The sequence below is a fragment of the Pelophylax lessonae genome, assembly GCF_965119305.1.
Source record: "Pelophylax lessonae genome assembly, chromosome: 8".
Classification (NCBI taxonomy): domain Eukaryota; kingdom Metazoa; phylum Chordata; class Amphibia; order Anura; family Ranidae; genus Pelophylax; species Pelophylax lessonae.
Window position 1 is genome coordinate 87331645 of NC_138775.1, and position 72089 is coordinate 87403733.

The 72089-nt window shown below is 42.7% G+C and overlaps 1 protein-coding gene across 1 annotated transcript; it reads right to left on the bottom strand.

Annotated features, from left to right (window-relative positions):
* Nucleotides 1-6708: 6708 nt before the first annotated feature.
* Nucleotides 6709-49253, bottom strand: CDC42EP1 (CDC42 effector protein 1). The gene is made up of 2 exons (XM_082266459.1): nt 48498-49253; nt 6709-8327 (listed from the first exon to the last, which is right to left on the bottom strand). Exons 1-2 carry the CDS (start codon nt 48907-48909, stop codon nt 7774-7776), a joined length of 966 nt encoding a protein of 321 aa, XP_082122585.1. The 5' UTR covers nt 48910-49253; the 3' UTR covers nt 6709-7773.
* Between the last annotated feature and the right edge of the window lie 22836 nt (nt 49254-72089).

The window sequence follows — 72089 nt, forward strand, 5'->3', positions numbered from 1 at the left end:
TGTAATACAGACGCTGTGGAAGAGAGTGGAAGCATTTGTGTTTCTCCTGCTGCTTGTAAAGCTCCAGTGTCATTTTGCAGTTATTAGTGTGAGGAAAGGGATATGCAGTGTAGTGAGGGTACTATATACCACTATAGTTAGATTCAAAAATCTAGTTTTTGTAGAGATAGCTTTAAGTGTCAGGGTGACCGTAGTGTAGTTTAGGGTGACCTGACTCTGCCATGTCAGGGTGACCGTAGTGTAGTTTAGGGTGAACTGACTCTGCCATGTCAGAGTGACCGTAGTGTATTTAGGGTGAACTGACTCTGCCATGTCAGAGTGACCGTAGTGTAGTTTAGGGTGAACTGACTCTGCCATGTCAGGGTGACCGTAATGTAGTTTAGGGTGAAATGAGGTTCTGGAATCCGAACCGAACTTTCGGGAAATTCGGGTGTTCTGGTCGAACCAAACTTTTCAAAAGTTCGATCATCCCTAGTCAATAGTTTATTTAGGCTTGAACAGATCTGTTGTCTGTGAAAAACGATCTATTGTGGCTCTCTTTCACAGACCGGCAAAGTGCAGATGACTGGTGTTCAGAACATGATACTGCTGCCTCCTGAATGCCTGTTTTTTATTTACAGACAAATGGGCTTTCTCAATGGGAATACAATGTCTACCATGCCTAGCACTTGGCTTGTGATTTTGGCTTGTGATTGCGGCAGAGCTTTAGTGACTTGAGCCAGTGGTGGAACTGCCCACCAGAGGTGACAGGAGGGCTGCAGCATGTGTATACCCTCTGTAGCTGTAACAGAGAGAGAGAGAGATGTGGCACATCCAGAGTAGTAAAGAAGTCTTTGGTTTATTGGTATTCCATACTCACAGGCTTAAAACATGACACACAGGAGAACCACAATGTTCAGCAGACGCATTTCACACAAAGTGCTTATTCATTGCTAGCTGACCCCCAGTGTGCAGGCTCCTTAAAAGTTGGACTTAAAATTAAAATATATTATTTTTTTTTTTCAGAATTGTCACTTTTTTTGTTTATAGCGCAAAAAATAAAATCGCACAGTTGATCAAATACCACCAAAAGAAAGCTCTATTTGTGGGAAATTTTATTTGGGTGCAGCGTCACACGACTGCGCAATTGTCCATTAAATTAACGCAATGCCGAATCGCAAAAAATGGCCCGGTCATTAAGGGGGAAAATCTTTCCGGTCCCAACGTGGTTAAAGCTGCCCATACATGGTTACATTTTCTTTCAAATGTTTATAGAAAAATCATCTGTCAGAACACTCTTTCTCACCATCAATGAACCCTTAATTTAGTTCCAAAGCCCTTAAAATTTAATCCAGAACTTTCAACATATGAACTTTACTACTTGTAAAGAGATATGTAATTTTCACATCACTATGAGTGAAAACAAATGTCAATTTGATCCTACCAACCATTAAACAATCGAAAAAGACCATACGAAAATGTAAAATTTCTAAAAAAAAACTCTTCTGGTATATGGCCAGCTTTAACAGCTTGCCGACCGCCGCACGACTATTTACGTCGGCAGTAAGCCCCTCACAGGCAAAGCGACGTAGGGCTACGTCGCTAGCCTGTGAGGCTCTAGGGAGCGAGCGCGTGCCGCCGGAGGCGCGCTCCCGCGCGGTCACTGACCCCCCCGCGCGTGTGCCTGGCAGACCCGATGTCCGCCGGTCACTCGCGATCGTCCGTTAGAGCAGGAGAAAGGCAGGCGGATAATGTAAACAAGCCGCCTGTCATTCTCCCCTGTGTAAGAATAGTGATCATACGGTTCTACTATGTAGGACTATCGATCACTGTTCCTACACCTCAAGCCACAGCCAATCACAGTTAGAATCACGCCCCTACGGACACACATAACCCCTCCCTCTCAAAAAAAGTTAACCCCTTCACTGCCAGTGTCATTTTACAGTAACAGTGCATATGTATAGCACTGATTACTGTAGTAATGTCACTGGTAACCCCAAAAGTGTCAAAAATGTCAGTCAAGGGGCCGATCTGTCCGCCACAATGTTGCAGTACCGCAAAAAAAATCGCAGATCGCCGCCATTACGCGTTAAAAAAAAAACAACAAAAATTACAAAAATCTTTCCCCTAGTTAGTAAACGCAATAAATTTTGCGCAAACCAATCAAAATACGCCTTTTGCGATTTTTTTTTTTACCAAACATATGTAGCATAAAACAAATTGGCCTAAAATGTTAAAACATTTTGATTTTTACATTTTTTTGGGGGGAATTTCATTTAAAAAATGTGAAAAATATTGTTATTTTTGCAAAATTGACACTCTTTTTTTGTTTGTAGCGCATGATCAAAAAATCGCACAGGTGATCAAATACCACCAAAAGAAAGCTCGGTTTGTGAGAAAAAAGACATCAATTTTATTTGGGTACAGCGTCGCACGACAATTGTCCGTTAAATTAACGCAGTGCCGAATGGCAAAAAATGGCCTGGTCATTAAGGGGGAAAATCCTTCTGGTCCAGAAGTGGTTAAAGCTGCCCATTCATGGTTACATTTTCTTTCAAATGTTTATAGAAAAAACATCTCATCGTCAGAACACTCTTTCTCACCATCAATGAACCATTAATTTAGTTCCAAAGCCCTTAAAATTTAATCCAGAACTTTCAACATATGAACTTTACTACTTGTAAAGAGATATGTAATTTTCACATCACTATGAGTGAAAACAAATGTCAATTTGATCCTACTAACCATTAAACAATCGAAAAAGACCATACGAAAATGTAAAATTTCTAAAATCTTCTGGTATATGGCCAGCTTTAAGCAGTATTAAACTCAAAAGCAATATTTTTTTTTTATTGCAGCTTACCAATTCTTAGATGCAATAGCTGCTTTAATTTCCTTTTATAGGCTTTCTTTCCATTCACCTGGTGATCCTGCCACTAAGTCTGTTGTTTTTCAACATAACAAGCTGTCTTGCAGATGTAGCTGTTAGAGGGCAAACCAATTACCACTGACAGGGGTGCTTAGAATGATCAACTTTTATTTTATTATGTAAAACATTTATTACAAAAAGAAAAAAGAACTGCCTAAAAAGTGTGAGTTGGAATGTTGGCTTCAATTGGTTAGGGTATTTAAATCTGCTAGCTAACACTCCCCTCCCTCTAGACTGACAATGCTGCTGTCCAAAGGTGTCTCTTTTGCTTCTCTATCAAGAGTGTAGGAAAATACAGGAGGAATTTTACTGGCCAGATCACCAGGTATTCAGGAAAAAAAGGCTAAAAATTAAAACGAATGCAGCCACTACATCTAATGATTGGTAAACTGCAATATATTACAGTTTGGGTTTATTACTGCTATAATGTTGCAGAGGGAACAAAGTCATGACTTTATCAGTATGGTGATTCTTCTCCACTGTCCAATCAGCTGGCTAAATGTTGGTAACTATACTGTGATATTTAAATGAAGCAAAGTGTGTTTAGAAACCTGGCTATACTGCCAAAAGATGTCTAGCTCAGAAGACTGGTATCAATATAGCAATACGTGCTCACCTCTATAAAACAGTACAATTTAATAAATAGAGCAATGTTATATAGAGTTACAAAGTATCATAGTAGTAGTGGTAATACCTGTCCAGCTAAGGCCCCTTTTATATAGGGTGGACTCCACCAAGAGTCCGCCTGCTCTGTCCGCTGATCCCCACTGAGCAGGAGGATGGCTTGTCCGTGTCCACTCTGCTTATGCCCACTGCCCTCTTTGGGCGGTCGTATGTCAACGGACCGCCTGTCTGTTTACGCCCAACAGCCATCCAATCCGATCCCCTAGATCAGTGATGGCGAAACCTTGGCACCCCAGATGTTTTGGAACTACATTTCCCATGATGCTCAACTTCACTGCAGAGTGCATGAGCATCATGGTAAATGTAGTTCCAAAACATCTGGGGTGCCAAGGTTCGCCATCACTGCCCTAGATGAATGGGGAACGTAGTGAGCATGAAGAATACCCATAATGACCTGTTCCTCAGGACTGTATCAGTTTTACAGACACACCCCTTTTTTCAGAGTGCTTGCTGATGTACTGATACTTTTCTAATTGAGGAATAAAAATCTTGAATGTTTAGCTGCTACCACAATTAGAATTCTTAAGCCCCGTACACGCGTACTGATCGTCGGCCGAACGATCGGCCGTCTTTTGTCCAGGGCTGTCGTGTCTGTTGAAAACTGCAAAAGACTGCACATGAATTTTGTCGGCCAACAACAGCCAACAGCAGAAGTGATGTCATGTGATGGATAACTTTCCTTGTCTTTTTTCTTTTCTGAGCATGCCCAGTCTTGCTAATCTGCTGTCTGTCGGCCGTAATCTGTACTGACTGGCGAACAATCGGCCGTTCTGGTGACGGCCAACAAATATTTTAAAGTCTGCACGACAGATTCTGTTTGGCCGAAAATGCGCTGTCGGCTGTCGGAAGCATCATACTAACAAGCCTACAATCGGCCGATCGGTCGGCGGCAGAATATTTACGGCCGACAATCGGTACGTGTGTACGGGGCTATACTGTCTAGAATGTGCCAAAGTATACTTCTTTTTTTTTATAATAAGACTGGCTTAAAGTGGTTCTAAATTCGAAAGGTTCTTTAACTTAATATATTCTCGGCATTAAGGTAAAAAATGATCCGCTACTTGTCCTATCCCCCATCCCTAAACATATACCTGACGCCAGTCACCGTTCAAGTGTTGTCTCAGCAGCAACAGCGCTGGGCTTCCTGATCTTGCAGAACTTTTTTCAGGGGGCGCATCATTTTAAGGTCACCCATGCTCCGCCCCTTTTCAACAATGTCATGTCAATCAATGCCCCCCCCCTCTCCTCCTGCTGCTGTAGTTTCATTTAAAGTTTCATATCCTGTCTACAGTCTGTTTAATAACCCTGTGTGCCCCTGTGTCTGTGTTTTATAAAAATAAGCCATCCGTTACAAGTTTTTAGAGCACCAATCGCCGCTCACGTGACCCGCCGCCTCTCTCCTCCTCGTCCCCTCCCAACTGACATCAGTAAGGAATCCTCGGCCCCGCCCGCTGCAGGCAGCTGTCAGAAGGGGAGAGGAAAGAGCCGATCGGTCACATGAGTGGTGCTCGGCCTTCTGCAAAAAAACTGGTAAAGAACACCTTTTTTTTTAAAACACATACACACAGGTACACAGGATTAATAAACAGACAAGACAGGATGGTATAAAGTGGCTTAACAACCACTTGAAAGGGGAAGTTGAGATTCCGGGGGGGGGGACATTTGTCCCCCCTTGCCCCTACCTGTGGACGCCCATGCAGGAGACACTTACAGTATGGCAGCAGGAGCCATAGGCTACTCTAAGTCAAACTCCTGTGAGGATTGAGCAGGGGCAAGGGTTATCGGCACTGTGTGTGTCTATGGAGGCACGTTGCCTGGCTCAGGAGCGTGCATGGACAGGTTGCTAAGGAGGCGCCTGGAGGAGAGAGGAGTGGACAGCGTCCAGCAGGGGACCGGCAGAAGGGAAGGGACCTTTCAAATAAATGTATATTTTTTTTTATTTTAACAAAAAAACAACTTTAATATCACTTTAACAGAATATAAATCTCTTTACATGTACAGAAGTTCATGTTATGAATTTGAGTTATGTATTTAGATGTTAGCCTGGGGTTCAACTCTCAAAAACAAGCTCACGTTGCAACCCTATGAAGAGGATGTCCAGTAGATAGGCACAGTGGATGAAAAGACGATCATTTGAGGGTTTTGTCATTTCTGGAGGGATGCTCAGAGGATCTATAGCAATGATAGCGAACCTTGGCACCCCAGATGTTTTAGAACTACATTTCAGCATCATGGGAAATGTAGTTCCAAAACATCTGGGGTGCCAAGGTTCGCCATCACTGATCTATAAGTTTTAATATTTCTGGTCCCAGTAACAATAGCAGAGAAACCAAAACATATTTACCGTATTTTCCGGCGTATAAGACGACTGGGTGTATAAGACGACCCCCCTAATTTTCAAGTTAAAACATAGGTTTTGGGCTATACTCGCCGTATAAGACTACCTCCCTTCCGAAGCAAGGCAACACCATTGAAAAACATCAGATTTCTCATAGATCTCCAAGGTAACCTAAGTACTGTAATACATGTAATCTCTCATAATATCTCCAAGGTAACCTAAGTATAAGTATTACCTTACCGGTAGATGTAATCTCAAGACGCTAGCTGTGCGGGAATCCTGTACCGGTATACGGTATGTCCCGTACCTTCAGTTACATACAGTATAGCGAGCCAATCATGGAGAGCAATGTATTCTTTTATTTAATGCAAAGCCGGCTCGGATTGGCAGAGACAGAGAGACGGGCTGATGTTACTCAGCCAATCCGAGCAGGCTTTGCATTCAATAATAGAATACATCGCTCTCTGTGGTTGGCTCAGTGCGGTACACTGTATGTAGCCTGAGCTACGGTACATACGGTATACCGGTACAGGATTCCCACACAGCCAGCGTCTTGAGAGATTATATCTACCGGTAATACTTATACTTAGGGTACCTTGAAGATATTATACTTGGCGTATAAGACGACCCCCCATTTTTGGAGGATTTTTTTGAGGTTCAAAAGTAGTCTTATACGCCAGAAAATACAGTGGTTGCTTCCTATTATGCCTTTCCACCATACCATATAGGGTAAAGGTGCAGACATCACTGTGTGACGAAGAAAGAAAAAAAAGCGTACTGAACATTAACAGCTCTAATTGATGATACAGGACTTACAACTTCTTTCACAATGTTCCTTAACCTTTAAGAAAATTCCATTGGCAAATGCACCATGAACACAATATAGCTTTTAACTATATTGCTTTTTTTATTCTCTGCTTTTTCTTTCATCTCTACGTGTCTCAATATTACCTTCCTGATTCTGTAAAAATGCTCATTGTCATCAGGGGTGCTGTCCTTATTTGTCAACCAAAGCCGAGATTTTCCACAAGTGGTTTCCTTTGTAATGTATAAATCATTTCTACTCCCACTCTTTCCCTTCTCAAGTGTTGCATAGCGTCTCTCTGTTACTAAGCAAGTGCACAATTAACAGTAAGAGAAGCAGTGCATTTTTTACATTTTAGTGAGTGATCTGAAAATGTCTAGATGTGAACATTTTATAGAAATCATGGCCGGAACACATCATATGAATATAACTAGAAGGTCATTTGCACCAGAACATTAATCATTTTGGACCGTGCAGGATGAAGATTATGGAAAATAGGATTAATATGGAACTTTCCACTGAGGCAACTGAAGGCAGTGCATTAAATTTTGCGTGACTGCAAATTCCATTGCTCAGAATATTATAAGAAAGATGCAATGTATGATGATGAATATAGAAGCCTAGTATTCCATGAATGCTTCAAAACTACCCAATATAAACATGTGGTTAAAGCGGAGTGAAGAAAAGGCACTTTACATTTCAAAGGAAGAGTCCATGCTCAAAATCATGTTAAATGGAAAAATACAATTTATAGAGCCATCCTTTTCTTCCAGAAAGGTTCAGTTTTTCAAGAATGTCTACATTTCTTTTTCAGAACTGTAGGCATTCTCCAGAGTCTCATAGATCAGCAGTGACTCCCCTGCTTCCTTGTTCTGATTTGATCATTCTTTAGAGGTTCCTTATTTTCAAGAATGTCTACATTTCAATTTCAGAACCATCACCATCACCATCTCCAGAGTCCCATAGATCAGCAGTGACTCCCCTGCTTCCTTGTTCTGATTTGATCATTCTTTAGAGGTTCCTTATTTTCAAGAATGTCTACATTTCAATTTCAGAACCATCACCATCACCATCTCCAGAGTCCCATAGATCAGCAGTGACTCCTCTGCTTCCTTGCTCTGATCCAGTGATTCCACTGTCTGTATCCATCTCCATTTCCTCGGCTATGGTTGCTGGCTCCCAACATGCAAGACCTTTATGTTCTGGGACCTGGATATCATAATATGACTGGTTTACCTCCATTGTGCCAATGTTAGTAGCTATGTTAGGATGAAATGGGTCATCATTGGTTGTTGGTATGAATGGATCACTGAAGCCACTGGCACCCTCAGTTTTCTTGGGGGTGTCGCAGAAGCTAATCCCTTCCAGGATCTCGGTAAGCGAAGGTCCGAAGTCCATAACCAAGGACTGCATGGAGTCACAGTGCCACAGACTGCTTGAAAGCTCCACAGGAACAGTACAGACACTGACATCCTCTCTATCCGGTAGCCCAGAGCTAGCCCAGTCATCATCTGGTTTCTGAGAGCTGGTGTCTTCTGACTGATCCTCAGAGCTAGAGAGTCGAGGCATGGTGTAGTATCCAGATTTCAGACCTGGAAATATTAATAGATCCTGTTATCATTTGTATTAGAATTAGGGTTTAATACAGAGTTTAATTGCTTAATTCCAGGTAGATATAAAAGATACAAATAAATGCAGCTCTTTACTCCTTAAAAAACATTTCTACAATGCATGCCTATTTCCCGTGTTTCATCCCTTTAAAACCGCAGAATTCACAGAAAAATACCTGTTGATCTGCTAGAAATGACCTCAGATCCCAAGTCCTGTTGGGGACTGACAACAGCAGAATTTCTGTGGAATGAGTGGTTTAAACCCAGCACAGCTGCCTTTTGGTAAACTACTGAAACCCTTCACTCCCTTTATCCCTACAACCTAGGGACTAATTGTTCTGTAGTCCAGGATAACAACTGGGAGGGCTAATAAGACTCCGTAAGGTAACACAAAAAATGCGCACAGGGCATGGGATATCTTTGAATCGCTGACATAATCAACAAGTATTTTTTAGGCTTTTTGAGCAGCTATAACAAACCGCTTTCAATAGTATATGTAGCAGACCAAAGGAGAGCAAATAAGTAAAGTTCATTGTTAGGGTTTTCCGAAATTCTAATAGATTGGTAAATGTATTTTTTACAAATAAATTATTGTGGTTCTATAAATATTAATACACCATTAAAGAAGAAGTCTCTCCAGTAGTTGGTAAATTCCCCCCCCCCTCCCCCCAAAGGACCCCGTGCACATAGAACTTGTAACCATTAAAACTAAGGCTGTGGATCCTAAGCAGTGTTGTCGGATAGGTGGCCCCTTCCCCTGTCCATCACAATCTGACAACTCTGGACAAAGGAGACGGACTTCTGACTGACTGAACAGAGGAGAGGAGGCAGTACAGACATTGGGCACACAGAGCCTGCCCAGCCCTCACTGCCTCTAAATGAGAACAGAATATATGTAGCCCCCTTTGCAATAACCCTCTGCGCCTTCTTCAAGAAACAGAGTTTACAATGTTAATTGGTTGTGATTAGTGATTTCAACAGTTTTTCTTTGTAAAACATTGTTAGACTTCCTTGTTTCTTCAAAGTGAACCAGCCAGTGAAAAAACACACTGCACATTGAGATAACTTGCTCATTGACTTAATCAATATGCACCTTCATATACCCCTTTTCCTTCTGAAATCCACTCCTGCAGGTTCTAAGAGCTCCTGACTACAAATTGGAGCTCTGACCATTTGGATCTACCAATGTAGGGTGTGTACCTCTGCAAGCTTTGGAAAGGTGCTACCATGACATTCTGCCATGAGTCTGAAGTGCTAAAACTTGAATTTACACTTCAAGGTGACATGCATCCATTGTGTGCCTTTATTTAGGTACTTTAACCTCCCTGGCGGTATGATTCTTTTGGATTTTAGGTGCTGAAAGCGGTACCATTATTTTAGGTGCTGAAAGCATGTAATTCTTGTGAATGAGCAGCCCAAACCAACTGTATACATTTATTATACATATTATATATATATATATATATATATATATATGTATGTATACATATATTATGTATACATTTATTATATATATATTATATATATATATATATATATATATATATATATATATATATATATATATATATATATATATATATATATATATATATATATATATATATATATATATATATATATATATAATGTATACAGTTGGTTTGGGCTGCTCATTCACAAGAATTACGTGTATATATATATATATATATATATATATGTATATATATATATATATATATATATATATATATATATATATGTATGTATATATATATATATATATATATATATATATATATATATAATATGTGTGTGTGTGTAAATATATATATATATGTATATGTGTATATATATACGTATATATATATATATATACTGTATATATATATGTATATATATATATATATATACATATATTTACATAAAAAGTACAGTAAAACTGCAGGAAAGGGCACTGGGGGGTAATGTAATGTGATTTTATTTTATTTTGAATGGTATCAGTGTGTTTGGTGCATTTTACATTCGAATTTGCCGCCGGTTCCACCCCCCAGCGGACGTCACGTCGCCGGAGATGGAAGCCGGGGCTCGCAGACGATCGGGAGGAAGCTCCGCCGCCGCACACCGCTCGCAGTCTTCGCTGGATCCCGGAGAAAAGGTAAGTAAAACCTCCTCCAGCATCCAGCGATCTTCTTAGCGCTACCCCGAGTGTGACTCGGGGTTACCGCTTTTGGCACTAAAATCTTACCCCGAGTCACACTCGGGAATACCGCTAGGAAGGTTAAAGAGGTTGTAAACCCACTTTGTTTACATTTACCTATAGGTGCTATAAAAATCTCCTAAACTTGCACCGTTTAGGAGATATTTACACTGCATGCAGCCGATGACGTCATCGGCGCATGCGCTCTGAATGAACGGCCACCTGTGCCGTTCCTTCAGATCCCAGTTTCGTGAACGGCGGCTCCCGTGCGCATGTGCAGGAGTGATGTAATTACGCCCCCGGCCAATCAGATGGCCGGAAGACGAGTTCCAGGAAGCAGGACGGCCTAACTTGTCGGCCATCCTGTCGGCACTGAGGGGGCTTTGTTTTTAGGTAAGTACTTTGTCTTTACAGGTTTTTTTTTTCACATTTTTTTTAAGCGGGTTTACTTCCTCTTTAAGAGAAAGAAAATGAAAGAGGAACAAAAGATATGTTGTTCAGTCACCCTGTGGTACCTGCTATTAGGGATGTCTGTAATTACTTAAAAGAGAAGTATGGCTAAAGCTTTTTTTCTCATGTAGGTCGCAGAATTGCACTTATTTTTGCTCTCCTTTGATCCCAGAATCAGCTGACGTCACAGAGCCGCTCCAGGCTCTGGAAGGATCCTGACAATTTTGTAGAGCTCCACCTAGCTGCCTGATTGACAGCCAGCCCTGGCTATCAGCGAACAGCTAATAACTGAAGCCAGCTGTGCCCGCCCTCTGCTGTACCTAAGGGGCAGAGCAGAAAATGGTGACTGACAATCACTGCTCTACAATCTGAGGAGACTGAGCAATCAGAAGACATGTGATCGCTCAGTTCTCGGTTTCAGAGCTGATGTGGGATAGCTGCAGCATCTCACCAATGTTTCAGCATAGAGGTCAGTATGTGTGTTTGTTATTTTATTAATCTTCTATGCATCCCTTTTAAAGCTAAAGTTTATATATATATTTTTTTGGGGGATACAGCCTCATACACATTAGTTACATATAATGGTAATTCAAAAGAAGTGTAACGTTTAAGAGTGAATTAAACAATAACAATTACTTACATAACAGGTGAAAAATACATGAAAACAAAAATAAAGGAATAAGTCCATCAAAAAAGAGACAAACACTCTACAGAAGTAAAAAAACAATGTGAAGAATTATGTACATAAAGTCCATATATGTGATGAATCCATATGAGATAAAGTTCTTTGAAAGAAAAACCCTCCAAAGCAGTTTCTCTGTCAGCAAGCTCTAGTAAGTGCACCTTACCGGAGTGTTTGACCACCTATAACGGATGGCCACTTGAATTTTGGTGTACCTTTTTTTTTTTTTCCAGATCTGTACAGTAATTCAGCATGAAACTCTACCTCTGTACAGAAGTTCCCTGTAATAAAGACCAGTCACTGCTGCTCTCTCGTCTTATGCAGGGTGACTTGTCTTATATCCGCCCTCTTTTCTTTTTTTTTTTTCAAATTTAACTTTATTAAAATATCAAAGAAAACACAGTATACAAAATGCGTATAAACAGAGGTAGAGCACATCAGCAGAAACCACGATAGTGCATTCATTAAGTATAAATGTCAGGGAACTGAGAGATTCATCATATATAGGAATGCAAGACGTAGAGGTTAAAGAGTCTAAGTACCTCCCTCTTTTCAAGTTCCCTGCAGACAGCCTATAGTGGGTGGAGCCTACTAAGCTCCTCCCACATCACGGTGCAGCACCTTCATAATGTCACTAATACTCTTTAAGATAATATCTCAGTTTGTAAAGGCATGTGTCACAACACATTTTTATCATTTGTGGCTATTGAGAAATATATTTAAAGGAAAGTTTTTGTGCCTGGAGTCCAGCTTTAAAAACCTTCCTCCTCCTAAGCTCAGACCCATCAATTCAATAGTCCACTACCAGAATCTTAGCAAACAATGAAGGTTCTCCATCTGGATTGTTGAATAGTAGGGGGAGGCAGGACTGATGAAAGAGGACACTGACTAATAATGGCAGAAGTTAAAGTGGTTGTAAAGCCACTTTGTTAATTTAATAGAATCTGCTATGTTCCATGAAGTTATGTGACCCAGTGTATGTTCTATATAAAAAATATGTAGCTTTATATCTTATTTTAGAGCACCCCTTGGCGCTCAAGTGACTGCCCGCCGTTCTCCTTCCCAGGTTTGATAACTACAGCAGGAGGGGCTGAGAATCCCCTGCTGACGTCAGCCGGGAGGAGGGGAGGAGTGCGGCGGGTGGTCACATGAGAGCTGAGTGGCGCTCTGAAATAAGGTATAAATCATATCTCCCAACTTTCTGTGATGGGAATGAGGACACACCCCCCTGCCATGCCCCTCTTAAGGATGAATTGTACAAAAAAAACCCACGAGTGCTTTTTTAACACTACTCTTTCTTTATATTGGCTTTTGGAATCTACAAATGCAGCAATGTAGAAAATGGATGAAAGTTTTAGTGCTGGGAAACAGTTTTAAATAAATAAATAGTGCATTTTATATATAACTCTATAGATCAGACCAAAATAAGGGACAAATAAGGAGAAAATAGGAACCGAAGGACTTTGTTTTTAAAGTGGGACAGTCCCTCGACATCAGGGACAGTTGGGAGCTATGTAAAGCTACGTCTTTTTTTTTATAGAACATACACTGGGCACATAACATAGGGGATTCAATAAAAAACACAGAAGTTTTAGCTGCAGGAGGGGAGGAGCAGGGAGCAGATCAGTAGCTGACAGGCAGGGAGGGAGGAGGAGAGGGGACAGAGGAGAGACAGCGGGATGACAAAGGCACATAAACTGACCACAGTATCCTAGCTCAGCAGCCATGATAAACGTGGTCAGTTTACAGAAGGGACAGCAGCACCAGGCAGGATCAGTCAGGTATTTTAGATGATACAAAGGTACAAACTGCACAGCATAAGCACTATGCTGTTATTCATGCTTTAAAGGAACAGGAACTTTAAGTTTTTCTTGGGCCTGGAATTCTAGGACGCCACAGAAATCAACCTGAAATGTAACGCAGCTATTAGCACGTCAGCAGCTTGGTCAATTGGACAATGCTTAGAACTTGACAGGTTCACTTTAAATAATGCAAAACAAATTTACGAGAAACAAGTGATTTAAAATCACCTCTAAAGTCAAACAGTTATTAAACACAAGATAGTCTGAAATGTTAAAAACAGACTTCATTGAGCACCAAAGAAACATGCTGAATTCATGTCCTAGTTTAACTCCTGAGTCCAGAACTCTGGAGTTTGTACTAGCTAATTGCTGATGTGGCTTATTCGTCTTACATATGCCATTTATATGGACAATGCCAATTTCTTTACATAAAAAGCATTTCTAGCCTAGGCATCAGTTGAACTTTTCTGCCAGCAGGTGGAAGCACCCCACTGCCTGAAGAGAGGAGGATCTTTGCAGCCTTCAAAATCTTTCAGCCTTAGGTGGCAGTGGGTACATTGAGTAGAAAAGAAAGGGTATGTTGAGTAGTTAGGTCACACTGTGTATGGAAACCATATGTATAAGTTAGGTAAGGAAACCTAGCTCTTGGAATAGCAGAGCGGGAGTCATCTCAGACTATTACAGATCCATCTAAGCCTTCAGATTCTGCTCTTTAACTCCCACCATACGTTTAATAAATGTCCACGTAAATACCACTTTCTACAGTTTTTCTATGCGGGCAAATAAACACAAAATTTGGGCTCAATCCTCTTTTTCTGCAGCTGGTGTGGCATAATCTCTCTCTCAGTTGATCACACCTTTAACGTTATGAACGCCAGTGGGATGATGTCATTGCTCTATGGCAGTGGTTGTCAACTTAGGAGCTAAAATGCAGCCTCTGACATCACCAAGGGGCCACACATAATGTTCAATATATGTAATGTTTGAAAAGGACTGTCAGAAACTGCAGACCTACTGGAACAGAGGTCTCAAAACTGTGGCCTGGGGGCCGAATGCGGCCCTTTGCTTCCTTTTATCCGGCCCTCGGAGCACTATTCTTCCTGCTGATACAAAACACTATTCTGCCAACTGACACAACATCTGGGCACCATTTCTCTCATTGACACCAATAATGGGGCACTATTTATCCCTATGATACAAATGATGGAGCACTGTTCCTCCCCCTAATACCAAATGTGACAATGTTGTCTCCCACTGATGGCAGGAATATTTCACAATCCCCCCCCCCCCCCCCCGAAGTCTGAAGGACAATAAACTGGCCCTTTGCTTAGAAAGTTTGGAGACCCCTGTAATAAAGGAAATTGGAAAACGTCATAGAGCGTGGTCATGCTACTTTTTTGGCTGGGGTATGCTACAGAAGACAATACGAAACTGGAAGCATGTAACATGAGGCTAGTGGAGATCAATGCTTTTACCCCTAATCAATGTTCCCACTACAGACTGCTGAGATCCAAAGGCTGCACATCATAAGGTAAAGGGCTGCATGCAGCCAGGGGGCCGCAGGTTGAGCACCAGGGCTTTATGGGGTTATAAGATGCAGACCAGAGGGCCAATAATTAAGCAGCATTGTTGACCTCCACAGTATACACAGACTATCCAGAGCTTTGTGGTCACGTGCCTACACAGAAAAATGTATAAAATGGGATTTACATGGTAATTTATAAGAAATTGACTGTGGGGAAAATAAGAGCAATGGGGAGGCAACATTTAAAGCAGAACTTTATTCTCTGAATAAACAGTACCTATTTTGAATCCTTATTCTGCTAGCATTAGTAAAAAAAGATAGGAAAGTATATTATATTTACTTGTTTATTTTATTAATATTTAGTTTGTTCAGTTGCTTCCTGGTTTCTTTCCTAGGTCAAAATGATGTCATACATCCCAGGAGTCTTCATTTGCATTTGTTTTTTCTCAGCTACGCACACCCTCCTGTCTGCCTGAACTAAGGGCAGGTGGATTCCAGGAAGTAAGTGTTACATGAATTATCTGCTCTTACTCAAGATAATTGAGGCTAGAAATGCTAGGGGATGTTTTTTTAAAGTGATTTCTCAACAAAATAAAGAATTGAGACATAGATGGATGGGTGAGTTTTCTTTGAATATTATTAACGAATTCAAGTAGAACTTTACCCATAACAACTTAAAAAAAAAAATAATGGGGTTTATTTACTAAAGGGAAATCCACTCTACACTACAAGAGCACTGCAAGTGTACTTGGAAGTGCACTTGGAAGTGCAGTGGCTGTAGATCTGAGGGGGATGTGCAAGGAAAATAAAAACAGCGTTTTTGCTTGCACATGATTGGATAATAGAAGTCAGCAGTGGTTCCCCTCATTTCAGATCTTCCCCTCATATCTACAATGACTGCACTTCCAAGAGCACTTGTAATGCACTTGTTGTCCTCAGTGGATTTGCCTTTAGTAAATCAACCCCAATGTTCTTAAGCAAGTGTGTGCTGTAAATTGCCTCCAGCATTGCTCCTGTTTCTTCTTGCTGGAAGCTGCCATTTGGCCGAAGACCAGAACCCCTGAACAGCAGTAAATCATAAAATGGAACTAAACCCATTGATTAAACAGTTACATTCCTGGAATGCTGGGATTACTAACTGTCACATTTGCTTGTGTCCTCAACCAAATTGTCAAACCATCAAATGGCTGGTGTCCTAGCTGGTCACATGTGCAGGACCATGACAGTTACAGATCAAACAGAAGCAGCTTCAATTGCTGCAAAGGATAGGAGGGTTTAATTCCGCTTTAGGGCTGTCAGCAGATCGGCCTTAACAAATTCAGCAGTGCCTAAAAATGCCTAAAAATGAAGAGCAACTGAGCATGTGCAGAGCAGGGTGAGACAGTGTATTACTGGATTTTAAACATTATAGGCACTTATTTTTAATGTTTTAAACAGCTATACCTGCAAAAGGGGCCAACCTGAAGTCATCTAGCAGGACCTAAAGTGTCTGTTACCCCCAACACTTTACAGTATATTCCTCATATGTGCCTGCTGTACCATGTACTTGTATGAGAACATATCCTGTTCTCTTTGTATTGCTTTCATTATGTGAAATCCCAGGTGTTCCTGTCAGTCCACTTGCTTTCCTTTTAAAAATTGACCACACTAAGCAGGAGAACACACCCTGGTCAATTCTCTAGCTGTGCTAGGAACTTAGTGTACTCTCCTCCAATGATCAGACTTGTCTTGACATGCCCCTGCTGCACAGCCATTCACTGGGAAGATCAGTGTGCTGCTGCTTCTCCTCCCCCCCAGCTCTTATGCAGCTGAGAATAGAGGGAATGTGATCACTTATAGAACAAAGGGAAAAAATGTATTCATAATGTATCTATACAAAAATGTTTTGCCTTTCATTTCTATTTTAAACTGAATGGGTTGTTTTACAAGGTGATCATTTACAATCACTTTATTTTCTGACTAAAGTTCCACTTTAAATAATGTTTTTAGTTTGTGGTGCTCAGATACATTTTAGTTCCACTTTAACAGGTGGCTCATAATATAGCCTTTCCTTCTACTTCTACTCTAGGTTTAAATATAACATTTTAAACAAGTATATTTAAACCATGTAACTGTTATTTTTCAAAATTCATTGGCCTTGCCCAATAATAATTATCTATTTACAATATAAGACTCAGATCACAAAGTTACTAGACCAGGATAAAGATCCTTTTTTTTTAATAAATGACAGTTATTGTTAGCTCTGTCCAATGAGATTTGAGAATTACAGTCATATTGTTTAAAATAAACATCCTTATCCTCGTAGTAAAGTTTTGTGAACTGAGCCTACGCTACGCCTACAGTTATTGTTGTTCTGCATGACCCATCAGTTACAGTGCCTAAGCTGTTCTTTACACCACATCTATAAATATCTGAGGTCTGCATTAACAGAATAAAATGGCCTGACCTACATTCAGACAAAAAAAAGCCCAAAAGTATCTACATATAATCCATACATTTGTCTACAAACTAATTTATAGCACAAAACTTAAGGTGGTCATACACAACTCAAACATTGGCTGGTTCCTGCTGATTTGAGATGGCCTTGTTGGCACCATCTGGCTCAGCAAACTTAAATTGAAAATAATTGAATTGTTGGGTGAAAAATCAGATACAGTCACTGCTCAGGTATTCAGACAGCTGTGGGTGCTTGGGCTTTCTCAATACAACAAGAGAGATTTTTCCATCCACGTTGTTAGATCTTTCCAGTTCAGCCGGTGTGAATGACTTGTATTAGCTTCAACGCAGAATGTATCATACGCGTTCACAGTACGTTCCACAGGGGCAAGTGGAGTCCAATGGGATTCCAAAGACTTTGCACTAGAACTATACATATACTCTATGTCTAGCCCTGAAATCGAATATCTTAGCTAAATGTAGACATATTCATATTTCATAAATATCTGCAAATGTAACAGTTCTGGATACTCTGCCCATATTTTCCCAGGCTTCACCTAGGCAACCCAACAAGTGAATCTTTAAGGGCTCATTTATACTTGTGGCAGTCTCTCAAAAGCGATCCGTAGTGGACTGCTTTTCAGAGAGCACAGGAGTGGAGTGGCTAACAGTCATTCAGAAGGTAATACTGCTACCTTTTTGACAGCCGAGTGTTTTTTTAACCACTTAAGCCCGGAAGATTTTACCCCCTTCCTGACCAGGGCCTATTTTGCGATTCAGCACTGCGTGACTTTAACAGACAATTGCGCGGTCGTGCGACGCTGTACCTAAACGAATTTGGTGTCCTTTTTTTCCCACAAACAGAGCTTTCTTTTGGTGGTATTTGATCACCTCATTTTGATCATGCACTCTAAACAAAAAAAGAGCGTAAATTTTGCAAAAATAACAATATTTTTCACATTTTTTTTATATGAAATTCCCCCCCCAAAAAAATGTAAAAATCTAAATTTTTTAACATTTTAGGCCAATTTTTTTTTTTTACCATATGTTTGGTAAAAAAAATCACAAAAAGCGTATTTTGATTGGTTTGCGCAAAAGTTATTGCGTTTACTAACAAAGGGAAAGATTTTTGTCATTTTTGTTGTTTTTTTTTTAGCGCGTAATTAGTGTTGAGCGAACACGGACTGTATTATTCGTGTTCGTACCGAATAATTGGATTTTTTTTACCCGAACACGGACACGGACACTTTACTGTATGTTCGGGTAAAAATCCGTGTTCGGTCGTTTTATTTCCGGGTTTTGCATGCTTTGGCGCTCTTTTCATGGCGGGCTTTCAACAGCCAATCAACAATCGTTTAACTGGTGTGCCTTAAGCCATCCCAGCCATGCCTGCAAATGTCTTAGTAGCTGTGATTGGCCGTCTGAAGCATGTGACCAAGTCTTTATAAGTTCGAGGCAGCCGCCGCAGCAGCGTCATTCTGCTGCTTAGCTAAGGGACAGAGCACACATCAATGTGCTGGCTGCTGATTAGGGACAGATAGGCAGGAAAAAACCATTTGTGTCCGGATAGAATTGAGGGACAGGTCGGAGTGTTTAGGCAGGGCGAGTTGTAGGCATTTTAGGGATAGAGTCTGCTGAATTATAGGGTCAGTGTCTTCTACAAACTACAATCGATATTGCTGTGTGGGGGGTGGGGTGAATCTGCACTCAATCCTGATCTACGATCTCTTCTCAATCCTGTTAGGGACAGAGTCTGCTGAATTTTAGGGAAACTGTGTTCTACAAACTACAATCGATATTGCTGTGTGGTGTGGGATTGGAGATAGGCAGGTGTCAGTGATCCACATCCATTTTTCTGTGTGTGAGCTGCAGTGAACACAATCTTTTTGGGCTGCAGTGAACACAATCTTTTTGGGCTGCAGTGAACACAATCTTTTTGGGCTGCAGTGAACACAATCTTTTTGGGCTGCAGTGAACACAATCTTTTTGGGGTGCAGTGAACAAAATCTTTTTGGGGTGCAGTGAACACAATCCTTTTTGGTGTGCAGTGAACACAATCTTTGTGGGGTGCAGTGAACAAAATCCTTTGTGGGGTGCAGTGAACACAATCTTTTTGGGGTGCAGTGAACAAAATCCTTTTTGGGGTGCAGTGAACAACATCCTTTTTGGGGTGCAGTGAACACAATCTTTTTGGGGTGCAGTGAACAAAATCCTTTGTGGGGTGCAGTGAACACAATCTTTTTGGGGTGCAGTGAACACAATCTTTTTGGGGTGGAGTGAACAACATCCTTTTTGGGGTGCAGTGAACAAAATCCTTTTTGGGGTGCAGTGAACAAAATCATTTTTGGGGTGCAGTGAACACAATCTTTTTGGGGTGCAGTGAACACAATCTTTGTGGGGTGCAGTGAACACAATCTTTTTGGGGTGGAGTGAACAACATCCTTTTTGGGGTGCAGTGAACAACATCCTTTTTGGGGTGCAGTGAACACAATCTTTTTTGGGGTGCAGTGAACACAATCTTTGTGGGGTACAGTGAACAGAATCTTTGTGGGGTGCAGTGAACACAATCTTTGGGGGGTACAGTGAACACAATCTTTTTGGGGTGCAGTGAACACAATCTTTGTGGGGTACAGTGAACAGAATCTTTGTGGGGTACAGTGAACAGAATCTTTGTGGGGTGCAGTGAACACAATCTTTGGGGGGTACAGTGAACACAATCTTTTTGGGGTGCAGTGAACACAATCTTTTTTGGGGTGCAGTGAACACAATCTTTGTGGGGTACAGTGAACAGAATCTTTGTGGGGTGCAGTGAACACAATCTTTGGGGGGGTACAGTGAACACAATCTTTTTGGGGTGCAGTGAACACAATCTTTGTGGGGTACAGTGAACAGAATCTTTGTGGGGTGCAGTGAACACAATCTTTGGGGGGTACAGTGAACACAATCTTTTTGGGGTGCAGTGAACACAATCTTTGGGGGGTACAGTGAACACAATCTTTTTGGGGTGCAGTGAACACAATCTTTGTGGGGTGCAGTGAACACAATCTTTGGGGGGGTACAGTGAACACAATCTTTTTGGGGTGCAGTGAACAACATCCTTTTAGGGTGCAGTGAACACAATCTTTGTGGGGTGCAGTGAACAACATCCTTTTAGGGTGCAGTGAACACAATCTTTGTGGGGTACAGTGAACAGAATCTTTGTGGGGTGCAGTGAACACAATCTTTGGGGGGTACAGTGAACACAATCTTTGTGAGGTGCAGTGAACACAATCTTTGTGGGGTGCAGTGAACACAATCATTGTGGGGTGCAGTGAACTCAATCTTTGTAGGGTACAGTGAACACAATCTCATACTTCTGAAGATTTGAGGGTGCTGCCTGTTCCATACTCCCCCTACTCCTCATCTAGCCTTTTAGGGGTACAAACAATAGTAATTGGGGCCTAGTGTGGTTGTGTACGTGTGATATACATACACTTTTTTTGGATCATATTTTCTATTCCGCTATTTAATCAAAAACCTTTGGGGATCAGTTAAATTGGGGGATAGTCTGTGTTGGTACGTGTGAGAGAGATCCACCTTTCCAAGTTGTTGGGGTTCATCTCATACTTCTGAAGGTTTGAGGGTGCTGCCTGTTCCATACTCCCCCTACTCCTAGCCTTTTAGGGGTACAAACAATAGTAATTGGGGCCTAGTGTGGTTGTGTACGTGTGATATACATACACTTTTTTTGGATCATATTTTCTATTCCGCTATTTAATCAAAAACCTTTGGGGATCAGTTAAATTGGGGGATAGTCTGTGTTGGTACGTGTGAGAGAGATCCACCTTTCCAAGTTGTTGGGGTTCATCTCATACTTCTGAAGGTTTGAGGGTGCTGCCTGTTCCATACTCCCCCTACTCCTAGCCTTTTAGGGGTACAAACAATAGTAATTGGGGCCTAGTGTGGTTGTGTACGTGTGATATACATACACTTTTTTTGGATCATATTTTCTATTCCGCTATTTAATCAAAAACCTTTGGGGATCAGTTAAATTGGGGGATAGTCTGTGTTGGTACGTGTGAGAGAGATCCACCTTTCCAAGTTGTTGGGGTTCATCTCATACTTCTGAAGGTTTGAGGGTGCTGCCTGTTCCATACCCCCCTACTCCTCATCTAGCCTTTTAGGGGTACAAACAATAGTAATTGGGGCCTAGTGTGGTTGTGTACGTGTGATATACATACACTTTTTTTGGATCATATTTTCTATTCCGCTATTTAATCAAAAACCTTTGGGGATCAGTTAAATTGGGGGATAGTCTGTGTTGGTACGTGTGAGAGAGATCCACCTTTCCAAGTTGTTGGGGTTCATCTCATACTTCTGAAGGTTTGAGGGTGCTGCCTGTTCCATACTCCCCCTACTCCTCATCTAGCCTTTTAGGGGTACAAACAATAGTAATTGGGGCCTAGTGTGGTTGTGTACGTGTGATATACATACACTTTTTTTGGATCATATTTTCTATTCCGCTATTTAATCAAAAACCTTTGGGGATCAGTTAAATTGGGGGATAGTCTGTGTTGGTACGTGTGAGAGAGATCCACCTTTCCAAGTTGTTGGGGTTCATCTCATACTTCTGAAGGTTTGAGGGTGCTGCCTGTTCCATACTCCCCCTACTCCTAGCCTTTTAGGGGTACAAACAATAGTAATTGGGGCCCAGTGTGGTTGTGTACGTGTGATATACATACACTTTTTTTGGATCATATTTTCTATTCCGCTATTTAATCAAAAACCTTTGGGGATCAGTTAAATTGGGGGATAGTCTGTGTTGGTACGTGTGAGAGAGATCCACCTTTCCAAGTTGTTGGGGTTCATCTCATACTTCTGAAGGTTTGAGGGTGCTGCCTGTTCCATACCCCCCCTACTCCTCATCTAGCCTTTTAGGGGTACAAACAATAGTAATTGGGGCCTAGTGTGGTTGTGTACGTGTGATATACATACACTTTTTTTGGATCATATTTTCTATTCCGCTATTTAATCAAAAACCTTTGGGGATCAGTTAAATTGGGGGATAGTCTGTGTTGGTACGTGTGAGAGAGATCCACCTTTCCAAGTTGTTGGGGTTCATCTCATACTTCTGAAGGTTTGAGGGTGCTGCCTGTTCCATACCCCCCCTACTCCTCATCTAGCCTTTTAGGGGTACAAACAATAGTAATTGGGGCCTAGTGTGGTTGTGTACGTGTGATATACATACACTTTTTTTGGATCATATTTTCTATTCCGCTATTTAATCAAAAACCTTTGGGGATCAGTTAAATTGGGGGATAGTCTGTGTTGGTACGTGTGAGAGAGATCCACCTTTCCAAGTTGTTGGGGTTCATCTCATACTTCTGAAGATTTGAGGGTGCTGCCTGTTCCATACTCCCCCTACTCCTCATCTAGCCTTTTAGGGGTACAAACAATAGTAATTGGGGCCTAGTGTGGTTGTGTACGTGTGATATACATACACTTTTTTTGGATCATATTTTCTATTCCGCTATTTAATCAAAAACCTTTGGGGATCAGTTAAATTGGGGGATAGTCTGTGTTGGTACGTGTGAGAGAGATCCACCTTTCCAAGTTGTTGGGGTTCATCTCATACTTCTGAAGGTTTGAGGGTGCTGCCTGTTCCATACTCCCCCTACTCCTAGCCTTTTAGGGGTACAAACAATAGTAATTGGGGCCCAGTGTGGTTGTGTACGTGTGATATACATACACTTTTTTTGGATCATATTTTCTATTCCGCTATTTAATCAAAAACCTTTGGGGATCAGTTAAATTGGGGGATAGTCTGTGTTGGTACGTGTGAGAGAGATCCACCTTTCCAAGTTGTTGGGGTTCATCTCATACTTCTGAAGGTTTGAGGGTGCTGCCTGTTCCATACCCCCCCTACTCCTCATCTAGCCTTTTAGGGGTACAAACAATAGTAATTGGGGCCTAGTGTGGTTGTGTACGTGTGATATACATACACTTTTTTTGGATCATATTTTCTATTCCGCTATTTAATCAAAAACCTTTGGGGATCAGTTAAATTGGGGGATAGTCTGTGTTGGTACGTGTGAGAGAGATCCACCTTTCCAAGTTGTTGGGGTTCATCTCATACTTCTGAAGGTTTGAGGGTGCTGCCTGTTCCATACCCCCCCTACTCCTCATCTAGCCTTTTAGGGGTACAAACAATAGTAATTGGGGCCTAGTGTGGTTGTGTACGTGTGATATACATACACTTTTTTTGGATCATATTTTCTATTCCGCTATTTTTTTTTTTTTTTTGAAAATCTTTTTATTGTTTTAAACAAGTTAACAACACATAGACAAACATTGGTACAATAGGTCCACCAACCAGCCTCGCCACACACGGCATGCGCTGGAAACAGAAATACATTCAGAGGGGGGCGCCCACGCAGGAGCAAGCAATCACCGAAACAGCAGTCATAACGTAATAAATACACGTTAAGGTACAACAAATTATACACCAATACAGGGGACCCACCATGCTCCAAACGAGGGGACCCCGCCGTGTCCCCCTGGCAACTAGCCATCGGCCGGGGCATCCCCACCCAGGCAGTCAGCCAGGATCGGGATTGCGGAGTCCGCCAGCCACTTGGCCCAGACCCTATCATGCTTCTTGGGGCAACCTCTGTGAGTATACGTATCCTTATACAATGGTATAACTGAATCCACCAGCGCCCTCCACCGCCGAAGCGGGGGGGGGGACCGCTGTCTCCAGTGAAGAACAACATTTTTCCTGGCGTAGAATAGCATGAGACCCAGGAGAGTGCGGTCCGCCACCCGGGGTAGCAGATCATCCAGCAGGCCCAGGAGGGCCAACCGCGGAGTGGGGTTGATCGATATCTGCAATATTCCTCTGGCCGCCGCGAACACCCGCGACCAATAGTCCGCCAGGGCCGGGCATGTCCAAAAGATGTGAATAAAGTCCCCAGGGGTGCTGCCACAGCGCCAGCACTCCGGGGAGTTAGAGCCATGAATCTTATGCAGGCGATGAGGGGTAAGATACGCCCGATGTGCAATCTTATATTGTACCATACGGTCCCTGAGTGAGATCAAGATCTTGAACGGGGAGTCCCACATCTGCTGCCAGTCCTCCGCATCCAACTCCGGAACATCCCGGGCCCAACGCTCCCGGAGGCCCGTGAGCTCCGGAGAGAACACCCGAAGGAGGTGAGCATGCAGAACGGAAGCCGCTCGGTCAGAACAGTCAAACCGGAGAACCCGCTCCAAGTCCGACTGCACCGCCCCCCCCCCCCTGCGGAAACTGGGCCCTGAAGGCATGGGACAACTGCAGGTAGCGAAACAAGTGGGATGAGGGCAACCCGTGAGATTCAAGGAGGCGGGAGAATGTGGGAAGGGAAAGGTCTGAGGATAGGTCCGAGACCCTTTTAATACCAAACTTGGTCCAGGCGGCCGGATCCGGCAGAGAGTAGAGGTGAGGTAAGGTAGGATTGATCCACAGTGGTGCATTGGGGGAGACTGCGGTGTCGGGGTAGGCCTCCAGGGCCAGGCCCTGGCGCCAGGCTCTAATCGTCGTCCGCATGGAGGAAGTCAAAGGATATGGAGCCCGGAGACCCCTGAAAAGCAAGTGTGTCAACGCCTCCACCGACCCCAGCACCGCAGCCTCCGTCACCACCGCGGAGTTGGAGGCGTCAGGAGACAACCACCACACCGCAGTGACCAGTTGGGAGGCCAAAAAATATGGTTTTTTGAGGTCTTATGAGGTCTCATAAGCGTGGAGAATTTGTACCTGGGAGGGCGGGAGCCCCACAAGAAGGAGGAGAAGAGCTTATTGAGATTAGCAAAAAAAGCTTTGGGGATCCACTGTGGTGAGTGGCGGAAGAGATACGTCAGTTTGGGGAGGATTTTCATTTTCACCAGGTTCACCCGCCCCAGCAGGGACAGAGGAAGGTTCTCCCATGCCTTCAGTTTAGCCCTGACATCCCGCAAAACAGGGTCAAGATTCAGTGAGATAAAGGCCGTGGGATCTTTGGAAACCCGCACCCCCAAATACACAAAACTATCAACCCACTGAAGCTCGAGATCCGACGGGGCGGCAGCACGTGCAGCCCCATCGATCGCCAGCAGCTGAGACTTGGTCCAGTTCACCCGCAGGCCCGTGACCCTGGAAAAACCATCCAGGATGTCCAGGGCCCCCCGGAGGGAGGGACCAGCGTCCTGCAGGAACAGCAGAAGGTCATCTGCGTACAGAGCCACCCTCTCCTCCAGCCACGCCACACGCAACCCCCGAACCTCCGGAGAGGTCCGAAGTGCCTCAGCCACAGGTTCCATGGCGATGGCGAACAAGGCCGGAGAGAGCGGGCAGCCCTGCCGCGTGCCCCTGTACAGTGAAAAGGGGGCAGACAACCGGCCCCCAAGACGGATCATCGCTCTGGGGGAACGGTATATAATCTGTAGCCACCGGATGAACAAAAGGGGGAATCCCATTCTCCTCAGCACTTCCCACAAAAAGGGCCATTCCACCGAGTCGAATGCCTTCTCTATATCTAGAGATGCCACCACCCTCGTGCCAGCGTTCAGATGCTGCGTCTGTAGATTCGTAAACAACCTTCGCAGATTAATGTCCGTAGACCTACGGGCCATAAACCCAGTCTGGTCCTGGTCAATCACAGAGGGGAGGATAGGCCGAAGCCTGGAGGCTAGGATTTTAGTGAGGATCTTTAGATCGCAATTAAGTAAGGCGATCGGTCGGTAGGAAGCACATAATTTAGGATCTTTAGGGGCTTTGTGAATTAAGATGACATGGGCTTCTGCCATAGAGGGTGGCAAAGAGCCCATCTCCAGACAGTCATTGTATAAGGCTGCCAAGAGAGGGGCCAGAACCACCACGTGAGTCCCATAAAATTCAATAGGTAACCCGTCAGGGCCCGGGGCTTTGCCCCTGGGAATGGACCTAATCACCACCTCCACCTCCTCCGCCGTGACCGGCCGAACCAGACCCACACGCTCCGAGTCCGACAGCCAGCCCAGAGCCACGGGGTCCAGGAGCCCCTGCAGGACCTCCGGGCCGAGGTCAGCTGGGAGGGTAGTATCATATAACCGTGAGTAGAAAGTCCGGAACGCCTCCAGTATCCCCGTCGGAGAGGTGATCGCCTCCCCCGTAGGGGAGGCAAGTTCAGGCACCAATGTGAGGGGGGTATCATGATGAGACATGGTGGCCAGCAGCCTCCCATTTCGGTCCCCGTGCTCAAAGAACTTCTGTTTAGCACAATACATGGACAGCCTGGCGACCTCAGCCAAGTGGAGATGCAGGTCCCGTTTGGCTGCCTGCAACCCCTCAAAGTTGACTGCCGAGGGGTCCCGAACGTAACGGTCGGAGGCCTCCTCAGCCGCCGACTCCAGGGTCGTCACCGTAAGCGCCTGGCGCACCTTGACAGCTTTGATGGTCGACATGTAATGACCTCTTGTTACTGCTTTGAAGGCATCCCACACCATCCCGGGAGAGGCCGTATCCGCATTGATGTCCCAATACTCACGAATCACGGACGGGGTCTGAGTCACAATATCAGGGTGCTCGACCCAGTGGGCGCCGAGACGCCACATGGAGCCGTCACGATCACACCCCGTCCGCAGGACGACCCGCAGGGGACTATGGTCCGACAAGCCGCTGGGGAGGTAAGAGACCCCCTCCACATCCAGCAACATCGACGGATTGGCGAAACCATAGTCAATCCTGGACGCCGTTTTGTAAGTGGCCGAAAAACAGGAGTAGGCTCGCTCCTGAGGGTACTTCCAACGCCAAACCTCCTGAAGCCCCGCGGCCTCAGCCCAACGGAGAAGGTCCCCGGAGAAGGTCTTGGGTGGCACAGGTCTATCCAGGTCCGGGGAGAGGATGGCATTGAAATCCCCCAGGAGAAGCACCTTGGCCGGACAGTATTTGGACACTCTCTCCAGGACGGTGTAGAGGACCTCAGCTTTAAACGGCGGGGGCACATAGATACCCGCCACCACATACCTCTGTCTCCACATCGTGAGCACCAATACCACATACCTACCAGAGGGGTCGGTATGTACCGCCTCCACCTCGCAGGGCAAGGATTTCCGAATCAGAATGGTGACCCCTCTGGCATACGTAGAGTAAGAGGCATGAAAGGACTTTTGTACCCAAGGCCGTTTTAGTGAGAGAAGCTTGCTGCCCACCAGATGAGTCTCCTGCAGAATCAGAATGGAGGGGCTATAACGTTGCAGGTACTGAAATAGGAGAGCCCTCTTGAATTTGGAATTAAGGCCCCTAACATTCCACGAAATCACAGAGAAAGTGGATAACCTAGAAGGCGCCATCATGTAACACGTGGAATGTGAGCACCCCCGAGGGAACCCAGTCAGGATAGGCACCCAGGGAGCAGTCCCCTGTCTCCCCCTACTCCTCATCTAGCCTTTTAGGGGTACAAACAATAGTAATTGGGGCCCAGTGTGGTTGTGTACGTGTGATATACATACACTTTTTTTGGATCATATTTTCTATTCCGCTATTTAATCAAAAACCTTTGGGGATCAGTTAAATTGGGGGATAGTCTGTGTTGGTACGTGTGAGAGAGATCCACCTTTCCAAGTTGTTGGGGTTCATCTCATACTTCTGAAGGTTTGAGGGTGCTGCCTGTTCCATACTCCCCCTACTCCTCATCTAGCCTTTTAGGGGTACAAACAATAGTAATTGGGGCCCAGTGTGGTTGTGTACGTGTGATATACATACACTTTTTTTGGATCATATTTTCTATTCCGCTATTTAATCAAAAACTTTTGGGGATCAGTTAAATTGGGGGATAGTCTGTGTTGGTACGTGTGAGAGAGATCCACCTTTCCAAGTTGTTGGGGTTCATCTCATACTTCTGAAGGTTTGAGGGTGCTGCCTGTTCCATACTCCCCCTACTCCTAGCCTTTTAGGGGTACAAACAATAGTAATTGGGGCCCAGTGTGGTTGTGTACGTGTGATATACATACACTTTTTTTGGATCATATTTTCTATTCCGCTATTTAATCAAAAACCTTTGGGGATCAGTTAAATTGGGGGATAGTCTGTGTTGGTACGTGTGAGAGAGATCCACCTTTCCAAGTTGTTGGGGTTCATCTCATACTTCTGAAGGTTTGAGGGTGCTGCCTGTTCCATACTCCCCCTACTCCTAGCCTTTTAGGGGTACAAACAATAGTAATTGGGGCCTAGTGTGGTTGTGTACGTGTGATATACATACACTTTTTTTGGATCATATTTTCTATTCCGCTATTTAATCAAAAACCTTTGGGGATCAGTTAAATTGGGGGATAGTCTGTGTTGGTACGTGTGAGAGAGATCCACCTTTCCAAGTTGTTGGGGTTCATCTCATACTTCTGAAGGTTTGAGGGTGCTGCCTGTTCCATACTCCCCCTACTCCTCATCTAGCCTTTTAGGGGTACAAACAATAGTAATTGGGGCCTAGTGTGGTTGTGTACGTGTGATATACATACACTTTTTTTGGATCATATTTTCTATTCCGCTATTTAATCAAAAACCTTTGGGGATCAGTTAAATTGGGGGATAGTCTGTGTTGGTACGTGTGAGAGAGATCCACCTTTCCAAGTTGTTGGGGTTCATCTCATACTTCTGAAGGTTTGAGGGTGCTGCCTGTTCCATACTCCCCCTACTCCTAGCCTTTTAGGGGTACAAACAATAGTAATTGGGGCCCAGTGTGGTTGTGTACGTGTGATATACATACACTTTTTTTGGATCATATTTTCTATTCCGCTATTTAATCAAAAACCTTTGGGGATCAGTTAAATTGGGGGATAGTCTGTGTTGGTACGTGTGAGAGAGATCCACCTTTCCAAGTTGTTGGGGTTCATCTCATACTTCTGAAGGTTTGAGGGTGCTGCCTGTTCCATACCCCCCCTACTCCTCATCTAGCCTTTTAGGGGTACAAACAATAGTAATTGGGGCCTAGTGTGGTTGTGTACGTGTGATATACATACACTTTTTTTGGATCATATTTTCTATTCCGCTATTTAATCAAAAACCTTTGGGGATCAGTTAAATTGGGGGATAGTCTGTGTTGGTACGTGTGAGAGAGATCCACCTTTCCAAGTTGTTGGGGTTCATCTCATACTTCTGAAGGTTTGAGGGTGCTGCCTGTTCCATACCCCCCCTACTCCTCATCTAGCCTTTTAGGGGTACAAACAATAGTAATTGGGGCCTAGTGTGGTTGTGTACGTGTGATATACATACACTTTTTTTGGATCATATTTTCTATTCCGCTATTTAATCAAAAACCTTTGGGGATCAGTTAAATTGGGGGATAGTCTGTGTTGGTACGTGTGAGAGAGATCCACCTTTCCAAGTTGTTGGGGTTCATCTCATACTTCTGAAGGTTTGAGGGTGCTGCCTGTTCCATACTCCCCCTACTCCTCATCTAGCCTTTTAGGGGTACAAACAATAGTAATTGGGGCCTAGTGTGGTTGTGTACGTGTGATATACATACACTTTTTTTGGATCATATTTTCTATTCCGCTATTTAATCAAAAACCTTTGGGGATCAGTTAAATTGGGGGATAGTCTGTGTTGGTACGTGTGAGAGAGATCCACCTTTCCAAGTTGTTGGGGTTCATCTCATACTTCTGAAGGTTTGAGGGTGCTGCCTGTTCCATACTCCCCCTACTCCTCATCTAGCCTTTTAGGGGTACAAACAATAGTAATTGGGGCCCAGTGTGGTTGTGTACGTGTGATATACATACACTTTTTTTGGATCATATTTTCTATTCCGCTATTTAATCAAAAACCTTTGGGGATCAGTTAAATTGGGGGATAGTCTGTGTTGGTACGTGTGAGAGAGATCCACCTTTCCAAGTTGTTGGGGTTCATCTCATACTTCTGAAGGTTTGAGGGTGCTGCCTGTTCCATACTCCCCCTACTCCTAGCCTTTTAGGGGTACAAACAATAGTAATTGGGGCCTAGTGTGGTTGTGTACGTGTGATATACATACACTTTTTTTGGATCATATTTTCTATTCCGCTATTTAATCAAAAACCTTTGGGGATCAGTTAAATTGGGGGATAGTCTGTGTTGGTACGTGTGAGAGAGATCCACCTTTCCAAGTTGTTGGGGTTCATCTCATACTTCTGAAGGTTTGAGGGTGCTGCCTGTTCCATACCCCCCTACTCCTCATCTAGCCTTTTAGGGGTACAAACAATAGTAATTGGGGCCTAGTGTGGTTGTGTACGTGTGATATACATACACTTTTTTTGGATCATATTTTCTATTCCGCTATTTAATCAAAAACCTTTGGGGATCAGTTAAATTGGGGGATAGTCTGTGTTGGTACGTGTGAGAGAGATCCACCTTTCCAAGTTGTTGGGGTTCATCTCATACTTCTGAAGGTTTGAGGGTGCTGCCTGTTCCATACTCCCCCTACTCCTCATCTAGCCTTTTAGGGGTACAAACAATAGTAATTGGGGCCTAGTGTGGTTGTGTACGTGTGATATACATACACTTTTTTTGGATCATATTTTCTATTCCGCTATTTAATCAAAAACCTTTGGGGATCAGTTAAATTGGGGGATAGTCTGTGTTGGTACGTGTGAGAGAGATCCACCTTTCCAAGTTGTTGGGGTTCATCTCATACTTCTGAAGGTTTGAGGGTGCTGCCTGTTCCATACTCCCCCTACTCCTAGCCTTTTAGGGGTACAAACAATAGTAATTGGGGCCCAGTGTGGTTGTGTACGTGTGATATACATACACTTTTTTTGGATCATATTTTCTATTCCGCTATTTAATCAAAAACCTTTGGGGATCAGTTAAATTGGGGGATAGTCTGTGTTGGTACGTGTGAGAGAGATCCACCTTTCCAAGTTGTTGGGGTTCATCTCATACTTCTGAAGGTTTGAGGGTGCTGCCTGTTCCATACCCCCCCTACTCCTCATCTAGCCTTTTAGGGGTACAAACAATAGTAATTGGGGCCTAGTGTGGTTGTGTACGTGTGATATACATACACTTTTTTTGGATCATATTTTCTATTCCGCTATTTAATCAAAAACCTTTGGGGATCAGTTAAATTGGGGGATAGTCTGTGTTGGTACGTGTGAGAGAGATCCACCTTTCCAAGTTGTTGGGGTTCATCTCATACTTCTGAAGGTTTGAGGGTGCTGCCTGTTCCATACCCCCCCTACTCCTCATCTAGCCTTTTAGGGGTACAAACAATAGTAATTGGGGCCTAGTGTGGTTGTGTACGTGTGATATACATACACTTTTTTTGGATCATATTTTCTATTCCGCTATTTAATCAAAAACCTTTGGGGATCAGTTAAATTGGGGGATAGTCTGTGTTGGTACGTGTGAGAGAGATCCACCTTTCCAAGTTGTTGGGGTTCATCTCATACTTCTGAAGGTTTGAGGGTGCTGCCTGTTCCATACTCCCCCTACTCCTCATCTAGCCTTTTAGGGGTACAAACAATAGTAATTGGGGCCTAGTGTGGTTGTGTACGTGTGATATACATACACTTTTTTTGGATCATATTTTCTATTCCGCTATTTAATCAAAAACCTTTGGGGATCAGTTAAATTGGGGGATAGTCTGTGTTGGTACGTGTGAGAGAGATCCACCTTTCCAAGTTTTTGGGGTTCATCTCATACTTCTGAAGATTTGAGGGTGCTGCCTGTTCCATACTCCTCCTCCTACTGCTCAACCATCCTTTTAGGGGTACAAACAATAGTAGTTGGGGCCTAGTGTGGTGGTGTACGTGCGAGATACATACACTTTCTTTTTGATCATATTTTCTATTCCGCTATTCAATTAAAACCTTTGGGGATCAATTCAATTGCGAGATAGTCTGTGTCGGTACGTGTGAGATCCACCTTTCCAAGTTGTTGGGGTTCATCTCATACTTCTGAAGATTTGAGGGTGCTGCCTGTTCCATACTCCTGCTCCTACTGCTCAACCATCCTTTTAGGGGTACAAACAATAGTAATTGGGGCCTAGTGTGGTTGTGTACGTGCGAGATACATACACTTTTTTGATCATATTTCCTATTCCGCTATTCAATAAAAACCTTTGAGGATCAATTGAATTGCGGGATAGTCTGTGTCGGTACGTGTGAGATCCACCTTTCCAAGTTTTTGGGGTTCATCTCATACTTCTGAAGATTTGAGGGTGCTGCCTGTTCCATACTCCTCCTCCTACTCCTCATCCATCCTTTTAGGGGTACAAACAATAGTAATTGGGGCCTAGTGTGGTTGTGTACGTGCGAGATACATACACTTTTTTTGATCATATTTCCTATTCCGCTATTCAATAAAAACCTTTGAGGATCAATTGAATTGCGGGATAGTCTGTGTCGGTACGTGTGAGATCCACCTTTCCAAGTTTTTGGGGTTCATCTCATACTTCTGAAGATTTGAGGGTGCTGTCTGTTCCATACTCCTCCTACTCCTCATCCATCCTTTTAGGGGTAGAAACAATAGTAATTGGGGCCTAGTGTGGTTTTGTACGTGCGAGATACATACACTTTTTTGGATCATATTTCCTATTCCGCTATTCAATAAAAACCTTTCTAGGGCAAGATCTTAAATTACAGAAATATGAGGAGACCGTCAAATAAGGGCCGTGGCCTGGGTCGTGGTGCTGCTGGTAGAGCTCCTGTTGCAAGGAGAGGACGTGGTCGATCTGTGCCAGCTACACGCACAAGTGAAACACCTTCCTCAAGTGTGAGTAGGCGACAGAACCTGCATCAGTATTTGGTAGGGCATCAAACGCCCCTAGAAGTGATGAGGCCAGAACAAGTTGAGGCGATAGTAGATTGGTTTGCTGCTGACAGTGCCTCCAGTTCCTTCACATTGTCTCCCACCCAGTCTACTGCAGAAAGGTCAGAGTTGGCACCTGCAGCCAATGTCCAACCGTCTTTCACCTCACCCCCTTGCAAATCAGGCCAGCAGTCTGAGCCCCAAGCCATACACCAGTCTCTTATTCTTTTTGAGGACTCTGTCAGCAGGGTTTCCCAGGGCCATCCACCTAGCCCTGCCCCAGAAGTGGAAGAGATTGAGTGCAGCGATGCCCAACCACTTATTTCTCAAGATGAGTACATGCAAGGATCATCGCAGCACGTCTCCGATGATGACGAAACGCAGGTGCCAACTGCTGCGGCGTTCAGCATTGTGGAGACCGACAAGGAGGGCAGGGGTGAAGACTGGGTGGAAGATGATGTGGAGGACGATGAGGTCCTCGACCCCACATGGAATGAACGTCATGCAGGTGACCTGAGTAGTTTGGAGGAAGAGGCGGTGGTCGCACAGAGCCACCAGCACAGCAGAAGAGGGAGCAGGGTGCAGAAGCGGAGCGGCCGTGCCCTAGACACTACGCCCGCTACTGCCCAACGCAGCAAGGGAACGAGCGCACCAAAGTCAGCTCAAAGGAGTTCTCTAGCGTGGAAGTTCTTTAGAAAATGTGCTGATGACAGGACACGAGTGGTTTGCACCCTGTGCAATCAGAGCTTGAAGCGAGGCATAAACCTTCTCAACCTGAGCACAACCTGCATGATCAGGCATCTAAGTGCAAAGCACGAGCTGCAGTGGAGTACACACCTTCAAAACCAAGAAACGTCTCTGGCTCATCCTGCTTCCTCTTCTGCTGCAGTCTCGGCCGCTCCAGCCACATCTGTAGTGATACCGGCACCTGCCACCCCGCAAACAGACGATCTGTCAGCAACACCACCACCTGGGTCACCAACAACCATCTCCACAATGTCCCGTGGAAGCGTTCAGCTTTCCATCTCCCAAACACTTGAGAGGAAGAGGAAGTACCCCCCTACCCACCCGCGATCCCTGGCCCTGAATGCCAGCATTTCAAAATTATTGGCCTTTGAAATGCTGTCATTCCGTCTGGTGGAGACGCACAGTTTTAAAAACCTTATGTCGGTGGCTGTCCCACAGTACGTCGTGCCCAGCCGCCACTACTTTTCCAGGCAAGCCATCCCTTCCCTGCACAACCAAGTGGGGGAAAATATCAGGTGTGCACTGCGCAACGCCATCTGTGCCAAGGTCCACCTAACTACGGATACGTGGACCAGTAAGCACGGTCAGGGGCGTTATATCTCCCTAACGGCACACTGGGTAAATGCAGTGGCGGATGGGCCTGAGGCGGATAGCAATTTGGCGCATGTCCTTCCACCACCGAGGATTGCAGGGCGCTTCAGTTTGCCTCCTGTTCCTAACTCCTCCTACTCCGCTTCCTCATCCTCTACCGCCTCCTCATCCGGACAGCGTAACACCTTCACCACCAACTTCAGCACGGCCAGGGGTAAACGACAGCAGGCAGTTTTACAACTTGCCTGTTTGGGGGACAAACCACACACCGCGCAGGAGTTGTGGAGGAGCATGGAACAGCAGACAAATGAGTGGTTGCTGCCAGCGAGCCTCAAGCCCGGCCTGGTGGTGTGCGATAACGGGCGAAATCTCATAGCAGCTCTGGGCCTAGCCGGTTTGACGCACATCCCTTGCCTGGCGCATGTGCTGAATTTGGTGGTGCAGAGGTTCCTTAAAAACTACCCCGATATGTCAGAGCTGCTGCAGAAAGTGCGGGCCGTTTGTGCGCACTTTCGGCGTTCTCACCCTGCTGCTGCTCGCCTGGCAGCGCTGCAGCGTAACTTCGGCCTTCCCGCTCACCGCCTCATATGTGACGTGCCCACAAGGTGGAACTCCACCTTGCACATGCTGGAAAGACTGTGCGAGCAGCAGCAGGCCATAGTGGAGTTTCAGCTGCAGCACGCACGCGTGAGTCGCTCTGCGGAACAGCACCACTTCACCACCAATAACTGGGCCTCCATGCGAGACCTGTGTGCCTTGTTGCGCTGTTTTGAGTACTCCACCAACATGGCCAGTGGCAATGACGCCGTTCTCAGCTTAACTATCCCACTTCTATGCCTCCTTGAAAAAACAATTCGGGCGATGATGGAAGAGGATGTGGCACAGGATGAGGAGGAGGAGGAGGATGAAGAGGTAACATTTCCAAGGCTTTCAGGGCAGTCATTCGCAAGGGGCTCTGAGGGTGGGTTCCTGCACACGCAAACGCCAGGGACGCAATTGTCCAGCAGGGGCACAGTTCTGGAGGATGAGGAGGATGAGGAGGAGGAGGAGCTGGAGGAGGAGATGGAACCATGTTCACAGCAGGGTGGCACCCAGGCCAGCTCATGGCCATCACTGGTGCGTGGCTGGGGGGATACAGAGGACACGGACGATACACCTCCCACAGAGGACAGCCTTTCGTCGCCTCTGGGCAGCCTGGCACACATGAGCGATTACATGCTGCAGTGTCTCCACAACGACCGCCGAGTTGCCCACATTCTAACTTGTGCTGATTACTGGGTGGCCACGCTGCTGGATCCCCGTTACAAGGACAACGTACCGTCCTTAATTCACTCACTGGAGCGCGATCGCAAGATGCGCGAGTACAAGCGCACGCTGGTAGACGCCATGCTGCTGGCATTCCCATCTGACAGCGGGGCCACAGTGGAAGCACAAGGCAGAGGAGGAGGAGGAGGAGGTCGCCAACGCAACCAGGGCACCGCCAGCACCTCAGAAGGCAGGGTTAGCATGGCCGAAATGTGGAAAAGCTTTGTCAGCACGCCACAACAAACAGCAGCACCAGCAGCTCAGATGGAACGTCTTAGCAGGAGGCAGCATTTTACCAACATGGTGGAGCAGTATGTGTGCACACGCCTACATGTAGTGAATGACGGGTCTGCCCCCTTCAACTTCTGGGTCTCCAAATTGGGCACATGGCCTGAGCTTGCCCTTTACGCCTTGGAGGTGCTGGCGTGCCCTGCAGCCAGTGTATTATCTGAACGGGTATTTAGCACGGCTGGGGGCGTTATAACAGACAAGCGCAGCCGCCTGTCCAGAGACAATGTGGACAAGCTCACGTTCATTAAAATGAACCAGGCATGGATCCCACGGGACTTTTCCGTACCTTATGCAGAATAGCAATGGATACCGACCTTACCCACCCATTGTTCCATTTTTGCTCTTTCTCACTCTTTTGGGGTGTACCCTCATTTAAAATTTTTGAAAAGAAGCAGTGTTGGCTACCTCGTCCTCCTCCTCAGGGCCAGATTAATGTAGGGGCTATTGGAGCTGCAGCTCCAGGCCCCTACCTTTTATATAGGCCCCGGGTTGGCCATATTCACTGTTACCGCTCTTCTGTCACTTGTAAACACAGAAGTCTGGCTTCTATGCTCGCTTCCCCAGGCAGCACCCTCAGAACCTCCCCACACAGCGTGAAGGCCGGACAAGGAGGGACAGTTGGCGATGCATGGATGTGTTTATGGGCTTCAGAGACAGCATCCCATGTTGAATTAGGCATGCATGGCTGCACCCTTCCTCCTCTGGGTGCATGCCAAGGCACGGCCCTTAAGGCCCTTCAAAATCCTCAGCACCAAGCCCATGATGCTGTTAATCCGGCCCTGGTCCTCCTCCACCGCCGCTTCCACCTACACCGCCCATAGGTGTGCGCAGCCTATTGCATTAAGGTGTGCACCCCAAAGTTGAAATACACATGCATGTGTTTGCCAGCAGGGAGAGTAATGTATCGGGGCCATGTACCTGTAGGCAAGGAGAAATAGAGCAGAGCAGGTCCCAGGGAGATCTTTCCCATCTCCTCACTGGCAATGCTATGTGCCCTAGGTGATTAGGGTGTGCCCAGGCACACCCAGCACACCCTGTGCGCACGCCTATGTCACCGCCACATCCACCACCACCTCAACCTCCCTCCTACTCCATATGGGCCTCGTCCTTCAGAGATGAAGAAGAACATTGTTTTATTTTTCTGTTTTTTTTTGTTGTTTTAAGTTATTTCCCTATCCACATTTGTTTGCAGAGCACTTGCCATGCTCTTAATTACGTTTTGCTGCCATTTGCAGCACTCTAGCCCTTTCCTTTGGTGTTTTAGAGCCATTTTAGTGCCTTAAAGTTCGGGTCCCCATTGACTTCAATGGGGTTCGGTGTCCGGGAAAAGTTCGGTAAAAGTCCGGGACACGGACCCGGACTTTTTTTTAAAGTTCGGCCGAACCCGTCGAACACGGACATCTAGGTGTCCGCTCAACCCTACGCGTAATGGCGGCGATCTGCGTTTTTTTTTTGCGGGACTGCGACATTGGGGCGGACAGATCGGACCCTTGACTGACATTTTTGACACTTTTTGGGGTCACCAGTGACATTACTACAGTAATCAGTGCTATATATATGCACTGTTACTGTAAAAATGACACTGGCAGTGAAGGAGTTAACTGTATTGGAGAGGGAGGGGTTAAGTGTGTCCTAGGGGCATGCTTCTAACTATGATTGGCTGTGGCTTGATGTGTAAGAACAATGATAAACGGTCCTACATAGTAGAACCGTTTGATCATCATTCTTACACAGGGAGAACTGACAGGCAGCTTTGTTTACACTAGCCGCCTGCCTTTCTCCCGCTGTCACGGACGATTGCGAGTGCCCGGCGGACATCGGGTCCACCGGGCACACGCGCGGGGGGGTCCATGACCGCGCGGGAGCGGGAGCGCGCCTCCGTCGGCGCGCGGGAGCTCCCAAAATCCTCACAGGTTAGCGACGTAGCCCTACGTTACTCTGCCTGTGAGGGGCTGACTGCCGAAGTAAATAGTCGTGCGGCAGTCGGCAAGTGAGGAGAAGTCTTCTGGAGGATGGCTTGGTGTCCGGAAGGGCAGCAAAGCCACTTCTATCCAGGAAAAACATCAGGGACAGACTGATATTATGCAAAAGGTACAGAGTCTGGACTGCTGAGAACTTGGGTAAAGTCATTTTCTCTGATGAATCCTCTTTCTGATTGTTTGGGGCATCTGAAAAAAAAACCTTGTCCGAAGAAGAAAAGGTGAGCGCAACCATCAGTCCACTGTCATGCCAACAGTAAAGCATCCTGAGACCATTCATGTGTGGGGTTGCTTCTGAATAGGAGTGGGCTCACTCACAATTTTGCCTAAGAACACAGCCATGAATAAAGAATGGTTCAAAAACATCCTCCGAGAGCAACTTCTCCCAACCATCCAAGAACAGTTTGGTGACGAAAAATGTTTTTTTCCAGAATAATGGAACACCTTGCCATAAGACAAAAGTGAAAACTAAGTGGCTATAGGAACAAAACATTGAAATGTTGGGTCCATGGCAAGGAAACTCCCCAGACCTTAATCTCATTGAGAACTTGTGGTCAATCCTCAAGAGGTGGGTGAACAAAAAAAAAACCCACAAATTCTGCCAAACTCCAAGCATTGATTATGCAAGAATGGGCCCAGAAGTTTATTGACAGCATGTCAGGGTGAATTGCAAAGGTCTTATAAAAGAAGGGTCAACACTGCAAATAATAAATCTTTGCATAAACCTAATGTCAATAAAAGCCTTTAAGAGCCGGTTCACACTACTCCGACTTGGGACACGACTTGTGTGCCCTCAAGTTGCCCCAAGTCTCTTGTCATCACAAATTCAATCTAAATTAATGAGAGCCGTCTTAATATGCACTACTGAAGTCGCTCCGACTTCAGAAAAGGTTCCTGTACTACTTCAAGGCGACCTCTATCTGACTTGTGCACATAGACTTCAATGGGAGTTGCCTCTAAGTCGGATCCTTATCTATTTTCAAGCGACTCGTTATCAGACTTTCCAGGAAGAAGAAAAAGATTAGCCAGGCATTCCCCACAGACAAAGTCGCCTATCATTTAAGTCTCTTCAAAGTAGTGCACAAGTCTCTTCCAAGTCTCTTACAAGTCTCTTACAAGTCTCTAAACAAGTCTCTTCAAAGTCACGCTAAAAAGTCGCTCCTTCATGGGGCGACTTTCTGGTCGCGGTAGTGTGAACCGGCTCTAACACTTATGAAATGCTTGTAATTTTACTTCAGTGTATCGTAGTAACATCTGACAAAAAGATCTAAAAACACAGAAGCAGTAGACTTTGTGAAAATTAATACTTTTTGGCCACGGCTGTAAACGAGCCCTAAGTGTATGTAAACATAAAAGCTATATTTTAATATGTTGCATGTAAAAACGCTTAGCCAAAAGAGTAGGATAGAAGAGGCTGGATCCTAATGATCTATAAACACATGGACTCACCCTATGTTGGGTGGAGTTCCCCAAATAGGAACAATACAATTTGCCAAAGAAAGGTGGGGGAGGAAAGAGACCCAAAAGTAGCCCTTAACTCAAAAGAGAAAGTGGGAACAATCTGCCGTGTACTCTTTATTCAAAAAAGATTCAAAATACAAAAAAGGCGCAAACAATAGGTAATTGCTTAGTAATGCAATCTCCTATTGTTTATAGCTTTTTTGTACAACTGCTGCCATTTTAACTGTTCTTTGGCTTTATTTATAAAAAACTACCTATTTAGACTTGTAATCTCAGCAAGCAATAAAGTGACTGCTATAAAACTCTATGAAAAAAAGTATTTTTCATAGTTTACTTTAAAAATACAAAATAGCTTCATGTTTTGCAATGCTTTTTTGGTTCTGCGCATTTTTCATATCTTCGATTTATATCTGCTTTTAACATAATTAGTTAGTTTGCTGTTAACAACCACCATGGAAATAAGTAAGGGCTCGTTCACAGGGATGGCCAGGGGGCAATAAAAGCAGACAGTTAAGCCACAGTTGTACCGCCCTGCCCACTGACCACCTAAATAAGGCGAAAATGAAACAACATGTCACTTTCTGCAGGCATTACTGACACCAAAAGTAGCCCATTTAAGTGCATTGGGTTGCTCCTGCATTTACAGGGTTAAAACAGGTAATAAGTAGGTAACAAATCACCTCCTCACCACTTATCAAACTTCTCTGAAAAGTGATCCATCGTAGTATAAATGCTTGATTGTGTTGCTTTTTACATTACAGATAGTGTTGCTTTACAACTGGCGTAGTTGGCAGGATACTGCATGGTCACTGAATATAGAATATTGGGATGAAATATTGTGTTATAGAGGGTGTAGGACTATTATTCATTGAATTGCTGCTAGAGTCAGCAGCTTAGTGAATAAGCCCTAAGCACAGTCACTTTGAGCCAGGACAATACATAAAGATTGCGATTGTTGTTTTTGCATTTGTGTTCCCCCTGAGAGAAGCGTCTGTTTAAAAAAAAAAAAAGAGAGCGGGGGGGGGGGGGGGGGTTTGGGCGAGTCATCAGCTTCTAAGTATAGAGCGATTCCAACATGAGTCTGTTCTGGGTACTGGAAAGCCCCGCTGACGAAGTCACACCCATTGACGTAACGCGTACAGGGGGAGGAGTCTGGCGTCACCCACAGCCGCCCATGGAGGAAGATGTTCTATTGTAAATGCCTGCATTAAGCACTGAGCCAGTGCTTCGCTTGTAAGTAATTTTAAATTTGTTTAATAAAAGTTTAAGGGCGACAGAGAGCACTCAGATTGTCTTCTTTCTCCCTTTGTATGGATGACATGACCGTATTGAGCCCAGGATCTTTGCAGAGGAATTTTGTCGTCAGTGCTGTTCGTTTTGCTTGATGACCCCTAGTGGTCAAGTGTTGGAGGTGAGAGGCGATGATACTCACTGGTGGAGGTGTTCACTGATTTGGTGTATGTTCACCCTTTCTACACTGAAGGCAATCTGACTTTGGCATCCTCATATTTCTCTCTGGACTCTTATGGACTTTTTACCTTACCATGTGTCATCATTTTTAGCGCTGCACTAATGTTGGTTTATGTTCATTTTTGAGGCTTTGTTGGTTTGACCTTACCTAAGTTTCCAGCTGCTTCTTCTCGTTTAGGGTAGTGATTAAGCGCTTAATATTTGTTCTGTCTGGGTACTGGAAACCCATTCCAGAGGAATTGATTAAATATGCTGGTCCAATCTATCCAGACCTTGGTACTGAACTTGGTACGCAGATTTGAGCGTATATTCTAAGAAGGAGCTGCTGCTACTCATGGTTGGTTAGTTGTGCAGGCCCTTTGCTGCGAGGTGCAGAAGAAGGAAGCGCTTGTTGGTATGACCAAAGAATGTATGCAAAGTAATGCATGTCGAAAAGTTGCCATAGAGAAGAAGTGTAAAGTGAGAGTGATGATTGCAGATCCCATATGGTTCCAGTCTTCAGATGATGAGAATGTGTCCTATTCTGATGATAGTGATAATTTGGATGAGTGTCAGGCACATCCAATAATCACCCAACGGAGAAAAATAAAAATAAATTGTGAGGTGGAGAGAATGGTTTGCGGGATACTGCTCATGATGAAGTAAATGAAGTGGTAAAGGGGTATACCCAAACTGAGCTCAAGGAGCAGCTTCCAGTGGTGACTGAGTGTTTGGAAGACACTGCAAGCAAGGCGAATGATTTAGGAAATAGGGCATTTAAAGTTAAACCTGCAGTGGCTTTGAAGTGTGTCCAAACCCCCCTAATGATGCCCTAACAAAGGACAAAGGCCCTAAGCCTGTAAGCAAAAGTAGGACATGTGTCACTGTTACTTCCCATAAGTGGGAAGATGAGGATCTGATCAGCTATGACCAAATTGAGTGAGATACAAGGAAGGCAAGTCCTATGGTCTCCACGAGACACATGTGGACTGATTTACTTAGATCAGGGGTCCCTAGAGAGGAAATAGATGGGATTCTCACACCAGCATTGCTTAAGTAGTAGAAGCAAGTGGTTGGGAATAGTAGATTTAGTCCCAATAATTTTTTTTTTTTTGTCATAGAATGGGGCACTTTGCTAGAGAGTGCCCTGCTGTAAAGACTGGACAACAGCAGACTTGTTTTCCCAAGACAGCACAGAGAGACATGCAAGTTTATTCATTTCATTGGAAGTCAATGCCTTTCTGAGAAAGTGTTACAAGGCAACAGTGGGCACCCTACAAAATGGGCAGATTGAGAAATGTGAGCAGTGAGCTATGTGTTTTGGCACAGGTGGAAGGAACATATGATCTGCTTTGTCTCTTACTCTTTTAAAGTACTGAGCATCAAGAGGTAGAGCAGGCAGAGCAGATGAGCAGATGACCAAGCCAGATAGGATGAGGCAGACCAGAAGAGTGGATGAGAGCCTGAGGAAGATGCGGATGATTTCCTGATGGTGACTGAATTGGAGTAGACTTTCATCTGAGCATTTCCTTATGACCAGGAGGACAAGGAAGGAGGACATGGGACTCTCCTCATCTGGAATTTTCTTTCCATAGACTGCCAAGGACATTGCTAACCCTGCTCAAAGGAACTATTTTGGAAGATTTTGTTCTATCACCAAACACTATTTCGACTTTCTTATTGGATTGGATTTATACACTTTGTTATACTTTTGCATTTTTTATTATCAACATTAATTGGACTTTTTTATTGGACTTAATTTATACACTTTGCAACTATTTTACCAATATTAATACTTGAGCATTTAGTGTTTTTTATACATTTTATATATTTTTATATTTGCATGTTGCATCATTTATTAATTTGAAGAGTCATTGATTGTTATTATTGATTCACGCATTTATATATATATTTTTATTTATTGATCTCACTGATTATTAGGTAATTTTACTTATATTTGCGCAACACTATTTATTTACTTATTTCGATTTTTCACACTGTTTATGAGAAGTGAAGTGCTTGCGGCATTTTTGTATATTTAGGGAGGTTGCTCACGAGATTTTCTGTTTTATTAGACCAGAAGAGCGCATGAGAGCCTGAGGAAGATGCAGATGATGTCCTGATAGTGACTGAATTGGAGTAGACTTTCATCTGAGCATTTCCTTATGACCAGGAGGACAAGGAAGGAGGACATGGGACTCTCCTCATCTGGAATTTTCTTTCCACAGACTGCCAAGGACATTGCTAACCGTGCTCAAAGGAATGTTGGAGTTTTCCAGGGACTTTGTCTGATTGCCCATGTGATGGTATCACTGTATCTCACCGCCTTGTAATTCCTTAATCCCCAATAGTTGAAGAATCCCCAATTCGCCAAATAAGAAATCGCTGGTATCGCTGAATAATTCCATACATGAGCCAAAGCTGAATGCTCGAACGCCTTTACTGGAAGCTACCACAGGCATTTAAAACTACAATTTCTTTTATCCCCTGCCCCCATGCAAGGGAGACACCCACAACAAATACACATTAACCAATAACACAAAGGCTACAATCCACATAAAATCCCCCCCCCCCCTCTGTCTGTGAGGTAATTATGGTAAACAATGGTTAACACAATTATCACAGGCAGGAAAAATGCAGTTTTATCCACATGCTGTAACTTTAAAACTATACATCCAATCTTTATACAAATACATATTCAAAATCAATCTATTCAGGGAAACAACATATTCAAAAATGGCACGAATCGGACCATGGGTTCCAAAGTTAGTACAAGTCTCTTTGGCCTGGCTGTACATGTCTCTTTGGCCTGACTTGTCTGCCCAAAACTGGTCCTACACAGTCTTTTGTCCTGAAGACAATGGAGAAGTGATCCACTCATCTCCCAAGGACAGCAAAATGCATGAAACTATATAACTATGCAGCTTACTGCATAACACAGGTAAGTTCAACATATCCCCAGATAGCTTAGATCTGAGCGCACATTATTACTGAATGGCGCTCAGATCACATACGTACAGATTCAACAGCAGGGGAAAAACAAGTGTTCCAACATGGGACCATAATCACATGGTAAGAGGCTGACAAGTAGTCCTCTCCAGGTATTCGTGGCAAACTCAAAAGAGGGGAATTTGTCACAGACATATGAACGAATACTCAATACGATCTTTTAAGCAGGGAGAGGAAACATGCGAACAGACATAGAAGGGCATCCTTCACAGCCCACAACATACGGGAGCCTTTCCTGGAGAAAGGCTTTAAGAGCTAAATTCTATAAAAATCAAGAGGTGGAATGTGTTGCTATGGTTATTTGATGATTTTATAGCAAATGTATTTGTTAGTTAGATTCTGTGTTAAGAAGCTAGGTCCCCCTATTGATATGCAAATAATTGGTTTAGGAGTTAAACATGTAACAAGAAGTATGTGGGGGAGGTGTTTAGGACTTTTGAAACAAGCATGTGTTCAGACAAAGGGGAGTGGTTTTTGAAACACAAAAGGAACAACACATCTGCTTTAGACTTGATAAGCAGTTTAGACTCTGAGCAAAGAACTATGAAGATTATATCTTGAGTCCATCTTTGAGTAACTGTTTAGGATATTTATTGCATACACATTGTACATGCTTATTTGAAGATAATTAGTTTGTGCATGTTGTAGGCATATTTTTTTAACTATGAATTGTGTGATGTGCATGATGTATATAGGGGAAAAAGCATTGAGGAAAGCTAGGCCCCCTACGAGAAGTAGAAATGTATGAATTGTAATTATTGCACTCTTATGTAAAGAGTCAACAGGTGGATTGTATTAGTTGTGGATATTTTTAATGGATTAATGACAAATGTTCCCATACATGTGTAATAATATCTCTCACCCACAGGTGGTTTGGTGAGCTTTGACATTGTGTGTAAAGATGGCTGCCGCGTATTCAATTGAATATGTGGTTTTGGGGGGAAGTGCAACCATGTCTTGCTGACATAACTCAAAAAACAACCTGTGAGTGGTCAGCAGGAATATTTACATCCTGTGAGTCATCTCTGGTCTACAGGACTATAAATAGAGTCTCTAGCATGGGGAAAAGAGAGGTTCATTTTGAGAGGTTTGTTTTTGGAGCTGTGGAAGGAAAGCATGCAGCAAAAAACCTCCTCACTGTCCTATTCCAGATATCGAGTGCAAGCTGTTGCCAGAGTTAAGTATTATTTGACCTTTTTTTGGGATATTGGGAGTAGGAGTGTATGTTTGAGTCTCGTTAATGTTTATGGTAACTTTTATGTGAAAGGAAATTTATCTATTTTGATGTCCTGTAAAATTTTGTTTTATGCTTTTTTATCAAAACTGCTCTTGGTGTGTCTGTTCATTATAAATATTCACTAGATATTTCAGTGGCTGTCCAGTATACCTTCATTATAAATTTTGTTGTTCCAACATTTGATGCACTTGGTTAACACATCTAAGTTATAATGTGGGTTGAACATTGCAGAATAATTCTGCCATGTACTATATGCATCTAACGAAAACCAATAACATAAGATAAATGCACTTAAAAAAACAACAAGTCTTTCTGTGAAAAAATGATAACGTCTGCCCTGTCTTATTTGATAGATTAAAGAAAGAAGCTGAATCACGTCCACTCCTCCATCTGGAAATGTCATCTCTGTTAGTGGCTGGGTAGTTATAAAGACAACACAGCTCATACTTACTTCTAACATACATCAGATTATTAACATATTACTCTGGTGGTCTGCTTCAGAAGATTAACTCATTTGCATATCGTTAGCTCTTCCAGATAAAGAAACTGAGGCTACATTTTTAATTATTTATGCTTAGATCTAAACAGCTCTGCCTTCAGAAACGATAGAAATGTTTTTGTAGTGATTCTTCTTTAAGGGTGGAATTTAAACTATACATTTCAAGTCAGTTTTCTTTTCTTTTTTTTGTAATGTATACTAACATTTTATATACAGTATAGTACTTTAGGCCTCATCCACATGGGCACAGAGGGTCTTTAAGCATAAATAAGGTGTTTATGTACCCAGGAGGCGCTTGCATACTGTCCCCTGGTTTCACGCACATCCAAGCATTTGCTTGTGCACAAGGGGGAATGAGTGACCATTTATAATTGTACAATTGTTCTTAAATAACATCCCACCTCCTCCTGAGTAAATGCTCACCTTTTAAAGCCTAAACATGGTCTAAGGGAGGACCGAATATGCACTAGATGCCCTAGGGACCACAGTGATCTAATCCAACTTCTATGGAGGTGTCCAAAGTTACACCTCTATTGGACTGGAGTGCTTAGCACTATTAATACTATTAATCCTTAACCCTGCATTTTGGGCATTTTAGATGATCTTCCCATCGACAACATTCCCAAACAAACCATACGTAGAGCTCTATAAAGCCTAAAAATTGTAGGAAAATGTTTGGGCATCAGTTGTCCCCCCTCACCTCCCATTTTAGGGGTCATAAAGAGCCTACCACTTCAACTTCCTTTTTTTATGTGTTTTTGATGCTTCAATAATGCTGTGGTGATGCTTCATTGATGCTTTGATAATGCTTTTTTTGAAGCTTGGCAAATGCTGTGTGCATTGATTTTATATTTGTTTTAAAAAGGCCCAGTAGAACCTCTGGCTCATTAGTACCCCTGTTCAGCAGATCTCCGGCTTATTAGTACCCTTGTTTAGCAGATCCCCCGCTTATTGTACCCTTGTTTAGAAGATCTCCAGCTTATAAGTAATTCTTGTACAGCATATTCCCACTCAGTAGTACCCCAAGCTTTGCTGATTATCTGATCAGTAGTAACCACCAGCTCTGCTGATCCCTCACTCAGTAGTACCCCCAGCTTTGCTGATCCCCTGCTCAATAATAACCTCCAGGTCTGCTAATCCCCTGCTCAGTAGTAACCCCCAGCTCTGCTAATTCTCCGGTTTGTTGTTCCTCCTCTCTCTCCGGTACCCACTCACCTCCCGCTTTATTGCTCCCATGCTGCTCACCATGTGTGACATCTGCTAGTTTCTCTTAGTCTGGTCTCCCAGCTCTGCTGATCCTCTGCTGCCCAGTCCTATCTCCCCTGTCCTCGCTCATCCAATATCTGCTATAGTGTTCCCAGTTTGCACACCACATGTGCCGTCTGCTAGTTGTTCTGCTCCAGTCCGGACCCTGCTCCTCTTGCTGCTGCTGCACGCTACACACCAGATGTGACATCTGTGACAGGCACTTCCAGGAACGTATTTACATGAACCAAAAGGGGCTGCTGATAACATCTTTCCGATTAACTTGTTGGTTTCCCAGTGCATCCTAAGATATCTCATACCTCCAATACCTCCAAAACAAAGCTAAGCTAATGCTGAATAACAGACCCTTAAAGACTTCAGGTGCTGTAATATGTCATAGACTTCTATGGAGGTTTTGGAGACACTTTGAAGCACCAAGAAAGCGACATGGGGTATACATTTTGAAGCAAAGTGAAACAAAGCAAACACAAAGCATAAACAGGACTATAAGGAAACCATATTTTGGTATGGTTTGACTAGCATTTAGAGTGCTTAAAAAAAAGCATGCCCAATGCCACATTTTGAAGCAAGTGTAAACGAGCCCTTACATACCTGAGCCCTCTTGCAATCCAGACCTGTGCCAGTCTGCAGCTCTTCTCTGCGTCACTTCCGCTGCTGTCAATCAGTGCCAGTGATGAGGGAGTATGGACAGGTCCCACTGTCTGTGTCTATAGAAATAGACAACGGGGCTCAGGAGTGAGCCTGTGCAAATGCCCCATAAAATGCAGCTTTGTATAGGGGGACTTGCACGAGAGGAGGAGCCCGGAGCGCCAGTGGTAGGCCCAAAAAAAAGAGCTTCAGGGCCATTCTGTGCAATTCCCTTGCAAGGAGCAGGTAAGAATAAACCTGTTATAAAGAAAAAAAAAAAGGCCCAATCCGACTTTGTTCACTGTGCGGCCCTGCCCAGAGCAGCAAAGCCTTTCTCCCCTAATCAGCGCTGCACCTTACTGTGTGTGCACATGCAGTGTCATTCATTCTTCTGGGAATGCCATATTAATGGAAGACTGTAGTGGTCACTCAAAGTATGGCTTACTTACAGGAATGAAGGGGGGCATGGTAAATATGTGCAGCATGAAGTGTTTTTTTTTTTTTTTTAGGAAGTAGGGCTAACTACCTGCGGGGGTTACAAATCTAGTCAACCTGCTAATTGTTACATAATTGAAACCCCTACTGCATGTAGGAACTGCTTTACAGGTAAGTATGGCTGCCTAGCCTAAAGTAAAGGTAAAATAATTGTTTTAATGGATAACTCAGAGCAGTGGTCAGAGTGAGGAAGTTTCATATTAATCACAGCAGGTGGGTGGATTTGAGAACTGAGGAGCATGATTCCATCCATTGGTGTTCCCAAGAGATGTAAGAATATGAGGTGTAATACAAATCACTGACATTTACCCGGAACTGAAATATCACACTCATTTTTAAACAATTAAGTTACATTTTACTTTGGATCCTTAACATACCGTAAGGGCTGCTTGTCTCTGAGATACAATTCCAAGCTTCTTCTGAGCTTCCATCTCTTTCATCATCCCAATTACGTTTGTTGAGAAGTGGCAAGGACACAGCATTCTTGATGATGGGGGAGATAGGAGGCGGTGGAGGCGATGTGGGATGCCCAGGGGATTGGGGTTCAGGTGACATCCATCTAGCCTGGCGGAGTTTCTTGGTTATATAGCTCCAACGATTATGTCTGTGTTTCTCATGACAGTTGCTGAGAAATGAGGTATCTCCAAAGACTTCACCTTTTCTACCCACATGCATAGTGTGTCGGAAGTCACCTAGAGGAAGGCTAATCATATCTGGTGTCAGTGACACCCGTTCTCGCCTGGATCGAAAAACCAGGTTTTTTATGACTGGAAGGCTGCCCAGACTCATTGTGTCTGTTTAATGATGTGAAATGAATGACCAAAAAAACACACGCAAATAATTTCTATAGCATTGTCTTCAGTGACAAGTCCCACTTTTCAAAGGCCCATTGGCTAGATACTTCAGGGATTTTTCTTTTCACCTTGTTGGTCAGGTTTTTGTCTTCTATGTATCTTGTGTGTGTTCCCTATGCAGGAGAAATGCAGAATTAATGATATCACAGATGTGTAGAGCCTTCAGGCAATGCCTCAGAGAAGACCATGTAGCATCCAATTTATTATCTTATGATCACTGAAGATGGTTAGTGGACTTGAGAATGCAAAGATGTGTAGATGCAAATTAATTCCGGTTCTTAATTCAATATTATGCATCAAGATGAAAATAGCCAAAGCTATCTGTCCAACCTAAAAAAAAGAAAAAAAAAAAGATTATATATATATATACATATATATATTGTAAACAAGGGAAGGGGTTGTGTCTGACCAAGTCTGTGTCAAAGTGGAACTTTAGTCCTAAAATAAAGTCCTGCTAGATCATTTCAGGCTGTCCCCTTTTGCAGGTTATAGATATGTAAAACATTAAAAATAAGTGCCTATACTGTTTAAAATCTAGTAATACACTGCTTCGCTCAGCTCTGCAAATGCTCAGTTGCTCTCTTTTTTTTGGCACTGTGACGAAAATGTAGAGGCTGATCTGCTGGCAGCTTAAAGATTTACTGCTGCTTAGAGGCTCTTGGTTTCAGCAAAAAGGCAGCCTTCAGTAAGAAGAAACAGAAACAATGCTAGGGTTGCAGTTTACAGCATGTACTCATTTTGGTAGCATAATTATTAATGCAGAAACTGTATTCCTTTCTAAAGAACATTATCTTTTATCAAGTTGTTATGGGTAAAGTTCCACTTTAATTACTGAGAGCAGTGGAACTTTTCTAGTGCCTATTAGACTGCGCAGTCACAATAGGACACCCTAAACAACTGCTGTAACAGGAAAACGGAGGTATGACTATGAGAATGGAGGTGGTTAGTAGGGATGATCGAACTTTTGAAAAGTTTGGTTTGACCAGAACACCCGAACCTCCCAAAAGTTCGGCCCGGATTTCAGAACCCCATTGAAATCAATGGGACCCGAACTTCGGTAATCAAAAAACACCATTTTGAAGCCCTAAAACCCAATAAATGCCCCTAAAAGTGCCTAGGGTTCTGGGTCATACCCCAAGGACTATTAATCACACAAAAAAAGTTCTTAAAAATTGTCATTTTTGATAGAGAGACAATTATTGAAAAAAAAAAAAAAAAAAAAAAAAATGTCTTTGGATTTAGTATCTGGGGGGTCTAAAAAGTGTACCTGTGAAGTTTCAGCTCTGTAGCATGTCCAGAACCATAAAAAAAGATTGTTTGTATTTTGTCACTTATAGAACAGGTTAGTGGCTTCTCTCTTTTCACACCTTGCCGGTTTAGTAGCAAGCGTTTTTTTGGGCATTTTTTGGGGTCTTTTCAGGCAGGCAAAACATCTGAACTTGTGTATACGGGTATATATACACACATACTTATATGTATATATACACCTAGACATATATAGGTGTGATAGTAGCAGAAATAAATGCTTGCGCTAATGAAATCATTTACACGAATATGGCTCCTCTCCTATAACACCTATATATGTCATACATATATAAGTGTAAAATACATATAAGAACCCCAAAAAAAACCCCAAAAAAACGCTAGCGCCAAAAAAAAAAAAAAACGCCCAGGTGTGTTGTTGCAGGCATTTTTTGGGGGTTTTTGGAGGCAGGCAAAACATCTGAACTTGTGTATAGTGGTATATATGCACACATACTTATATGTATTTTACACTTAGACATATATAGGTGTGATAGGAGCGTAACTATATTGGTGTAAATTATTTCATTAGCGCAAGCATATATTTCTGCTACTATCACACCTATATATGTCTAGGTGTATATATACATATAAGTATGTGTGTATATATACCACTATACACAAGTTCAGATGTTTTGCCTGCCTCCAAAAACCCCCCAAAAATGCCTGCAACAACACACCTGGGCGCTTTTTTTTGGCGCTAGCGTTTTTTGGCATTTTTTTGGGTTCTTTGGAGGCAGGCAAAACATCTGAACTTGTGTATACGGGTATATATACACACATACTTGTATGTATATATACACCTAGACATATATAGGTGTGATAGTAGCAGAAATATATGCTTGCGCTAATGAAATAATTAACACCAATATAGTTACGCTCCTATCACACCAATATATGTCTAAGTGTAAAATACATATAAGTATGTGTGTATATATACCACTATACACAAGTTCAGATGTTTTGCCTGCCTCCAAAAAAACCAAAAAAATGCCTGGAACAACACACCTGGGCATTTTTTTGGGCACTAGCGTTTTTTTGGCATTTTTTGGGGTTCTTTGGAGGCAGGCAAAACATCTGAACTTGTGTATAGTGGTATATATACACACATACTTATATGTATTTTACACTTAGACATATATAGGTGTGATAGGAGCGTAACTATATTGGTGTTAATTATTTCATTAGCGCAAGTAGTGTTTTCTGCTCCTTTCACACCTATATATGTGCAGGTGTATATATATATATATATATATATATACATACATGGGTGTGTATATATACCCCCTATACACATGTTCAGATGTCATGCCTGACTCCAAACATGTGCTCAAAAGATCCCTATAGACGCCTGCAGCCAAAAAGAATGCTGACGGGGGCGAAGCCATATTACTGCAGCGAAAGTGACTTCAGAGAAACTAGCCTTTCTCTATAGCGGTCACCCTGATATGGAAGGGTTTGGTCACCCTGCCATAGCAGTCACTGTCAGTTAACCCTACACTACACTACGGTCACCCTGGCACTTAACACTTTCCCTACAGAAACTGAATAAATTAAAGCTAACTAAAATGTAAAAGAGCATCCTAACTACACTAGATATCCCTTTCCTCACACTAATAAATGCTAAATAACACTTTGTAGCAGAAGTCCACGAACTGCTTCCACTCTCTTCCATGTCCCTGTATAACAATGCTAGGAATTTGGCAAGGCTATCTTATATACTGGGGGGCGTATTCACTAATGATTGGTCTATGGACCCCCTAGTCACTTCAATCACATTCTCCTGCCCCCTCAATTGGCTTTTGCTAATGGTTCTGGTCCAATCATGGGCTTTTAAAGCCCATTTCCTGTCCCATTGCATTTTGGTCGGTTCTGGTTGCCGAATTCCAAACTTTTTGGGCAAAAAGTTCTAAATTCGGCCGAACCTCGAACAGCCAATGTTCGGGTCGAACCGATGGTCGACCCGAACCGTTCGATCATCCCTAGTGGTTAGTACAATGACCATCAGACTGCATATACAGTGGGTATAGAAAAGAATAACCTCCCTTTAAAAAAACCCTCCAGCGTTAAAACCAAGGGATATCTATAATCCTGCCTCTTTTCATAATGTCACTCAAGGGTGCAGCCCTGCGCAGACCAGGAAGTCTTCTATATAAGCTGCAAAAAAACACACAGGAGGTCACAGACACCTTGTGCATTACCATACATATGTTTATTGAACAAACATACAGGAGTGGATACTCACATGCCAGTAAAAAACTTTAAGAAAAGTTCATAAACTCCAGCTGGCCTCGCCCTAGGACCAAATTGTTGGATGGCCGAAGTGTTTCGGGGTCATGCCCCTTTCCTCAGAGGCCAAGTAATTCAATTTCAGTCTCACCTGCCACCTTAAACACACCTTGAAGACTCTGAGACCACATGGAAAAAGGTGTTATGGTCCGATGAGACTAAAATAGAAGTATTTGGCCTCAACACCAAACGATATGTCTGGTGGAAATCCAATACAGCTCACCATGCAAATAACACCATTCCCACAGTATAGCATGAATGTGGTAATATCCTGTTATGGGGGTGTTTCTCTGCAGCAGGGACTGGAGCACTTGTCAGGATAGAAGAAAAATGGATGGGGCTGCTGCCCTCTGCCAGAAAGTTGTCATTAGAAAGAAGACTTACTTCCAACATGACAATGAGCAAAAGCACACAGCAAAAATGATCACACAGTGGATGAAGAAGAAAAAGGTGAATGTCCTTGCATGGCTTAGTAAGAGCCAAGACTTAAACCCAATTGAAAATCTGTGCAATGACTTGAAGACTGCAGTCCACAAATGGTCACCATCTAATTTAGCTGAACTTGAGCAGCTCTACAAAGAAGTGTGGGCAAATATTGCAAAGTCTAGATGTGCAAAGCTAGTAGAGACATATCCCAACAAACTAAAGACTAATTAAAGCAAAATGTGGTCCAACAAAATACTGACACAAGGGGGTGATTCTTTTTCCAGCTAATTTTTGTTTATTTTTTTCTGACATGTTGGTGTTATATCTTTTGCTTGCATATTGTAAGTTGCACTAGTAAATACAGCTGGATAAAACAAAAACTGTGTCTGTCCTTATTTCAGGCTGCAAAACAAAAAAAAGTGATTATTTTAAAGGGGGAGGGTGATTATTTTCTATACCCACTGTATATTTCTGTCTCTACTAGTTTGCTTTAATTACTAGATTGTTTATCGGGGGCATATTGTAATCTGACAGTGCACACCAATTGCACACCAATTAGTAATTGCTGGGGAGAGAGAGAAGTGCAGGCAACAGAGCAGCACAAACCTACCCGCTGCCTGCTCCCAATTGTGAATGTCTTTCCAGATACTCATCATAGGGAGCCTGCAGTCTGCCCCTTCCCACAACCCAATGACATTAGGAGAAGGTCCAAATATCTTTGCCACACGTGCTACAGATATTAGCATATAGGGCGCGGAAATTGCGTCATTCCTTGACAAATCATAATTTACATTTTTTACTGTTTCTGCAGATGTTTCCAATTCCCATCAATATAACTACTGTATATGGTTTATTTGGTGCACATGAAGTGCACACCACACATGCGTCAAGAAAAATTTAATTATTAAATTATAAAATGCAAGTAATATAATGATAACATAAAATGATTGTTCGGAAATATTTACAAGAGTCTCTAAATACAGTAGATCAAACACCATTATAGTTCTACTTTCAGATTATTTTTTATAAAGTAAAAAAAATAAAATGATTGTTTCTACAGTCATTGGTGACCAAAGTAACACAAGCAAACTTTGATAGAATGACCCTGTTGACTGGTCAGGGACACAGACAAAGCTGGCATTTTAGTGAATGACTAAAATATCTTGTGACTAACAATTATGGCATTCTATTGAGCAAACACAAAGAATCATGCAAAAAAAAAAAAAAAGCACATTTTTTTATTTAAAGTTAGAAAAAAAAAATAATAAAACTCAGAGGGATTGACCAGTTCGGGACCGACTGACATAAGAAATGGTTACAGCATATGCTCACATTAAATACCACTGTAGAGTCAAAATAAACAGACCATGGGGAAATCCAATTGTTTCCTGTTATAATACGATGAAAATGCCTTCACTATAATATACAGTATAAGAATAAACAATTACATGATATAGTTGAAAATAATTGTAAATCTACTTAAAGCTCAACTTTTCAGAAACTTAAAAATGATACCTTGCAGAAGGCCTGCGCTCACACTACAAGAGTTAATTGCTCGTTTAGGTCTAGGGGACTTGTTAAAGAACATTTACTTTCTCAATTCTCCAGTCCACTGTGCCACTAGAGCAGCCTTTAACAATCTTTTCAACACAGAGGAACCCTTGAAATAAATTTCTGGTCTCGGGAAACCCTTGCTAAAAATCTACAACTCATGATACATTAGTGTGACAGTCAGTGGGAAGAATGCTCCTTACTCTTGTCATCATTGGAAAGAATTACCCCCTTACAAATAACTAAAAGGGACAATGGAAACTTATCTGAGAGGCAGAAATTGCCCATTGCTTAAGGAACCCCTAGCAACCTCAGGAGGAACCCTGGTTGAGAAACCCTTCACTAGACAAATATCCACATTCTCGTTTCAGCTCCAGTGGTCTAAGGTCCTGAAGTCATCAAGCCCTGCATTGGATGTGATGATGCCAAGGGATAGTCCACTCCTCTGCCACAGGATCAGGTAATTAAAAGCGGAGCTTCGCCCTAGTTTTTTTTTTAACCCCTGCTTACATGGTTCCAGGTCCAACATAGTTAAGGTACTAACCTGCCCAGCAGATACAGTGTTGGCCTGCTGTGATCTTCTTCTCTTCTGTCCCCCACTCGGTTCCATGCCACCATCTTCTATCATTAAGCTTTCAGAAAGTTGCTGAGTCGCCCGGGTTCAGCCAGCTGCTCTCCCAATGATGCGCCACTAGGCCCACCCCTCTTCTCTTTTCTCAATGAAGGACTTTGTCTCCGGGGATATGTGATGTACATATGTCAGAAGGCACAATGGGCAAAGTGCACTTCATTTACCTAGGCGAGTGACGTGTATGGGGGCAGGCAGGCCAGGGGTTTCTCATAAAAAAAAAATGTAATATAAAAGAGAAAGCACAATTTTCACAATGGAGGGGAGGAATGGTGGAGAGGACACAACATCATATTGAGGGTGAAGATCCACTTTAAAGAGCTTTGCCTCTCCCCTTGACTAAACGATCAGTTAACTCTTGCAGTTAAGCACTGCTGAACTGCACACACACTAAATAATGGTTCTCAGGCACATTTGCATCACCCAGACCACAGTGATCCCTGCTTCTGTGCTCAGTGATCTATAGAGATTTCTGGGCTCAAGTGTATTTTGCACTCACACTGAAGGAAATTGTACCAGACCACAAGTAAACCTTGCCTGGTACCACCTCTTCCAAGTGGTCTGGGGCACAGTATGCTTAACAGTTATCAGGCATGGTTTGGAGCACTCACACTACCTGAATGAACCAGACCAAGGGGTTGAACCGTGCTTGGGCACTGTTAAAACTGCCAAAGTGAGGGAACCCTAAAGTGGGGTACACACTATAAGAAAATCAGGTGAACGATCATCCGTTTTTCCTCGTTTCACTGCAAATCAGAACCGATGAACGAAAATTTGTACGGAAATTCTCGTACGACAAAGGCTTTTTTGTTGTTTATTGTTTCTGATCACGCGCAGTCTTTCTTTTCTGATTTTTCTTGTAAAAAAATCATAAACATTAAATGAAAATTGTTTGTTTTTTCATGTACAAGAAAAATTTTGGAGTTTGTCCCTTTGAGAATTTTCATACGAAAATTCCGAATTGGCTGTTGAAAGTTGTCTACACACTATATGAAAATTATACGAAAATTCTTTGGATGAAAATTTTCGCCAGATTTTCTTATAGTGTGTACTAGTCTTAAAACAGGACTTCTCCTCACTTTGGGAGATTTCCTCTTACTTCTTGTTGAGTTTCTAGGACTTAAAATCCCTTACCTACTTCAAAATATAAAATAAAAAATTGGCTCATACATACACTTATCTTTAATACAATATTATACTATCCTAAAGTGGAACTAAACTCTTTCAATCAGCATTAACTATTTTAAATCCTTGTGTGGTTAACATTAGCAAATAGATAGGAAGGTATATTATATTTACTTTTACTATATGCTTATATTTATATATTTTTTTTTACATTTTCTCAGTTGCTTCCTGGTTTCTGGCCTAGGCCAAAATGATGTCAAATATCCCAGGAGTCTTCATGGGCAGTTTTTCTTTCATCTGGAGGAGGGGCTTCAATCATCTGCCCTTATTCAACATGGCTGCAGCTAGAAATGCTAGGGGGGGGGGGGGTTCAAAGTGCTCTCTTTCAAAAAAAAAAAAAAAACCCAGATACATGAATAGATGGATGAGTTTGCTTTGAATGTTAAAAATGAATTAGGTAGCATTTTCAGTTTCTGGTGCTCAAATACAGTTTAGTTCCAATTAAAATGAATAAACATAACTTGAAGTCAATACCTTAACCACTTGCCAGCTGCCCACCGCAGTTATACTGCAGCAGGCTGGCTTGGCTGCGCAAATCACTGTACCTGCATGGTGATTAACGGCAGCGATCCCGGGGTCCCCCATTAGCCAGTGTGGAAGCTGATTTACAGGGCTGGCGGCCGCGATTGCCGCCGGGCACCTGCGATCACTCCCTGTGAAGAGAAAGAATAGCGGTCTGCTTTTGTAAACACAGCAGACCGTTGTTCTCTCAGGAATCAGCACATATTTATCCTATTTAGTATCACAGTTCTCTGTGTTGATTCCACAAGCCCATCCTCCTCACAGTAAGAAAACACCCCCTAGGCATACACTTAACTCTTTGATCGACCCAACGTTAACCCCTTCCCTGCCAGTGTAATTATTACAGTAACAGTGCATATTTTTAGCACCGATTACTGTTGTAATATCACTGGTCCTCCCAAAAATGTCAGTTAGGAGTCTGATCTGTCTGCCAATGTCACAGTCCTGCTAAAAATCACTGATCGCTGCCATTACTTGTAAAAAAATAAAAATAAAAATGGCATAAATCTTTCCTGTTCTTTTTCTTTTTTTTTGTGCAAACCAATCAAACTATGCCTATAGGATTTTTTACAAAAAATATGTAGCAGAATACAAATTGGCCTAAAATGATGAAAAAAATTTATTTTTACATTTTTTTTATTGGAAATGTTATATGGCAGAAAGTGAAAAATATTGTTTTTTTTTTTCAGTATTGTCGCTCTTTTTTTGTTTATAAAAATAAAAAAAATCGCAGAGGTGATCAAATACCACCAAAAGAAAGCTCTATTTGTGGGAAAAAAAGGACATCAATTTTTTTTTGGGTACAGCGTCAATTGTCAGTTAAAGTAACGCAGGGCCGAATCGTAAACACATGCCATTAAGGGTGTAAAACCTTCTGCTCCAGAAATGGTTAAAAAAAATGCCAGGAAAACTCATCAAGACAATACATATTAACCCATACAATCTAGTGAAAATAAATCCTTTCTTATTAGAGTAGAATATAACAAGTATTAGAGGTACTGTAGGTTAGGATTAGCAGTGGTCACCCCCATCCATTAGGCCCCTGGAGCAGACCTGACAGCTCACCTCATAGGGTTGTGTTTGTTTGTCCTGCTATCACTGCATGAGTAAACAGTGACTTATCACACAAAATTCCACATCAGCTACTGTTCAGAACCCTGACCTGTGCTAGGACTGAGGTTAGGTTAATAATATATATTTCACACGGTGGCCTCTTAACATAATGAATTTGTCGAATGGTGGGTTTTGTTCTTCTGAAGAATTCTTTTCAGTTAAAATTGCTTTCTCTAAAATTGCTTGCTTGTGGTTTTTGATCAACAGCTTCTTCTGTGATATTGGCAGTTATTACCAGAAGCAATGGAACAAGCCATTAGATGCTGTATCAAGGGTAAAATCTTTTTTATTTAAGATATAAACCTGAATTTGCTCTCTGGTCAAAATTAAACATTGAATCATGAAACACATTCGGTGAGCATAGCCTCGCGCTCCTGGGCAATTTGGTTTTCTATCCAGGCATTGTTCTATTGCACCAGACCACCTTAATCTCCATTCTGGAGAGCCTAAAAAGCATCTGTTAGTGATGCTGGAAAACCTACCTTTATGCCCCGGACATAGAGAAGGCCTGATTTAGGCTTCACGCACACTGGTTTATTGAAAATGCTGTCCCTCCTGACAGGAGAAATCAGCAAAATGAATAAATGCTGAAGTGCGAAATGAGCCTAGCGTTTAGGCACGTTTGGAATTTTTTTTTGCCTCCTGTATGCGATTCTTCTGCGTTCAGGAGAGGAGCTTTGACTGCCACTAATGACGCAGTATATAAGTAAGCAGGTGAATGACCTGAACAAGATAAGTTCTCAGAAATTTGTATTAAGTCCATCAGTCCAGGAGTAAAAACATTAACCACTTGCTGTCTGCTCACTAGAGCTCTACTGCGGCAAAGTGGTTCGTTATCGTCTGGCGACATCACTTCCGGGTACTGTCTGGCCCCAGATTAAAAAAAAAATTACAGCATTCAAAACAGCCAAACTTGGTGTTTTGAATTCTTTTAATTCTTTGCAGAGGAGGGGTTTGAAGTCTTTTAGACCCCCAGATCCCTCCACAAAAGTACCTTAAAAAAATAAAAAAAAAATAAACATTTATTTTAAATGTACAAAAATATGGGCCAATATCGGCCGATACCGATATGCATTGGCCAAAATATTGGTATCGGTATCAACAAAGAAAAAACGATATCGGTCAATCACTAGTTCACACTGAACGCGGGTTTGAAATCAGCTGAACTCACACGATTTCAAACCCGCATTTCAGTGCAAGTTCGGGGGTGATTTGAATGACATTATGCACAGATGTCTGATGAAATCGTCCCCAAAGTCATCAAAAGTAGTGCAGGAACTATGTTGGGAAATCAGTGCGGCGCCGATTGAGATTGTGCAGTTGTCAAATCACATGTCAAATTGTGCCGATGTGAACGGGGCGAAATCATGGAAGCTAATTGGATAATATGCACAGCTGCACCAGATTCTGTGTTCTCCAGTTTTAGTAAATCTCTCCCATAGGCTTTTATTGAGTTGAGTTCAGGGGCTTTGGCAAAAAAAACCCAAAAAGCTCCTGAGTTTAGGAGCAGCAGTGTGCACGAGGCCCTGTTTACTAAGAAGTCACAGTGAACAATTAGATTCAAACCAGTTTAGAAGTTTAAATGTGATTGGTCAGAGGCTTCAGGAAATACACACGCTCATTGAAGAAGTCCCAAAGGCCTACCACCCCTTATTGTCCACTATTCAGAAAAGTCTTTGCATTGTTTTCACAGAATGCAACATATGGGGGAAATTCAGATGAATGACAGAATCCTCTCCCCCCGTTCTCAGAATGCATTGCATTCTATGAAAACGATGTAAGGACTTTTCTGATTGTTGGACAGGACAGAACGGGGTTAGCAGCTTTTGGGACTTTTTCAAGGTACTGTAATGATAGAGCAGAGGAAGTTAGGCACTTTGAAGAGGGCCTGTCATCACTGTAAGGAACATTTCTACACTAAAGAGCAAATAACAAAACCTACACTTCATTTTAAATATAAAATTCCAAGTTTGCGGCATATGACCTTGATGAATATTGTGTAAATGTGTATATTTGGTGTTAAGATAAATAAAGAATTTATAAAAAAAAAAAAAACAACACACATCATAAGTCTCGGTTCACACTAGGTCGCTCCGACTTCGCGGTCGACCTGTGAAGTCCCATGCACCGTGACTTTGGCGCGACTTGCACGGACTTCATATAATGAATGTCTATGCAAGTCGCTCCGAGGTCGCCCGAAGTAGTACAGGACCCTTTTTCTAAGTCGGAGCGACTTGTATCGCTCCTATTAGAATGGGTCCTGTAGCACTGCATGGACCGCGATGGACCGCGACTTGTCAGGCTGACAAGTCGCCTGACAAGTCGCGGTAGTGTGAATGGACACTTAGAGGTAAGTAATGTTATTTAACCTGTACACCTCTAGGGCATTATGTTTCAGATGCCGCCAGGTTGTACCTCAGCCTGTTCAGGAGCTCAGTGATGCCCTGGTCCTCATCTGGGAGGAAATACCCCAGGACACCATCCGTCAACTCATTAGGAGCATGCCCCGATGTTGTCAGGCATACATAAAAGCACGTGGGGGCCATACAAACTAGTGAGTACCATTTTTAGGTACTGCAATGAAATTTCAGCAAAATGGACTAGCCTGCTGCATAATTTTTTCACTTTGATTTTCGGGGTGTCTTTGAATTCAGCCCTCTGTAGGGTGATAATTTTAATTTCCATTAAACAATGTGCCATCCTCTTGTTCCTAACACAAAACCCAGTCCATATCAGTATAGATATCCAGCATGATATTTTTTCCCCATTGAGATCTGATGTGTTTCCAAAGCGTTCCTTTAATTTTTTTGAGCAGTGTATATACTGTGAAGTATTTCTTGCAGTTTTCAAGGGCTTAGGAAAAAGCTCATATACGCAAATGCATCTTTAATGTGTTTCTGTTGCACTGTGTGAATTATTAATTTTTTTTGTTATTACGCTGCTAGCTTAAATTTCGCTATGTATTTAATAGCCTATTTCAGATTGAAAGGACAGGAGTACACATGAAATCTGCTGTAAATGAATCCGCAATGCATTTGAAGCCAAACACGGGGCACAAAAACGTTCTTTGAAATATATTCCACAATAACTAAGGATATAATATAACAAAACCAAACAACTGGGACTTTTCAGGTGCTACTTAGAATCATAAGACATACACAGTATATGCTAATAATAGCTATATCTTTTATTTATTTACGTACTTTTTGAAATTATTTAAAGTTTATAAAAGTTACGTCTAGCCATACATAAAACTATACTCCATAATCATATTACCGATACATTATCAAATGGTCCAAAGCAAGTTTCCTACCAATACAAATCGATTATCCGAACAGAGTAATATTTGAGTCCATTAAAGAATTATAGATACGATTTATGGGGTAAAGTGGGCTATTGTACTGCTGTGGACCATTTGATAATATTTTGGTAATATAATCACGCAGTATAGTTTTATATATGTCTGTACATACATTTTGTCAATTGTAAGTAAAAGGACCAGTCCCCCTGCCCAAGGAGAGAGAGCAGCAGTGATCGGTCTTTATTACAGGCAACCCCTGCACAGGGGCAAAGTACAGTAGTTGTTTTGTGCTGGAGTACTACAGAGAGCTGGAAGAAAAATAGAAAGTAAAGCAAGATTCAATGATCAAGTAAGATGATGTACAACTATTAGGACTAAAATACAAAGGCTGCCATTGCTATTAAAGATGCAGTTATCTAGTCTTCCATTTGTATCCTACCATTACTGCTTTATGGCCTCATTTTGATTTGAGGCCAGGGTAGGGGAGGGGGCAAAAATAGGCAGTTGAGCTGCAGTTTTACTGCCTCCTGACTACCTACCTTAAGCTCTCTTGGCGGCCAGAGGGCATGGGTACACAGGCAAAATTTACAGTCAAGTGAATGGGGCTGAACCACAATCACCCTGCAACTGTGTGTAGGCAGATGTTGAGCTGTAGTATATCCGCTAACTTGAAGGTAGCACTGTGCCACTTCTTCAGGCTGGCAGGAGACTGTTGAGGACTAATGTGTTCCCCTGTTATGGACTCCAGGTGCTCCTCCTGGGGATGCTGAAATCCCACAAGGTTTGGGCAGTTATCTTGACACAAAAGTGCCTTAATAGCAGATTCAGTGTCTTTGGATCAACCCAAAGTGTGGGAGTGGGTTTAGGGACAGTACCCTGCTGGCAGAGTTGTATAAAGTACTCGAAACCCATACTTGAGTAAAAGTACAAGTGCTTGATTAAAAAGTGACTTGAGTAGAAGTGGAAGTGCTCGATCAAAAAGTGACTAGAAGTACTAAAGTATTCAACATTTTTTGTACTTAAGTATTGCAAGTAGTTTTTTTAAAAATTTTGCTACTCAAGTACTGAAAGTAAAAGTACCAGTAGTTTTGAAAAAAAAATTGCTACTCAAGTACTGAAAGTAAAAGTACAAGTACTGTGTTATGTAGTTATTAAAGAAAGAAGTCAAAAGTTTGAACATCATATTGTTTTTTATTATTTCAAATGCAGCTTTTATTTATACATACAGTAGCATTTATTTTCGTATGCGCTGATAATACACATGTTTTGAGCTTCATGAGACCTGCCATCTACTGTTCTGGCAGTGGTAATTTTTATAATAGTAACAAGTAACCATGCAGCACAAAAAAAAATATCAGAGGAGAAGTATTGAAATCATCGAAAAAATGTAGTGAAGTAAAAGTGGAAGTAGGAGAAAAAAATTCTACTCTAGGAAAGTACAGATACCTCCTTTCGGTACTTAAGTACAGTAGTGAAGTAGTTCTACTTAGTTACTATACATCTCTGCCTGCTGGTTAGGGAGAAGGTAGGAGCAGTGATATAGAGAGGTACTTGATGAGGAGGGAAAGAATAGGTTTCCCCTTATGGGGTGTCTCTTCTGCCAGATTCCCACCAGCAGCCGAATGACTGCAAGAACTGTGGGGATTGCAGGGTGAGCACATAATCTTATGCTTTTTCCAAAAGAACTGCCCCTCGGGCATGTGTCCTAAAGTGATGTAGGAGTCTGCTGGTGGAGCCAACGCACCCAGCATAGGGCATGCTATCAGATGCACCAGCAAGTGTCAGTTAGCAGTGTGTCTGGAGCTTTTCAAAATAGCGAAGATCTGACTTGACACTCACGAGGAAGGTAAGTACATTTATTTCTTCAAGTGTGCTTGCAGGTTTTCTTTTTTAGGATAGTGACAGGATCCCTTAAAAGAGTAAACCTTACAATTAACTTTTCTGTATTTGTTCTCTTTTAGATCTGTTAAATATACAATTGAAAGTGTGCAAAAAATAATTGTTATTGTCCTTAAAGATAAGTCCACCCTAAAAACAAAATTCCTGCATCTATAGACCTTCCCGATCTAACACTAACCTATCTAGCCCTGTAAAGATGAAATCAGTATACATACATTTTTTGAAGCCGATCCGACCCGATCTTCAGAGGCGGAAGCTCTGCAGAGGACATGGCCGACAACGGCTGTAAAATGAATGGGAAGTAACGTCACCCATAGACTTAGTATGGGGCTTCCGTTGTGGTATGTGTCCTCTGCACCCCCTTCACAGCGAAGCCACAGTTGACACCTCAGCGTGGTATCGGGTCGGATCGGTTTCAAAAAAGGTATGTATACTGATTTCTTCTTTACAGGGCTAGATAGGTTAGTGTTAGATTGTGGAGGTCTATAGATGCAGGGATTTTAGCGTTAGGGTTCTTATTCTTTAAGCAATGTTATCAGACCTACCCAGCTCACCGCAAGCTATGTTATCATCCCTGCCCAGTTCACCTCAGTGGACTATAGAACACCTTACCCAAGATAAAGGGATGAGGAGAGAAGTAGATAACATACCGTACTTCCTAGGGATGACAATGATGCTCCTTCATACAATTGTAGATCCTGCTGAGTAAAGATGCAAATTTCTTGATAACGGATCACCTGGCAGATCCAGATGGTCGCTACTTGTTCCTGAAGGGGTCATGGGCAGGCAAGCCTATAACATTTGCTAATGTATATTTTCCTAACAAGTCTCATGTTTCCTTTTGTAACAGGCTGACTGATGAGCTGAAGGGGTTTGCCTCGGGGTGTGTGATCTTGGGCGGGGATTTTAATGTTCCATTGAATCCCCTCCAGGACACATCAGATGGCAAAACGGCAATTGCTTACAAGGTCCTTAAAAGAATCAAGCAGGCATTGAGATCCCTTTTGATGGTGGACACTTGGAGAATTCTCAACCCCTCAGGTAAGGATTTCACTTGCTTCTCCCCCCCACACAACAAATACTCGCGTATTGACTATATCTTTATCACCCAAAAAGATCTACCGGTCCTGCAAGACGCTCACATAGGCACCCAGACCTTATCTGACCATGCGCCTACCTCACTACACATGAATCTAGTTGAAAAACAGGATAAAACTTACAACTGGAGACTCAATCCCGCACTACTATTAGACCCAGAGATCTTTACTGACATTTCAAATACAATCAAAACATTTTTTGAAACAAACCCACCTGAGTTAACCTCACATATCCTTACATGGGAAACACATAAATGTGTGGTTAGGGGAGAACTAATCAAATGGGGAGCCAGAAAAAAAAGGGAAAAGCTTAAAAGAATTGTCGATCTGTCCTCCACTATTGATGGTCTCGAAGCCTCTCATAAACAATCCCTGGCCTCAATTAGCCTGTCGAAACTTAACGATGCAAGAAGGGAATTACGCAACCTTCTTGACGCAGATTACAAAAGGGCCCTCTTTTTCAGGAAAAGAGTTTACTATGAGAAGGGAGACAAGAGTGGCAAGTTGCTTGCCAGAGCTCTGAAAGAGGCCAAACTGGTGGAGAACATTTTCGGCATTAAAAATGAGAAAGGTGAAGTAGAACACGATACTCGCTCCATAGCGGACATTTTCCACAAATTCTACTCCAAACTCTACAACCTACCAGCACAGCACAGACCTGCCCACATTCCTCATGATAAACCGACTACCATTTTGGAATTCCTATCAAATAGCAAGCTGCCACATATCTCCGAATCGGAAGCTCAATCACTTGATAGACCCATAGAAACACAAGAATTATTATGTGCCATCAAAAGTTTAAAACCAGGGAAGAGCCCGGGCCCTGATGGTCTAACGTCCCAGTACTTTAAATCCTTCAAAGACCTACTTCTGGTACCCTTGTGTAACACCTTTAACTCCCTTTCCGTACAACAGGACATACCTCCCTCCTTTCTCGGGGCTCATATAGCTGTGATCCCCAAGAGGGACAAGGACCCATCTGACTGCTCTAATTACAGGCCAATTTCGCTGTTGAACAGCGACGTGAAACTGTTTGCAAAGATCATAGCGAACAGGCTCCGCCCCTTGTTGACAAAAATTATTGGCCCAGAACAGGTGGGATTTATGCCGGGCAGGGAGGCGAGGGACAATATTTCCAAAGCTCTCAACCTCATTTTCAAAGCACAACAGGGACACGTCAAGGGCCTTCTCCTCTCGACAGACACGGAGAAGGCCTTTGACCGGGTATCTTGGGACTATATGCTTTCGGTATGTTCCCATATAGGACTTGGACCAAACATGCTCAACAGAATTACCTCGTTATACCACCACCCCACTGCCAAAATTAAAGTAAATGGTTCGCTATCGGAAGACATCCACATTAAAAATGGCACACGCCAGGGCTGCCCCCTTTCCCCTCTCCTTTTTATAATTTCCTTGGAACCCTTAATCAGAACAGTCAACTCCAATAGTTCTATACATGGCTTCAAATTATATGATAAGGAATACAAAATTGCCGCTTATGCTGATGACCTACTACTCTTTTTGTCCAACCCACACATATCCATTCCAAATTTGCTATTAGACTTTAAGACATTTGCGTTTATATCCAATTTCAAGATAAATTATACTAAATCTGAAGCCATGAATATTTCTCTGCCAACTAAGGACAAAGACAGAGCACAAAAAAATTGCAAGTTCCGCTGGGTCCACAATTCGCTTAAATATTTGGGCATATGGTTGACCCCACAGTGGAAAGACTTATACAAACAAAATTATGTCCCGTTACTAAACAAAATTGACTTGGATCTCAAGAGATGGAATGTGAAAGATTTCTCCTGGTTTGGAAGGGCGGCCATTATAAAAATGGTTATCCTTCCCAGATTCCTATACTGCATGAGTGCTCTCCCAATTAAACTTCCTCTCCTTTTCTTCAAAAAGCTTCAGCAACTTCAAAGGTCCTTCATCTGGTCACACCAAAAACCTAGGATAAAATTTCAACTTATCACCCGCTCAAAAAACTCTGGTGGCATGGGCCTACCAGACTTCAAGCGATACTACTACGCAATCATACTCAGCAAGGTCATAGATTGGAACTGTCATGCTGATGATAAGGATTGGGTCAATTTAGAGCACTCACACGCAGACCTACCCCTTTCCCTTTCACCTTGGATTACCAAATCCTTCTACTCGGACACAATGACTGGTCATCCACTCATGTCCAACACCCTGGAAATTTGACTTAGCTAATGTCCCTGGCCCACTATCCCCCATTTTCAAAAACCCTGAATTCCAACCAGGCCTATCCTCATCCCACCCGTTAAAGACGACGAATAACAAACCCTTACGGATAAAACACTGTCTGACAAATTCCAAAATTATCACTAAATCCGACTTACAACTTGTCTGTAATAACACCAATATCCCATTCTGGACCTACTTACAGATACACAATTTCCTTACCACACATAAAAAAAAAAAACAACTTTCACAAGAACTCACTGCCCTCGAAAAGATTTGCTTAGCAGGTAATCCTATTAGAAAGACCGCATCTCTTGCATACTCCTGGCTGCAAGCTAAACATGATGAATCTCCGGATAATTTCAAGAAGCGCTGGGAATCCGAGCTAAGCTTGACAATTTCTGATGAACAATGGAACACAACCTGTGTCCTAGCACACAAATGTTCCATTAGTACAAAAATGCAGGAATCCTCCTATAAATTACTCACGCACTGGTATGCTACGCCAGACAAACTACAAAAATGGTTCCCGCAGACAAGTGACATATGTTGGAGATGTGGTCAAGAAAAGGGAACATTACTACACATCTGGTGGGCCTGCCCATTAATAGCTGACTACTGGTCACAAGTTTGCAATCTAATACAAGAAATCTCTGGTGCTCAGACTCAAAACGACCCCGCTCGCTGTCTCCTCAATGTCCATTCACACACTGTCTCACAATATAGGAACACCCTGACAAGACACCTTCTGAATGCGGCGAAAATCCTAATTCCTAGGAAATGGAAGTCACAAGTTGTTCCTACCATAAAAGAATGGTTAGTGGAAATCGGGAGAGTCCATGAAATGGAAAAAACCCTTACCATGTCAGACGATAGCCTTGCCAAATTCAGAAACGTCTGGGCCAATTGGCAGATGTTTACTCTATCCAACCGTTACTCGGAGTTAATGCCTGCTTGATTCTTGACTCATGAGTCACTCTTTACCTGAGTAGCTTATTATGACTATATTGATGTTATCTATGGTATATAGAATTTTATCTTTGAATCTTTGACAAGTATGCACAAAGAGCAATATCCTATTGGGAGTTATTTTACCGTTCAGTATTTATTTATTTATTTATTTATTTATCTATTTTTTTCTTTCTCCTTCTCTCCTCGCCCTCCTCCCCCTCCCCCTTCACCCATTCACACTATCCACTAGCATCTTCTATTGCTCACTTTATTCTACTCAAGTCAACTCATTGGAAATAGTTTTAACATTATGACTTCATTGGTCACGAGGTTCCGGTCGAGGTCTTCTCTATTCCTTATATTCAAGACCGAGGTCTCATAGAATTTTTTTTTTTTTTGCTTACATTTTATTATCTTCAACGCTAAATGTAATGTATCTGAATTGGCTATTTTTATTGCCTTGTTCTTGAATGATTAACACCTCAAAACTGTATTTCATTGTACCATTTGACAATGTGCTTGTTCACCATTTATTCGTCCCTCTCTCCAAGCGGGACTGAAATGCTTTTGTTTTATACTATGTTTGTTTTACCTCAATAAAACCGAATTGTTTAAAAAAAAAAAAAACAATTGTAAAGGAGTATTACTGCCTGGTGTAAAAAAAGTAAAAAAAAAAAAAAAGTAAAGAAAAATAATGCAGCCCCCACATTAACAGAATGGCAAGCTGTAGTATATTACAGTACAATTTTACTTGTGTGTTTCGATTCAGTTAGAGCAGGGGTGTCCAATCTGTGGCCCAAGATGGCTATGAATGTGGCCCAACACAAAATCGTAAACTTTCTTAGAAATGTTGATTTTTTTTAAAATGTGTTTGTAAAAATTAGTTTACACTTAGTGTACACATGCGGCCAAAGAAAAATTTGACAGTGTCTCTTTACCAGAGTTTTATACGTTTTATCTTCCCAAAGAAAAATATCCCACAATCATACCTTATTCATAATGCAGCACCAATATTTGTGAGCAACTATTCTCAAGGATGAAGAACGCAAAGGGCAAAATTAGAACCAAAGTATCTGATGAACACCTGGAGAATTCATTGAGAATTACAACTTCATCCATTAAACCAGATATTGATGGGTTAGTTTACCCATTTTAAATGGTGTCAAATATCGCACAAAATTTATGCTGCCCTCTTTTATTTTAGAAATAAAAAATATTACAAAAAAATGAAGTTTTATTAAGTACATTAGCTATATCAGAAATCGTTACCTTTTTATGGTAATCAGTTATCCTTATTGTTAGTGTTTTTTATGCGTGGCCCATGACAATGAGATTGATTTACTAAAGGCAAACAGACCATGCACTTTGCAAAGTGCAGTTGCTCTAGAGCTTAGTAAACGAGGTAAAGCTTCACTTTGCAAGGAGTACCCAATCACGTGCAAGGAAAATAAAAAAGCAGCATTCTTGCTTGCACATGATTGGATGATAGAAGTCTGCAGAGCTTCTTCTCATTTACTAAACTCTGGAGCAACATCACTTGCAGAGTGAAAATGCACTTTGAAAAGTGCACAGTCTGTTTGCCTTCAGTAAATCAACCCCAATGCCTCTTCTTCCAATGTGGCCCAGGAAAGTCAAAAAGTTGGACACCCCTGGAGTTTTGATGGGACTCCCCCATATGGGTGAAGGAGGGGCAATCTAAGTATAGAATCAGCCTTTCTCAACAAGGGTTCCAATGGTCGCTAGGGTTAATTCAGAAGTAGTAGGGGTTCCTTGAGCAGTGAGCAATTTTTGCCTCGCAGATAAGTAACCACTGACACCAATGATCTTTTTAGCTTTCTATAAGGATAGGGGGTTCTTTTCAATGGCCATAAGGGTAAGGAGCATTGACCACCACACTAATTTACCATAAGCTGTAGATATAGTAATTCATATCAGGGGTTCCCTGAGTCCAGAAAGATATTTCAAGGGTTTCTCCATATTAAAAAGGTTGAGGAAACCTGTATAAGGTCACCTAGAAACATAAAGTTCTACTAAGCCTATATGTAGTTTTAAAAGTTAGGCCACCTAAAACGAATTATTTCAATGCTCACCCATTTCCAACATTATGAGCAGCTTCATTCCCTGTTGTGGGTCATCATTAATTTAACAATGTGCAAGAATTGCACAGAGAATCCCACTGTTGCTGCAGTAGAGTGTGACTCCATGATGGGAAGGGGCACAGATGAGAATTCCAGTGAAGGTGTCCTTGAGAGATACACAGCGTCGGCGACTGATTCAGCCAACCAGAAACAGCTCAAGCAGAAGTAATAGTTTAAGGTTGTCAGACCCTTTAAATATCAAACCACAGTGTAAACAAATGTAATATTTTTTTTTCGAATGAGAATGCACAAGAACCTCTTGTGTTTTCCGTAGGCTTATATCTTTTTATGAGATCTTGTTCTGCTTCCTTCACTCTACATTTATTCATGCACAGAAAAGATTTGGTCATGAAAGTACCATTGTATTTAGGCAGATAAACCTGTCACTAGTTTACCTCCCGGGAACAGAGGGCATTGATAAATTCTCCTCATTACTGCTCATTTGTCTTGATGCTGGATTGTCTCCAGAATTAAAGACACTTGTAGTGTCACCGGGTGATTTGCTTGCTTATATCGTTGCTGGCACAGGTGGAAATAGCCTGTGTTTTCAGACTCCGATGTTTAACTCTTGCCCTCGCCCTTTTCCTTCTAGATCCCATTGTCTTCATTTCTTCCTTCTGTCAATGCTCTTTTAATAGGGGGAAGTTTACATTGCCTTTCCTGTGAACCTTTTGGCCCAAGTGAAATTCTTACAGCCTAATGCAACTTCCTTCCTTCAAAAATCTTAAAAAGGAAAACCTCCTATATCCATCACTGAGAATGGCTATGTAATAGACTCAAATCTTTGTAGGTACTAATAAAATAGTAACGTTTGTTTGAAAGATGTTGCACTGCTCCTGTGTTTTTCTCTTAGCTCGGGCCGTATACAGCAAATATATTTATGGCCATGGACTAATAGGTTGTATTGTATTAAAATGTCAAACAGAATAACTTATGGAGTCCTTGGAAAGCCTAGAAACCAAAGCCTTTGAAGTCAACATCCGGCCTTGTGGCAGACAGTCAGATCAAACATATAAATGGGTCATCTCGCTGAACACAGCCTCTTATTACTCTGCAAAGCAATGGCCTCTGCCGGAGGATAAGCTCGCTAATAAGATTCCATCGTTCCTTAGCAGAGTTTTAAATCTGCTTCAAGTTTGTGGTGTCTGTGGAAGGGATCTCGCACAGTCGTGGATTCTGAACAGCCAATACAGTATCTTAAACTTAAACCCTAACTCTGGGAGGACAAAAAAATGATCCCTTGCAATGGGGCTGTGCCCACATTGCAAGGGTTAATAGCTCATTTTTTCCAGGGAAGATGACAAACAGTTTTACTTATCTGATTTTCTGCTCCCCCAACAGGTGATGCTCCCTCATGATCTGGTGGTGTCTTGCCCCTCAGCCTCCTCTTGTCCAGAGCAGGGCTATGGACCCTACTCTGGTCTTTATGACATCAGGACCCACTGTGATAACTTTATATTGCCCGGAGCTGGGCTTTAACCACTTGCCTACTAGGCACTTTTGCTGTCACACTTTGAATTATAATTGTGCGGTCATGCAACACTGTACCCAAACACATTTTTTTTATTTTTTGAGACAGATACAGCATTCTTTTGGTGGCCACTGCATTTTTAATTTTTTGCTAAAGAACCTAAAAAAGACTTAACATTTTGAAAACAAAAAGTCTATTAGTTTCTGATATACAATTTTGTAAATAAGTAATTTTTCTCCTTCACTGATGTGCGCTGATGAGGATTCACTGATGAGCACTGATAGGCTGCACTGATGGGCACTGATGAGGCAGCACTAAAGGGCACTGATGAGATGGCACTGATGGGCACAGATTAGGTGGCAATGATGAGGCGATACTGATGGGCACTGATGAGGAGGTACGATAAGGCTGCACTGATAGTTGGCACTGATATGCACTGATAGGCGACACTGTTGGGCACTGAAAGGTGGCTATGATGGGCACTGATGGGTAGCACTGACGGTCACTGATAGGCTGCAATGATAGGCACTGACTGGCAGCACTGGCAGGCACTAATTGGCAGCACTAGTGGGCAGTAACCTGCAGCACTGGTGGGCAGTTTTGGGGCTGCACTGATAATCAGGGCACTGATAATCAGTGTCCTGATTATCAGTGTAGATGTCCCTTGTGTGGATTTGTCAGTTATCGGCTCTCCTCTCTTTACACGCTGTGAGCATAAGGAGAGGAATGCCAAAAACCAGAAAATTTGGTTTACATTTTGATCAGCTGTGATTGGACACAGCTCATTACATGGTAAAGAGCCGCTGTGATTGGCTCTTTACCATGATCTGTGATCAACTGTGTCAGAAAGAACACAGTGATCACAGGTGCCTGCAGATGCACATCGCAGGGGTGTGCAAGAAGTGCGCTCACGGGAAGACATCATATGACACCCTCCCAGCAATGTGCGACAGCGCTGTAGCCATCATTCAGCAATAGCGTGGTCATGAAGAGGTTAAATTTCTACTTTGCTATAAGTTTTA

Coding starts and splice junctions, on each gene's coding strand:
- CDC42EP1 (XM_082266459.1), bottom strand. CDS start 48,909: ATGAGTCTGGGCAGCCTTCCAGTCATAAAAAACCTGGTTTTTCGATCC. Junction 8,328..48,497: donor AGAGACAAGCAGCCCTTACG/GTATGTTAAGGA, acceptor TAATATTTCCAG/GTCTGAAATCTGGATACTAC.